The 72,089-nt window shown below is 34.4% G+C and overlaps 2 protein-coding genes across 5 annotated transcripts; one reads left to right on the forward strand and one right to left on the reverse strand.

Annotated features, from left to right (window-relative positions):
• Positions 1-19,119: 19,119 nt before the first annotated feature.
• LOC126817918 (E3 ubiquitin-protein ligase MIB1) lies at positions 19,120-33,750 on the reverse strand. Its single transcript, XM_050545091.2, has 9 exons — positions 33,391-33,750; positions 26,815-26,986; positions 25,737-25,881; positions 24,358-24,447; positions 21,730-21,796; positions 21,088-21,221; positions 20,480-20,556; positions 20,055-20,238; positions 19,120-19,149 (listed from the first exon to the last, which is right to left on the reverse strand). The coding sequence occupies exons 1-9, from the start codon at positions 33,635-33,637 to the stop codon at positions 19,120-19,122; spliced, it is 1,146 nt and encodes a 381-aa protein (XP_050401048.1). The 5' UTR covers positions 33,638-33,750.
• Positions 33,751-33,801: 51 nt separating this feature from the next.
• Positions 33,802-58,693, forward strand: LOC126817532 (CDK5 and ABL1 enzyme substrate 1). 4 transcript variants are annotated; one of them, XM_050544580.2, is made up of 12 exons: positions 33,802-34,145; positions 35,562-35,671; positions 36,213-36,324; positions 36,650-36,764; positions 37,741-37,846; positions 45,560-45,640; positions 46,939-47,033; positions 48,469-48,575; positions 49,183-49,219; positions 49,370-49,432; positions 50,713-50,817; positions 51,062-58,693. In XM_050544580.2, the coding sequence occupies exons 1-12, from the start codon at positions 33,802-33,804 to the stop codon at positions 51,200-51,202; spliced, it is 1,416 nt and encodes a 471-aa protein (XP_050400537.1). In that variant the 3' UTR covers positions 51,203-58,693. The 4 variants fall into 4 exon arrangements, with proteins under 4 accessions (XP_050400537.1, XP_050400538.1, XP_050400539.1 ...); XM_050544581.2 differs by having other exon boundaries at positions 36,216-36,324; XM_050544582.2 differs by having other exon boundaries at positions 33,802-34,139.
• Positions 58,694-72,089: the final 13,396 nt, after the last annotated feature.

A 72,089-nucleotide genomic window follows, 5' to 3' on the forward strand; every position in this document is an offset into this window, starting at 1 on the left:
CCAACAGTCTTTCTCACAATATATCATAGCTACACAAATATAATATTGATAAATATATAAAATTCCCCACTCCATCATAATATTGGATTCATCAGTGTCTTTCTTTATGAGCAAATTTCGCCACATCAGATGAGACTTGCAGTTTATGAGTATTTAACATCAAGCAGTTAGCCTGTTTAATTTCCATTTTCCGCTTTATCGTACTGGTATTCCTCTGTTATCAAATTAGTTACTATCTTCAGTCAACTTAATTTAGCCATTATTTTTTACATAGCTAGAGTAGAAATCAATATTTCTCATTCTGTCAGAAATTTGGAATCACTTGATACATTTAATATTTGGGATAATATTTCTAAAAAGGTATTTTTATCTTTGTTTTAAATAGCTTAAAATATCTTCAGAACATATTAAGATTATTTTAGATGTGAAATGCATCATTTTAGACTGGAGGCTCAGTGCACGGGGGTGGCCATCAAATGGGCACAAAACCATTTTTTGAGATTATTTTTTAAAACATGCTGGGATTGTTTAGCTTGTCATAAAGAGGATCAGTGCTGTGCCCCCCATCACTAGAACATTCCAGAATTGAATTCTCTTAATCCAAAAAACAGTGACAATTGAGTGAGAAGGGGGATTTCGGGCTACAACGCATTCACCCACCGACTGCATAAGAAATAATCTCAACCAGCCATCTGTAACATATTTGTTGGGTTTATTTACATCACGATTCTACTCAAACCACCTCAGTTGTCGGACTGACAGAACTGTGACTGAATTCCACGTCACATTCCAAAATGACAATCAAGCATCCCCCCTTGTAAACCCTTTGCAATTGAGAATTTTCATATATATTTTTCAAAACCTGCCGGGATTGTTCAGATAATTGTAAGGAGGGACAATTATTGCCTCTGAAACTGAAAATGTGTAAATGCTCTACACATCACAGATTTTGACATTATTTTGCTAAACTTGCTGGAATTGTTCTGCTAGACGTAAAAGGGAACGCTATCAAAATTAAGAGTTGTGTACTGACACTGCTGGATGCATAGTGTGTAGAACTCTGAGCTTTTACTTACTGGCTTCTGTGTTAGAATATCCTCAAATAATGTAGAATAAGTTAATTGTGGTTATTATTCATGGAAACTCGAGAGATAAATACATGTGTTGTCAGTAGTCGCTTAAACCCGTCAGTACTTGCACCGTACGTCAGCATTCCTTTAAATGGTCAGTAACAATCATAAGGTGACTATTTAAGCTAATTGGTTAGTATTTTTTACTTAATTGTGTCAGTATGTAACAAGTCACCAAGTCAACAGTGAGGCTGATGTCCCCCGCCGAAATCCCAAAATAAATAGATGACACATATTAATTAATTGCACATTCATCTTTTTGAAAGGTATTGAGCAATCAGCATGATTCATCACTCTCTATCAGATAGAATCAAAGCATCGACCCATAGAATTGTTTAGCTCTGCTTAGCTTTAGCTCGAAATGTTAATCATTGAACTCAGTCAAGACATTCACCTAATGAACATCTACATCAAGTGTAAACATTCTACCTCAATTAAAAAAAGAGTTGTTATATTCCAAAGTCTTGACCAATCAAATTGCTTATCGCTCCTTAGACTAAGCAGAAAATTCTCATCACTGAACTTAGTCAAGATAATGATATAATGAATCTATACTCGGCGCTTCATCACTCTCACTTAATTAAAACTAAAGTTATCGCGCTCCAAAGCATCAACCAATCAGATTGCTTATCTCTGCTTACCGTAAGCAGACAATGTTCATCATCGAACTCCATCAAGGCATTCACCCAATGAATGCCTACACCATGTTTGAACATTTAAGATCAATTAGAAGGAGAGTTATTGTGTTGCAAAGTCTCGGCCAATCAAATTGCTTATAGCAATGCTTACCCTCAGCAGAAAATGTTCATTATCAAACCTAGTCAAGGTATTGATGTAATAAAGCTATACACCAAAGCCCTGTTTACACTTGGCCGCGATAAGTGTGCCATTCTGGGCACGGTACCAGGCCGCGATAAATTTCAAGAAATTGACCTGTTTACATTACTCTAAAATAACCAGTTTCAGAACCGTGCCAAGCACGCTAAATGTGGAGCTCTTCACAGAAAAGTTAATTTCAGTCCCTATACAGATTACCCAGATGAAAATAATTATGATGGTTAATTTAGTTTGAGCAGCCATTTTGACAGAACTGATGACAGAGCTGTCAAAGTTTGCGGGGAAAAAAGATCAAGGTTCATTTGCCGCATGCGCAGTAATCCGTGCTCAGACTGGTTAGCGTTTACACTACGAAAATGTAAAGCGAGCCAGTCCTGGTACCGTTCCGAGACCACCTTACTTCAGTGGGCCAGATTGGCACCGTACCAGGCGCGGCACGCTTACGTTTGAAATTTGTAATGCAAACGGGGTTCAAGTGTCCTCACTCTCACTTAATTAGAACTAAAGTTATTATCTACCAAAGCATCAACCAATCAAATTGCCAGGCAACGAAAAATACGCCCACAACAGCTAAATCGTCCGGGCAGTCAACATGAGTTGACGTCTATTTTTACTTTATTCGGTAATGAAACATTTATAATACACTAAGATAATTAAGTAATTATCAGAAAATCATAAAATTTGTTTTATTTTTATAAAGTTCTGCCCTATGCTAACGTTTAGTTTTCAAAATTCATTGAAAATCATGGATTTATCTGTTCAAGTTATCAAAATTCATTGAAAATCAATATACTTGTTCGTCTCAAGAGCTTAAACTCTGTGTATCAATTTGATGTCAATCGGATGATAACTTTAGCCTCTAAAGCGTCACAAGATTTTTCAAAGTGATCAAGGGCCATAACTTTGGTAGTAATCATTGGAAATCGTTGAAAATCAATAGGATTCCTCGTCTCATGACCTTACACACTTTGTATAGATTTAAACTCAACCAGATATTAAATTTAGCCTCTCGAGCGTCCACAAGCAATTGTGGACGGACGGACAGGGGCGACGACAATATACGACCACAATTCAATGTGGGCTTATAAAAATGAACTCTCAAACGTTCTACGCTCGAATGTGCTACCTGACAGGATAACGAGTTGTTTGGCAGTTAATTTTATTAACTTTTGAAAACAACATTCATTCAATAAAAACAATTCATAAAATTAAATGAAGACCGCCACAGCATACCCATCCACGTTGTGGCTATCCAGAGAGAGAGAGAGTATCCACAATTTATCTTCTTGGTACTATCCACAATTTATCATCTTGGTACGCGTGCAAGAGAGGCGTAGAAAAAAACAAAAGGTTGATATAGTTTTTTAAATTCCTCTTTTCTTTTCTTACATAATAGCAAATCGATTTATCACACAGCCGAGATTACCAACCCACAAAATTTTAGTTTACTGTCGGTTGTAATCAATTTTGCAACTCGTCCACAAAATAAATTATCGTTTTACTTCTACGTAAACTAGTGACGCCGGCTTGTTCGTAAATTCGCACCTGTATGTTGTAGACTTTTCTTGCGTTTCGGAGAGCCACGGTGGCTAAGTGGGTACGATAAAAAAAAAAAAATAAAAAAAAAGGCTCGCTAGCCAGGAGGTCACATGTCCGATGCCTGCATTGTCTGAGAAAGTTCATCGGAATTTTCCGGTGTGGATTCCCCTTGTCAGTGGTGCAGGACAAGAACAGCTGTCTAGTTGTTTGGATGGGAGAAAAAACCAAGGCCCTGTGTATGCATTGGCGTGCACGTAATAGATCAATTGTCAGTTGGAATTTGATATAAGAGAAGGCCATAGTTCCGTCACGCTGTATGGCATATGCCAGTCTTTATCAGCCCAGGACATTAAACCCCATTTTATTTCATTTTATTGTTACAGTTTGCGCAGAAGAGTAGGACATTAAACCCCATTTACTACAAGATTGCACAAAATGTTCAAGGAACGGTGACTCAGGAAGGAATTATAAAACCAGCGGCTGCCAGACAGGATACGCCCACATTTTCGAGAGATGAATAGAGAACCAGCTAAAAAGAAAGTGATTTTTCCTATAATCAAGGGCCATAATTCAGGAAATTACAATTCGATATGCGCAAATATCGAAAGGAACCGAGATCTTTGGGTTATAAACTTACATTTCAAGTTTCAACAAAATCGGATAAAAATTGAGATCTCTATAGGGTCCACAACCTTGATATACCATATTTTTATGCTATTTTAGAACGAGAGGCGTCCATTTTGTCTGTCAGTTTTGGGCCGATTTTCACGAAATTAGAACTCAGCCGTCCTTAGGGTTTAACGGTGATATAATAATACGTTTTTTTAAATCAGATAAAAATTATGACCTCTATAGGGTCCACAAGCTAAAAACACGATTTTTGTACAATCAGGAGCCAAATCGGATAAAAATTGTGACCTCTATAGGGTCCACAACCTTGATATACCATATTTTTACGCTATTTGAGAACGAACGGCGGCCATTTTGTCTGTCAGTTTTGGGCCGATTTTCACGAAATTCGAACTCAGCCGTCCTTAGCGTTTAACGGTGATATAATAATACAGTTTTTTAAATCAGATAAAAATTATGATATGCGCGAATATCGAAATGAACCGAGATCTTTGGGTTATAAGCATACATTTCTAGTTTAAACCAAATTGGATAAAAATTGGGACCTCTACAGTGTTCACAAGCTAAAAACGTGATTTTTCGTACAATCAGGGGCCATAATTCATGAAGTTACAGTCCGATAATACCAATACCAAAAGGAACCGACATCTTAGGGTGATAAACCTATAATTCGAGTTTCGTTGAAATCAGATAAAAATTGTGACCTGTAGACTGTTCACAAACAATTGTGGACGGACGGACGGACAGGGGCGACGACAAGATACGTCCACATGAAAATGTGGGCGTATAAAAAACTCCCACTATCGTACACAATGCAAATAGATTTCAAATATATTGGATGATAGCTGTATGACTTTCATATTATCAAAAGACGTGTGGATGACAGACAGATTATATGGATGGTAATTTACAACCCACATTTCAATATGGACATAAATGGATTGCTTATACAGAATTCATACAGAAAACTTACTACAGTTTTTGTTGATCATGACAAAGTTAAAATTAATGTGTAATATATGTACATATGTTTGTAAATTAGTTTTGTGTGAGTGAGTGAAGCAAGCAAGTTGAATATACTTTGCAATGAACTTGGCCCAATGCCTTTTCTGGTGTTTATGTGTTTGTTTCTGTAAATGACTACAGTTTATGATAAGTGGTTGCCATGCAAGATATGCCCACTTTTTACAAGAGATGGAAAGAAAATAAATAGATGACACTTATTAATTAATCACACATTTATTTTTTTTCAAAAGTATCAAGCAATCAAACTGTTTATCAACTATACACTAAGTTTCATTACTCTCTATCAGATAGAATCAAAGTTATCTTGTCCCAAAGCATCGACCAATGAAATTGTTTAGCTCTGCTTAACTTTAGTTCGAAATGTTAATCATTAACTCAGTCAAGACATTCACCTAATGAACATCTACATCAAGTGTAAACATTCTACCTCAATTAAAAGCAGAGTTGTTATGTTCCAAAGTCTTGACCAATCAAATTGCTAATCGCTCCTTAGTCTAAGCAGAAAATTCTCATCACCGAACTTAGTCAAGGTAATGATATAATGAATCTATACTCGGCGTTTCATCACTTTCACTTAATTAAAACTAAAGTTATCGTGCTCCAAAGCATCAACCAATCAGATTGCGTATCTCTGCTTACTGTAAGCAGACAATGTTCATCATCGAACTCCATCAAGGCATTCACCTAATGAACGCCTACACCAAGTTTGAACATTTTAGCTCAATTAGAAGGAGAGTTATTGTGTTGCAAAGTCTCGGCCAATCAAATTGCTTATAGCTCTGTTTACCCTCAGCATAAAATGTTCATCTTCTAACTCCGAACTCCATCAATGCATTCACCTAATTAACACCTACACCAAGTCGTACGTAACTAACATACGAAAATTAATTGGTGGCTAGCTTTTTTTTCGCACGTATACAGTGAATGGCCATTTTGCTCGGTAATCCCAGCCATAATTTGGCCATTTTCTAAATTTGCGTTAAAGTTTAAAATATTTGTTTTAGAACTGAAACAAATTAACTATTAGTCAATCCCAACGGTAAAAACACCAACAGAATTGATTGTGTATATTTTAAATAGACACGACCGAAGCACAAAATAGTGCCATGATGGCAGTCTCTATGACGCTGTCATTGAAGACGACATCAATTCTATGAGTTGTAGATGTTATTTTTGTGAAAAATCATTGGAAGAAGGGAGAACATGTTGGGACTGGACGAATTATATAGTCTTTATGGGTGCAAAGGAAACAATGCTGAAGATAAACCTATTGTTTACAATGTAACGTGTTGTTGACCTCATGACCCATTGACGTCAATGTCATGACCTGTGATGTGTAGATCACATGATATGGATATCATGGCTATTGACTGTGTCTGAGATACTTCTCCGCAGGTAGCGTGTCTCAGATGTTCAGAATGACACCAAGTTTGAACGTTCTAGCTTAATTAGAAGGCGAGTTATTGTGTTCCAAAGTCTCGGCCAATCAAATTGCTCATCGCTCTGCTTACCCTGAACAGAAAATGCTCATTATCGAACTTAGTCAATGTAATGATGTAATGAAACTATACACCAAGTTTCATCACTCACATTTAATTAGAACTAAAGGTATTGTTTTCCCAAAGCATCAACCAATCAAATTGCTTACCCTAAGCAGAAAATGCTCATCTTTGAACTCCATCAAGGCACTGACCTAATAAACACCTACACCAAGTTTGAACATTCTTGCTCAATTAGAAAGAGAGTTATATATTGTGTCCCAAACAGATAGATGGACGGACGGACAGGCAGACCCATTTTAATAGTCCCCTGCTTTCTTCCAAAGGCTTGGACAAACAATAAAAGCTATTTTTCATACAATCAGGGGACATAATCCAAGAAGTTTGGGTCCAATTTTCACGTAATTCGAACTCAATCATTATTATGGTTTAACGGTGATATAGCTTAACGTCTTTTTAAATCAGATAAAAATTGTGACCCCTCGGGGGACCACAAGCTAAAAATGCAATTTTTCGTACAATCATAATCCAGGAAGTTGCAGTCCGATATGCGTGAATATTGAAATGAACCAAGATCTTTGGGTTATAAACATACATTTCATGTTTCATCTAAATTGGATAATAATTGTGACCTCTAGAGAGTCAACAAGCTAAAAATGTGATTTTTCGTACAATCTGGGGCCATAATCTATAAAGTTTTGATCCGATACATGCCAATATCGAAAGGAACTGAGATCTTTTGGAGATAAACCTACATTTCAAGTTTCGACAAAATCGGATAAGAACTGTGACCTGTAGAGTGTCCACAAACATATTGTGGATGGACGTCCAGATAGGGGCGACGACAATATACATCCATATCACATTATTATAATTCATGTAGGCCTACATTCATAATAATTAAAAACATTCAAAAATAATTATTGCCTGAGATATTGAATGTTATAAGAAAACATGAATTCCAACAATAAAACAAGCCTTTTGTTTGATAATAATAAACCCAGATTAAAGATAGCATATAATTTAGTGATAAACTGGTTGTTTTTAAAGATGCATCATGTAAGAGCTAAAGCTGCCCATTGCCTAGTGTAGTATAAACTAGTATCTAGACATTAATATACAAGTTTATAGAACATCGGATGACCAAAATTTAAATGGATTGAAACATGATCATCATTTCATAATTTAATTTAAAGATAGGTTGCCAGGCAACAAAACATACGCCCACACCAGCTAAATCGTCCAAGTAGTCAACAAGGGTTGTCGCATATTTATTCTTTTATAGGTAATGGGAGCATTTACAAAACACTGATATCAATTTCATACAGATTAAAAGGTTCAATCAAGTGAAATGACAATATTCAACCACATTTCGTTTGTCAAGTACTATTACAACGATAATAAACAATCTATGCTTGAGAGACTTGAAACACTGGGAGCTTTGCTCAGGATAAAGTAATTTAAATTAAATTTTCAATATATTCATTTTTCATTATCTATTTTTAAACTATTATTTAAATCATACATAATGCATCTTTAATGCACAGATTCAAATTCAAATGTCTCTTTAAAAGAATACAGATTAGAAGATTATCATAAATGCAATCCTATCATTTCAGGAATAACATTGTAGCTGTCCGTTACATACACTTTTATCTACATATTATTTGTTTATGTAAGCCAAGATAGACACTATAGAATATACCACCCATTTAGCATAAAATAAACATCAAAGATAAAGAAATATTTCAAGAAAAATGTACTGCATTATCTTTACATTTGTAAAATTAAAATATAGCAGTATCTAAAAAATTTAAGGTATTATTCTTATGAAGGAAATGTGCAAGTCTTTAATTGCAATGTAATCTTTTTCTTAAAATCCTCGAAAAGCATATCCAGTGAGTAACTATAACATAGTAATACCTTTACAATGATCACTATTACTACATAATTTTTATTACATGCTTTTAGTCCAGCTTATTTTAAAACACTTTTACAGTTTTGACATTATTATCACTATATCTAAATACAGTATTACATTTTACATATAAATTAGATTCAAATTTGTTTGTTATTTCAAATTCAGAGGTAATCTTGATTGACTATTAATTCAATATGTTGAGTATTAACTATTCTACATGTACAGTGAAATTTCAAACTGAAGAAAATCTTGATCCAGTTATATAAATCTTACATGTGACTAGTCTAAACTTCTTTTTTTCTTACTCACAAACAAACTGATTCTTGAAAGAGGATGAGGTGTAGCAATTTAATCAGATGTGTAAATATATGTATGTACCTACATATAGTACATATGAAGTCCACTGTGCAATAATAAAAGCCATGTCTATCAGTAGGGTTTTTAATATGCCTGCTATGTATGTTCAAGTCATGTATCGTATAGGTGTGATTATAATTATTGCATCAAATCACGTGTATTTTAAAAATTTATAACACTAACCTTGGGTTTCCACGTAATGCAGCATGATGTAAAGATGTAAAACCATTGTTATTGGCTATGGTAATATCAGCATTATGCTCTAATAGAAGAGAAATCATATCATCTCGCTTTTTACTGATTGCATCATGTAAAGCAGTATCACCTTCAGAATCCTAAAATATATATATATGTTTAAAGTAGTTTGAAAATCTTCTCAAATCTATATTTCCCAATAATACAATGAAATATGCAAAATAATAAACTTTCATCTGTGGTCCAAGGGGAGACAACCCTAATGGAAAGAAAAGGGGGAGGTAACTCATACCACTGAAAACCAAATATTAATTATACAAAGATTTGATGTCACTGGAAACCAAATAGTAATGAAACAAATATTTGATGTCAGAAGAAAAGCATGTTCATAAACAAAAAGATGAATTGTTTTTAGATTTTAGTGAAATTTTTGATTGATCAAGTCTAAATAGACAGAACCAAATTTCTGCCTTTTAAAGGGGAAGCCCCAGATTTCACAGGACACCGTAGATGGCCACAGATCACTAATGATTTCCCCATTGACTTTAATGTTAATTCTCGTCTCTTAGACTGGCTCTAACTTTTTCCCAAATTTTCGTTGGGTAGAACGCTTTCTACCACAGATGGAGTTCTTCATGAAAAACTTGAGATACACAAGCAATTTTCTGCCCTACATTTCAACCTAACCAACCTTTCAACTCTTGTATCCTTCCGCCTCAAAATCATGAATATTCACCAAAACCTGGCAGAAAATGTATTTTCAAACCCTTTTCTTCGATTCTACACCAAAAAGTGAACAAAAATCGCCATGCAAAAGGGCGAAAAAGGAAAAGGGAGAGAAAGACTAAAAAAAGCTTTGGCCCTTGTTTCGTGGGTGACAGTGTAGGAATATTTGGCGAGCTGTGTCCAGATGAATGTGGCTTTGTATACTAAGGATAAAATTGTCTGAAAGTTTCAAAACAAAATGTTGAAAAGCTTGAAAATGATTGATATGTTTAAAGGTTTACATAAATTATTCAGGGTAGAGGAAAATTATGAGATCAATGCCATCGACCCCCTAAGTATTTAAAAAATGTTCATGGTTTTGAAATTTACATTTACAACGAAATTCAAATCAACATCTGACAAAAAATTATTACCTGTAAACTTGGGTGGCAGCCCAAATCTAATAAAGTTCGAACAACACCAATGTGACCTTTATTGACACCAATATGTATAGGAGTTTGTCGTCGTTTATTTCTAGCATTTAAATCACCACTACCTCTATGTAATAGGTCAATGACACCAGGTTCATCACCAAATGCTGCATGATGTACAGCTCTATCACCATCTTTATCCTTTAAATCAAAATATTAAATACAAATACAAATAACAGTAAAGACATTCACACAATGAGCATTTACACCAAGTTTGAACATTTTGACCTCATTTAGAAACAGAGTTACTGTTTTTAAAAAATAGCAAAGGGCATATCTTAACAACTCCCCGCTTTCTATGAAAGGCGAGAGACAAAATTATTAGATGCTAAAATGGTCTAAACATTCAATCTGGGCATACAAAAAATATGTAAAGAACTCTGGCTTGTCGAGTAGTTAGAAGAAATTGTGGATGGATGATAAACAAAAGTGACAACAAAAGATGGCGTGCTAAAATAATCTGGAATTACGCGATTCCAAACAATTTTTATCGGAACCTAAATGTGCTGATTAATGAGGTTCGTCTAATCTCAGGAATATTAATACATATGTCTAGTATCTGTCTTGTTACGGACAATCTTAATTAAATTATGTATAAAAGTTTCACCTCCACTTCCATATCAACTTTGTATTTCATGAGAACTTTAATAACTTCTATATGACCATTTTGAGAAGCAGCCTGTAAAGCAGTATGACCAGCAAAAACTCCATTAGCCTGTAAAAATTACCAAAATATAGTGAAGCAAAAAGAATAATGTTACTATTTTGTTTAATACAATATTTCTGTTTACTATAATGTGCCATCCAAATTTGTCACTAGAGGTGAAAATCATCACCCAATCATTGCCTTGAAGATCATATTACAACAAACCAGCGGCTGCCAGGCAGGATACGCCCACATTTTTGAGAGATGGATAGAGAACAAGCTAACAAGAAAGTGATTTTTCCTACAATCAAGGGCCATAATTCAGGAAATTACAATGCGATATGCGCAAATATCGAAAGGAACTGAGATCTTTGTGTTATAAACTTACATTTCAAGTTTCAACAAAATCGGATAAAAATTGTGACCTCTATAGGGTCCACAACCTTGATATACCATATTTTTACGCTATTTGAGGACGAATGGCAGCCATTTTGTCTGTCAATTTTGGGCCGATTTTCACGAAATTCGAACTCAGTCGTCCTTAGGGTGTAACGGTGATATAATAATAAGGTTTTTTAAATCGGATAAAAATTATGACCCCTATAGGGTCCACAAGCTAAAAACTCGATTTTTCATTTTCATACAATCAGGGGCCATAATTCAGGAAGTTACGGTCCGATATGCGTGAATATCGAAAGGATCCGAGATCTTTGGGTTATAAACTTACATTTCAAGTTTCACCAAAATCGGATAAAAATTGTGACCTCTATAGGGTCCACAACCTTGATATACCATATTCTTACGCTATTTGAGAACGAACGGCGGCCATTTTGTCTGCCAATTTTGGGCCGATTGTCACGAAATTCGAACTCAGTCGTCCTTAGGGTGTAACGGTGATATAATAATACGGTTTTTTTAAATCGGATAAAAATTATGACCTCTTTAGGGTCCACAAGCTAAAAACGCGATTTTTCGTACAATCAGGGGCCATAATTCAGAAAGTTACAATCCGATATGCGCAAATATCGAAAGGAACCGAGATCTTTAGGTTATAAACTTACATTTCAAGTTTCAACAAAATCGGATAAAAATTGTGACCTCTATTGGGTCCACAACCTTGATATACCATATTTTTTACGCTATTTGAGAACGAAAGGCGGCCATTTTGTCTGTCAGTTTTGGGCTGAATTTCACGAAATTCGAAATTAGCCGTCCTTAGGGTGTAACGGTGATATAATAATACGATTTTTTAAATCGGATAAAAATTATGACCTCTATAGGGTCCACAAGCTAAAAACGCGATTTTCCGTACAATCAGGGGCCATAATTCAGGAAGTTACAGTCCGATATGCTCGAATATCGAAAGGAACCAAGATCTTTGGGTTATAAACTTAGATTTCAATTTTCAAAAAATCGGATAAAAATGGTGACCTCTATAGGGTCCACATCCTTGATATACCATATTTTTACGCTATTTGAGAACGAACGGCGGCCATTTTGCTGTCAATTTTGGGCCGATTTCCACGAAATTCGAACTCAACCTTCCTTAGATTGTAACGGTGATATAATAATACTTTTTTTTAAATCAAATAAAAATTGTGACCTCTATAGGGTCCACAACCTTGATATACCATATTCTTGCGCTATTTGAGAACGAACGGCGGCCATTTTGTCTGCCAATTTTGGGCCGATTTTCACAAAATTCGAACTCAGTCGTCCTTAGAGTGTAACAGTGATATAATAATACGTTTTTTTTAAATCGGATAAAAATTATGACCTCTTTAGGGTCCACAAGCTAAAAACACGATTTTTCGTACAATCAGGGGCCACAATTCAGGAAGTTATGGTCCGATATGCGCGAATATCGAAAGTAACTGAGATCTTTGGGTTATAAACTTACATTTCAAGTTTAAAAAAAATCGGATAAAAATTGTGACCTCTATAGGGTCCACAACCTTGATATACCATATTTTTACGCTATTTGAGAACGAACGGCGGCCATTTTCCTGTCAATTTTGGGCCGATTTCCACGAAATTCGAATTCAACCTTCCTTAGATTGTAACGGTGATATAATAATACGTTTTTTTAAATCAGATAAAAATTGTGACCTCTATAGGGTCCACAACCTTGATATACCATATTCTTATGCTATTTGAGAACGAACGGCGGCCATTTTGTCTGCAAATTTTGGGCCAATTTTCACAAAATTCGAACTCGGTCATCTTTAGGGTGTAACGGTGATATAATAATACGTTTTTTTTTAAATCAGATAAAATTATGACCTCTTTAGGGTCCACAAGCTAAAAACGCGATTTTTCGTACAATCAGGGGCCACAATTCAGGAAGTTACGGTCCGATATGCGCGAATATCGAAAGGAACTGAGATCTTTGGGTTATAAACTTACATTTCAAGTTTCCAAAAAATTGGACCTCTATAGGGTCCACAAGCTAAAAACGTGATTTTTCATACAATCAGGGGCCATAATCCATGAAGTTTCGATCCGATACATGCCAATATCGAAAGCAGTCGAGATCTTTTGGGGATAAACCTATATTTCAAGTTTCTTCAAAATCGGATAAGAATTGTGACCTGTAGAGAGTCCACAAACAATTGTGGACAGACGGACGGGGGTGACGGCATAATACGTCCACATGAAAATGTGGGCGTATAAATAAAAACCCAAACAATATCGAGAACGATGTCCCCCGCCGCGGCAATCCCAAAATAAATAGATCACACATATTAATCAATTGCACATTATCTTTTTAAAATGCACTGCTTACCTATATACTTAGCCTAAGCCGAAAAAGCTCATGATAGAACTCCGAATCAAAGTTATTAACCCAAAGCATCAACTACATGTAATCAAACTGATTATCTCTTCTAATCCTGTCCTATACCATATTCCTGAAGCAATGGCCCGAGAAATCCCTCCCTGGCCATTGCTGGATTGGCTTCTGATACTTGAGCTTTTGAGGGAGTTTGTCTATTCTTCCCGTTCAATCAAATCTATCCCAAGTACAGTAATATGACAGCCCTTCGTTTAATCTGGGTCTTCCCTAAAACTTTGGCCAGTGATTTAAGGTATTAAAAACGGTGTAAGTATGTTCGTCTCCAGACAGTATTGTTTACGATTTGATAGCCTCGTTTGTCACGCAATTAGTTTTTCTGCAATATTCTGCTATGCACTGGTTAATTGGGCATAATAAAATCGTGAGTCATGAAGTAACGTTATGTAAACATATTTGGTCCAATTTGGAGCTCTGTTTTAAGCGTAATGCTTTTGTAATACAGTTAGCTATTGGTTGTTAATTGGACCATTGACCAGTCAGAATTTGGAACAGAAATTTGCCTTTGTTAAAGCAGTGTTTAGTGGGATTAGGTATAATCAAACGAAACACTGCGAGGTGTATGGTCCTATACAGTTGTGGGATCAGCAGTGGGATCAACACAATAGTACAGTACAGCACATTATTTTATACCTTTCATACAATGGTCGATAAGATCTGCCCATCAGATATTATACTATACATGTTGATATCTAGAGCTTATACTTTATGTATTTTTTCTGCGGTTTAAAGAAGACAAATATTAAACCAGCTTGAATGTGGCAATCAAGGAAAACTTACATCCGCATCAGGTCTTTGTAATATTTCATCAACTTTAGATGCATCACCATTAGCTGCTGCCTTCACTAACTCCTCATTTACATCACCAGATACATGTGTTTCAAACAATTTCTTTAATAACGCACTCAATCGTTCTTAAAAAAAAGAAATCAAATACAATAGAATAACATCAAATATAATTTTGCATGGTCACATCTGTGTGATCTATGGCATGTAAAAAATGAAACAAGCCAACAGTGAGGCTGATGTCCCCTGCCGAAATCCCAAAATAAATAGAGGACATATTAATTTATCGCACATTTAGTTTTTTTCAAAAGTATCAAGCAATCAAACTGATTATCAACTATACACTAAGTTGCATCTTTCTCTATCAGATAGAATCAAAGTTATCTTGTCCTAAAGCATCAACCAATGAAATTGATTTACTCTGATTAGCTTTAGCTCGAAATGTTAATTATTGAACTCAGTCAAGACATTCACCTAATGTAAACATTCTACCTCAATTAAAAGCAGAGTTGTTATGTTCCACCAATGTCTTAACCAATCAAATTGCTTATAGCTCTTAGCCTAAGCAGAAATTCTCATCATCGTACTTAGAAGGTAATGATAAATGAATCTATAGTTGGAGTTTCATCACTCTCACTTAATTATACCTAAAAGTTATCGTGTCCCAAAGCATCAACCAATCAGATTGCTTATCTCTGCTTACCCTCAGCAGACAATGTTTATTATCCAACTAGATCAAGGCATTCACCTAGTTTGAACATTCTACCTTAATTTGAAGGAGAGTTATTGTCTTCCAAAGTCTCAGCCAGTCAAATTGCCTATTGCTCTGCTTACCCTGAGCAGAAAATGCTCATTATCGAACTCTACACCAAGTTTCATCACTCTCACTTAATTAGAACTAAAGTTATTGTGTCCCGAAGTATCAACCAATCAAATTGCTTATCTCTGCTTACCTAAGCAGAAAATGCTCATCTTCAAACTCCATCAAGGTACTGACCTAATAAACACCTACACCAAGTTTGGACATTCTAGCTCAATTCGAAGGAGAGTTATTGTGTCCCAAAAAGTGTGAAGGACAGACAGACAGACAGACGGATGGACAGACAGGCAGACAGACAGGGGGACAATACAAACAAAATAACGTTGCTTTGCACGATACAAAGAAACCAAAACAAACGAAAAGCAAAGAAAGCATAGGCCCATAGCACCTAAATCTGGGCATATAAAAACATATTGTGGACAAATATACATAAACCATGAGCTATTTGAATGGGGAGTACACTACACCCAGTACTTCAACAAAATGAACAGATTTATCCACAGTTCAGACCAGTGATCTTAATTGGCTGTTTTTTGTCAGCTTTAGCCGCTTTAAGTTCAATCAAGCTGATTGGTAAAACAATGAACCGGCCACTATGGTATCATAAATCAATCTAATTTCGGCTAAATTACAACGGGTTAATTACTTCTTAATAAAGAAGTCGATCAACAGTCATACCTAACAGGCCACGAAATTTCACGCTAACGATACCAATCGGTTACGTGCAGTCACGCCAGCTGAAAAACACAGGACAGATTTCCTGGTTACACAAATTGAAATATCGGTTACGTTAACAAATTTCATTAACAAATTATTCACATTTGATCAATTATTATACAGGATGACTTTGTGACACAGGTCTAAATTAATACTAGTATTATAGCACAAACTCCATTCATTCATTCTTGGCATTTCATTTCTCCATCTTACCAGTACTTTGACAGATCACATATTTTAACATTACGTATTGACCAGTTGCAAGCAGGTTGATTTAAAAATGCCCCCCTACCCCTAACTCTTTAAATGATTGATTATGCCATAAATATTTGAAAGCATACCTTTGGATTTTCAAATACAAAATGAGTTTGACTATTTAACATGTCAGCTATATTTCCAAAGAATTTACTACAGGTGTTCCTTTCACTATAGCCATATGCTGTACGGTAGTACCAATGACCCATATGTATGTCGTCATAAACCTATATTTCAAGTTTCGTCAAAATCGGATAAGAATTGTGACCTGTAGAGTGTCCACAAACAAATTGTGGACGGACGGACAGGGGCGACGACAATATACGTCCACATGAAAATGTGGGCGTATAAAAATACATTTACTGCAAGTGGATAATAATAGCACCATTTAAATCTGGATAAAACTTGAAAATTGCGCAACCATTTTATACAAACAGTTGGTTATGCAATGGTCATCTGGCGTAACCAAAGAAAATGGTTACGCAAAGCATAAACCCGCAACCATGTTTCTGGTTATGCCAAATTTGAAATTTCGTGGCCTGCATACCTTAGTGAGAATCGGTCAATTAATAATCACGTTAAATGGTAATTTTGATAATCCGGTAAAAAAAACGAAACAAGCTTTGTGATTATTCATAACAGGTTCAATAAGCTGCTTTAGTGAAAATAACCCACGTGGTGAAAGAAAACAATATCGGCATGGTTTACGCTCAGTATGAATTCCAGGTACCGGTAGATTAAAAAATAATAACTGAATCATACATTGATGGATTCACTAAGCAGTTGTTAGGTAAATTTAAATCTTCATTGAATATAATCCCCTGATAGAACACAAAATACACCGAGAAACAGTCATTAATAATATATTTTCCTGATAGAATCTCCAATGACGAATTCCAATGACACGTGACATCTCGGTTGGAATTAGCTCAATAAGGCCTAATTTTAAAATTAATGTTGTTTTTATTGAAGGCTATTAGAATTGTTATTCTAAGGCAGGTATAACCGTGCAGGTTATAGTAGTTATATGTTATATTTAAATCTTGAATATTAAAGATAATGCATTATTAATTTTAAAAGTGAAAGCCTTCAAATTGAATTTATTTAAACTCTCGGGACAATAACTATTCTATTCCTTTAAAAATTCAATTGTATGTGTGCTATTAAAAGGTGACTAGCCAAGCGTGAAATTTTACGTAATCCTAATGACATGTTAATTTATTATAATCCCTTGTTGTTTATAAAACTGTTATAGATAGAAAGTAACTGACAATATGGCCTGTCTGGTGAAAATGCCAATCGTATGATTAATCTATTTATTGTTTTATTTACCATTGTTTTATTTCTTATATTGTACATTATTACATCAATGCTTATTTATGTTAACACTTTATCTAGCCAAGTGATTAGAAGTAATTCCATATAAATATGTGATTGTACTTGATACGTGAGTATTTTAGGTCTATCCGACTTTGTAGCATAAGGTACTAGTCGAGTAATCCGCGGTCCCCTAAGTGTATGTAGATAATTGTTATTATAAGTTTCCAGTATTAAAGATTTGAAGAACCATTCCAGACTCTTGTAATATCTGACGGACCTCATGTTCACACCCTAAGAATTTCACATTGATAACAGAAACTTGTCATTTAGTGTATATTAATATATGATGTCCCAAATCAGATTTGATAATTTGGACGTAAAATGTTAAACATACATTATGCAAGAGCTAAATCTGCCAATTGCAGGTCTTTCTTTAGGCCTGAAATGTTATCTAAACAAGCCAACAGTGAAGCTGATGTCCCGAAATGAAATGAAATGAAATGAAATGGGGTTTAACGTCCTACTGTTTTGCTCCGAACTGGGCTAATGAAGACGGGCATACGCCATACAGTGTGCTATGAGGGAAATTTGCCCGGACAGCGGCACTACGGCCTACTCTTATATCGAATTCCAACTGTCAAGGGATCTTTTACGTGCACGCCAATGTGTACACGGGACCTCGGTTTTTCGTCTCATCCGAATGACTAGACAGCTGTCCTTGCCAGGCCCTCCGTCCTGCATCACTGACAAGGGGGAACCACGCCGGAAAATCTGGATGAACTTTCTCGGCCAATGCAGGAGCTGATGTCCCACACTGAAATCCAAAAAGATAGATTGCCAGGCAACAAAACATACGCCCACAGCAGCTAAAAAGTCCGGGCAGTCAACAAGTGTTGTCACACATTTTTACTTTTTTCGGTAATGAAACATTTATAATACACTTGGCTTGTTTAGATAACATTTCAGGCCTAATCGTATATTAACTTTGGCCTCTAGAGCAGCCACAAGATTTTTTGAAGTGATCAAGGGCCATAACTCTGGCAGTAATTATCGGAAATCGCTGAAAATCAATAGGCGTCTTCGTCTCATGGCTTAGGGTGTAGAAGTATGGGTATGTAAAATCTTGTAAGTCAACAAAAATTGAACACAATGTGAAAGATGTTTACAAATATGTCTAAAGAAGAAGGAAAATAACTTACCTCCAGAAGAGCTTCCATTTGTAGCTCCATCAGCAGATGCAACCTTTGTAACAGCAGATGGATTATATGTCCATGATGTACCACATACTTCTACTTTCAGATCATTATCATGATAGATCTGTTGTACTCTTCCTATTTTACCTAATGTCTATATCAACACAAACAATATTATAATTTACTATAATTAGTATAATATTAAATACCACTTACTATTTTACCTAATGTCTAATAAATGTTAACACAAACAACATAAGAATTTGCTAGAATTAGTAAAATACTAAACACCACCATTTTACCTAATGTCTAACAAACATAACACAATTAACACAATAGTAGTAATACAACTGTGTCATAGCTTTTGTAAGTTGAAATTTGTGCATTTGCAAGAAACATTCAACTCTGACAATCTAAATATCTAATATTTTCTCTTTAGTTTGGTCAGAAAAATGACATCATTAAACAATTTCTACATCTTGTCCAAATAGAAAAGGTTCCATAATAATCACATATTAACCAAAAGGACCAACTCTATTTTCTATGGATAAGAGACGTAGAGGCACTTACTGCATTTGAATTAAAACTATGAAAGCCACTTGCCGAAATATAACATAACAAAACACAGTTCTATGGATAAAAATCACTATATTATATAACATAGGACGTTTCGACAAGATTTCACTAGTCGTTATCAAGCATACATATTGATAACTACCAGTGAAATATTGTTGAAACGTTGTATGTTATATAATATAGTGATTTTTATTCAAAAAACTGTGTTGTGTTATATTATGTTCAATTGCTAATGAATGCCATTCAAAGATTATACATTTGCCAATATTTTAAACCTTTTTTTGTGCAAACCATAGTGCAGCATTTAACATGTATGCAAATTCACTGTACTGGGGCCATGCTATGGAGGAATAAAACTCTCAACTCAATAAATACTTAAGACTGGAGTATATTTGGGTTTGTTTTTTTTCCAACTGAGGTTAATCTGAATTATGCACACCAAAAGTAGACAAAGAAGCTTGGATAATAATTTAAGATGACAACAGCCTTACAGAATTTCCAATTTAAAACAATGCTTGTAGCATTAACAATAAAGAAATATGATAATAGCGGAAACCTACTGGTAACATTGCTTCTGCCCATTCTCCATGACCTCTCTGTAAAACTTTTATTCTTTCTACATCACTACAAATCTGTACCAAGTCACCAACTGCAAACAGAACTGCTGCAGTAGTTTCTGGTGCTACTGCTGTAGAACTATTTGGAGTGTTTACTTTTGTTAAAACTGCTGGATTAAATGTCCATCTAGAAAAATAGTAGATTTTATAAAAATACATAACACAATATAGTAATTAGTAATGATTGGCTGATCATCGGAAGAGGATCAAATGTTCTTCTGTCAAGATTAGTAATCTTTTGATATGCATACATAACTGTTCAGACCAGACCGAATGAAAAACATCTGAATGTTCTAGATTTACATAAAAGGGTTATTGTGGATGCGATCCTCAGACGAAAATTGATAATGCCCAGAATAGTACTGTACCTATTGCCACTAGGATAAGATACAACAATATCATGATCTTCATCTATACCAACTACAGTACCAGTTGTACCCAGGCACTGAAATATAACAATATTCAATTAGTTACTTTCTAGCTACGGTTGTGTAACAACTCAAAAATAAGATAAATTTATAAAAATATAGCTAATTAAACATACGATATATAATAGTATGGTTTAAAGAAACATTATGTAAGATTTAGATCAAGAACTGGTTGTTCTTGCTATAATAGCTCAAAAATAGATAATATAAAATTAATATATTGAAAATTCCATATGAATTACTTTATTCTGAGCCAAGTTATCACTGTTTGTAGTTTTAAAAAGATGTGTGCATTGATTGGTCATTATTGTACCCCCGGTACTGGTGAGACAGACTCACTCCTCCATTTTTGAATTAAATCATTAAATGGCCAAACCTTTCTAATCTAGTTAAAATCTCAAGCATCCGATGGCACTGAGAGTTGATTATGAATAAATGCCTTAATTAATAATTTATATAAAATTTAAAGCCGATAGGCAAATTTAGCTCTTGAATAATGAATGTATCTTTAATAAAATAATATTAATACATGTTTCCAGTTTCATTACCTCAAACATTCCATCTGTCCATCCACCATGTCCATGTTGTAATGATTGCACAATTTCTAAATCTAGATCAACATTCACTTGATCTCCTATAGCTAAACCACATGGTCCAGATCTGGAACCAGATCCTTGCTCACCTAGATTTAAAAATATAAACAAATGGAAACATTTAAGACAGATGTAAACAGAGGAAAGGATTAACCATGTTTCAGAAATAGTAATTTCAACTAAAATTAATAATCTAGTAATATTCGACATAGTTCAACACCTACGTATAACACACGTTTTACAAGAGGCTGTCCCCTCTGAACTAGGGGTGCGTGTAATTAAAGAGAATACAAATTTGAAACTTTTCCTATCACTTTCAATGCACAAAAAATCAGTGATATTTTTAATTACAGGTTAAATAGTAGATTCTGGAATTGCATGTCACTGTCAGTTTGACATGAATACAGCTCATATAGTGACGTAAACTATGAGATTAAACTAAATATAGTCACCAACAATTTATCAAAATAAAACTTTACGTAGTCATAAATCAAAATTTGAACAGTGATAAATATCTATTTTGTGTTATACGTGGCTGTTTATGGTGATGATCTCTTTGCTATGTTGCATTTCTCATGTCTTTTGTTTATATCTTACCTAACAAAGGTAAATGTTCTCTGTAAAATGAACCACCCTTTGCATCATTCACAACCTTTAAGTCTGCCTGTAATAATATAAAACATTTACATAAAAGTTTATAAATCTACTACAACAGAGAAGAATACTAGCAATCAAAGAAATTGTAGTTAAAACATCTTTGTTGTATTAAAACAAGCGGTTGCCATGCAAGATACATTCAAATTTTGCAAGAGATGGATGGAGAACTTGGAAACTCATCCTCTCAATGTCCCAATGCTTCTTCACAATGAATGTAAAAAAGAAAAGAAATTATACAAGTGTATTTCCTAAATAATTCAATGTGAATTAACAACTCGGGCTGTATTAAACAAGAAGTTGGGTTTGGATGCACACTAAGGATGTCACGGTTTGAAAAATTTTGAATCCGGTACTTGGTCATTAAAAATCCAACCGCAACTGTTTAACCGATGTATTCATATTTTCTCCATCTTGCGCACCACATCTTCAGATCACTTTCAAGCAGGTTGATTTTTAAAAAAAAATCCCCTTAATCCTTTATAAGATTAGTTATGCCATAAATATTTGATCCTTAACACACATTTCAAATTTCAGCTATATCGGACAAAAATTGTGTCCTTTGGAGGGTCCACAAACTTGGTACATATTTGTGTGAAAGGTAGTGGGCATAACTTCTGAAAGGAAGGTCCGATGCACACCGAAATTGAACTCATCCAAAATCTTTTGATCCTTAAAGCTGAACTCCGTTTACAAAAGTACAGAAATAATTAAATAAAAAAAAATTAACACCCAAAATAATCGCAATACTTGTTTTCAAGATGTAGAACAATCATGACGATTGTACGGCATACAAAAACAGAGGCAGGCCGCGCCCACATCCAGTTTACTACTTGTCATCCACACTGTCCACATCCAGCTAGCAATATTTCAGCTGACTGACGTTTTTATACTATCAGTTTAATGAAAATATTATTGCTACCCAATTATTATGTTTGATCAGGTACATATTATTTTACTAATTAGACGAAATAAGTAAACCATGGTGTACTTTTGCTCTAAAAATATGAGAAAACTGCCTTACCCCAAACAATAACAAATCTACCAACACCAACAATTTTTTTCTTATTTCTTGAAATGTTTTGTACAACAGCGTGGAAACACCAAATAATTTCTAGTATTATAAAGTCTAGTATTATCGTTCCAAAATATACCCAAAGCAGCAATAAAACTGTTGTTATTTCCATCAAAGAAGTATGTTTTCACTTCAAAATATTCACCATCTTGTGAAGTAGTTATGTCCCTTGATGTTATGTCAACAACATAGAATTGGTTGGTGTTCTTAGATTTGTTATTGTTTGGGGTAAGGCAGTTGTTTTGTTTCTCATATATTTAGAGCAAAAGTATACAGTGGTTTACTTATTTCATCTAATTAGTAAAATAATATGTACCTGATCAGATATAATAATTGTGCAGCAATAATACTTTCAGTAAACTGTTAGTGAAAAGATAGGTTGGCAGGCAACGAAACATACGCCCACAGCAACTATATCGTCCGGGCAGTCAACAAGATTTGTTGCATATTTTTACTTTATTCGGTAATGAAACATCTATAATACATTAAAATCTGATTAAGAGTAACAACTCATTAAGTAATTATCAGAAAACCATTAGATTTTGTTTGGTTTTTATAAAGTTCTGCCCCATGCTAACGTTTAGTTTACGAAACTTTTAACATCATGGATTTAGCTGTTCAAGTCATAAAGATTCATTGAAAATCAATATACTTGTTTGTCTCAAGAAATTAAACTCTGTGTATCAATCTGAAGTCAATCGGATGATAACTTTAGCCTCTAGAGCATCACAAGATTTTTCAAAGTGATCAAGGACCATAACTTTGGCAGTATTTATCCGAAATCGTTGAAAATCAATATGATTCTTCATCTCATGGCCTCAAACACTGTGTATAAATTTAAAGTCAATTGGATATTAACTTTAACTCTGGCAGTAATTATCAGAAATCGCTGAAAATCAATAGGCTTCTTCGTCTCATGACCTTAAACACTGTGTATAAATTTAAAGTCAATCGGATATTAACTTTAGCCTTTAGCGTCCACAAGATTTTTCAAGGCGTGAACTGGATGTGGGCGTGGCCTGCCTCTGTTTTTGTATGCCGTACAATCATCATGATTGTTCTACAACTTGAAAACAAGTATGGCGATTATTTAATAGGGTGTTAATTTTTTTTTATTTCAGAGTTCAGCTTTAACACATTCATCTAAATCAAACAAATATTGTGGACTCTATAGGGTGCATAACGTTGGGATATGTATTACATGCTCTGCCACATTTGCATATTGCGGAACAGCTATCTTGTCAGGAAGTTACATGTACGGTCCGATTTTCATGAAATTCGAACTCAACCATGATTGTGGTTTGACAAAACATAAATTTTAATTTAATCTTAAGGCATTCTCATACTTTTCAGCACTTTGCAGACATCTGGGTGCTATATAATTGTTTTTTCTGTGTTTTGAAACACAGTCCTTCTGTACTGTCTATTAAGTGTTATAATATTACATTACAGTAAAAATTGTTGTTCCACATAGAGAAATTTATAATTCAACCTACCATGCCTTCGAAACCAACCCTATACAGATTTTTAGCACCATTATCCCATAAAACATAAGCTGCACTTCTTGGACTAGCTGCACTCCAATCCTAAAACAAAGTCAATTGCAGGATTACTCAAAATTATTGGAGAATCAATTCCTAAGCATAAAAAGATTGGTATTTATCAATCCTTGATAATTATAAATGAGCTTAAACAATATCTAGGGGATGTTATTTTCCAAAACACTTTTTAAATTTAATGGTCTCCGTGCCTTTTTGATTTACTTGCAAATTTCTAAATCAATGTCTTGCTTCTTTGCCCCATATAAGAGTTGATACTTATAACACAATTTGTCCAGAAGACTCCCAAATATTACGCACTGACACAGGATTTGGCTTAATAGATTATAGATAGAAAATTGACCCAATTGTAATTATCATATAATGTTTGTGACTGGAAAGAGAGACTTAGTTACCTGGATTCCGAGTTTTGCTGGTTCGAGTGCCAAGAAATTAAAAGATAGGTTGCCAGGCAACGAAACATACGCCCAAAATCGTCCGAGCGGTTGACAAGGGTTGTCGCACATTTATTCTTTTGTAGATAATTGGAGGCATTTATTTACAAGACAATTTCATACAGATCGGATTATAATTTTCTTCGTTTGAGGGCTCACAAGGTTCTACAAACCGGCTTTTTCATTTTACTAATTCAAATAATGCATATAAATTTCATACAGATTGGATTATAACTTTGGCCATTTGAACATTCACAAGTTCAACAAAGTAAAACAAGGGCCATAAATTTAGAAGTAATCAACAGAAATTGGCGAAATTCAATAGGTTGCTTGATTTCACTAATTTAAATAATGCATATAAATTTCTTACAGATTGGATGATAAACTTTCATCATTTGAGCGTTCACAAGGTTCAACATGGTTCAACAAGGGTCATAACTCAACAAGTAATTATTTGAAAATGCTGAAATTCAATAGGATTCTTCGTGTCACTAATTTAAATGACGCATATAAATTCCATACAGATCGGACAATAATTTTTGTCGTTAGAGCATTCACAAGGTTCAACAAGGGCCATAACTCCAGAAGAAATTAAAGAAAATTATTGAAATTAAATAGGCTTCTTCATGTCACTAATGTAAACAATATTTCAAAACAATCAGATGATAAATGTAGTCTGTAGAGTGTTAACTATAATTTTACGGACAGGGGCGATGGTATTATACAACTACATTTCCATGTGGGTGTATAAAAATGGCTAATTTATAACAGGGCATTATAAAATCAAACTCAAATGGCCCCAAGGCAAATCTACAGACCATGGTCCAACAAGCAGCAAGTTAAATCGACAACTGGTTAGATAATATTGTTCTTTCCATTTACCTGAATTTCAGTAACTTTTCCACGTCTGCCATTGCCACCATCTTGATCTTCCCACTGCCAATCAACTCCTCGAACAACGCGAGCTCCTGGAAATATTCCTCTTGCTGTTGTCTTTTTACTTTTTCTTCTTGGTTCTTGAAGCACTCTAAAATAACAAACAAGAGATAATCAATTTTACAAGAACAATGAAAGCTGCTAGAAATAATTACATAATATTTTTATCTAAAATACCTATTTGCAACCATGTATAAAACTTTGTGTGGCTCGAACGTTTATGCCTGTGAATCATTGCCCAGTTTATTAACCATTTGAAATACTCAAAATAATGTCCAATTAGGTCAAAATAAACATAATTTTTAGTGTAAATATAGCCGGGAATTGAGAAAGAAATTCCAGGTGGAGCAAGTATTGCAGATATTTTAGAATCTCAATATTCAAATGAAGGCATGAATTTGGTAAATTTTTGATAAGTGATGGAATCAATGTGATTTGGATTACAGAATTACAAGAATCTTCGAGTCTTTATCCCAAAGGAATTTCAAGAGTATTTATATGCCTACATAATATATGACGTGGCAGGAGAGAGAGAAATGGGGTTTAACGTCCAATCAACAATAAAACAATGTAAACCTTATTTCAATAATTAGCTTGCGATTAGAGCTCTTTGCAGCGGAAGAAAAGCCATGATATAAGGTTGGGTTTGGCGACACTACTCCTGCTCTTGTACAGATTTGGGATCAAAACCACGCCAGTATGATCTAAAGCACACTCGTTAAACCACTCCACCCCCACCACGGTGACAAGTATGAAAAAAAGCTACCTGTGATGTGGTTGATCTCAGATAATTAAGTGTGAAAGGACAGCAACATTTCGAGGCCTGTAGTAAACATCTGTTAAACTTAGCATTCAGAACTCATATTTTACAATATTTCAAATCATTAACCCATTGTTTATCAATAGCATTAAGCAATAATGTTATTTTTGCACCACCCACTATTGTTCTACCATGTTTATATTTATTGATTTGTATATTATTAATGGATTTTCGTCAGAAGGAAAACAATGCCCTTATATTTACCTCTCATTACCAGGCACAGTTATTCTATAAAACCGGTGCCTCAAATTATGCTTGTCTCCGTGGTAACACACAGAACATAAATCATAGTTTGGACATTCAGCACATTTCCATCTTATTCCAAAAATAGGTTGTTGTCTACATGTATCACACATAGTTCCATCATGTTTGATTCCTACAGCACATATAACATCATTTTAAAAATAAGAATCAAATCAAAACCTTGCAAACAATTCAATATTTGTGCAAACAGATTTGCAGTTAGTGTGGAAGCTGCCATTACTGGTTGTGACTTCATACTCTAAATAACATTTGACAGAACTCTTTTACATATTTGGAGTATTACATTTCAGATTCTGAATACAGCATAGAACACATATTTTCAATAATATTTAAAGCTACAATTTTCTTAAACCATGTGTGATATTACACTAGATTGAATTGCAGTTCAAGCCAATGATGTGACCATAAAAGACATGTAATACTGTCAAATCCTTTTGTTTCAGCAAGGGATATTAAATTTTCACCAAACCCATTTAAATGCTTAAATGGTTTTTTCAACAAAATGTTATTAATAATATTATCTTATCCACTAAAAGCAATACTACTATTGTGCATCTTGGCAAAAATTCAGGTTGTTTCACATCATTTTGTTACATAATATGGTTTAATGCCAAGATTATGCATTAAGTTGTTTGCACACACTACTTGAGGCAACACATCAAAAGCCGTAGCAGTAGGGCTGCAACGACACGCCAGGCCACGATACGATGGGCATCACGATTCATAGGCTACGATACAATTAATATCGCGATATGGGAAATAAATTTAAAAAATGCTGTTAAATTTTGACAGTCTTTCACTGTGAAAATTCGAAGGCCTACTGTTATGATTTACTTTAAATGTGGTGTTTTATCGGTCAACTGAACGGATTTCATTGCTGTCATGCTTTCACTGTGAAAATTCGAAGGCCTACTTTTAGTTTTATGATTTACTTTAAATGTGGTGTTTCCTCGGTCAACTAAACGGATTTCATTGCTGTCATGCTTAACGGGAAATCCTAAAAACTCCTATACTTTACTTGTGACTTATATACTTGGTATATGGGATTTTGATCTCAATATTGTTTTTGTCGATCATGCGGCTTGAATTTGGTGAATTCATTATGAAACAAATTTCAACTGTCAGGTCAGTCATAGATTATGGAATAGCAAAGGAAATAACGTTACGAAGATTTTAATATCAAATATTAATATACATTGGAAATGTGCTGATCAATGTATGCAGTATGTTCAAATCGCCATTCTTATACAGTAATATTATGACAAATCGCATATTACTGACGTATATATATTAATATGTTGTATGTTTTTTCCACATATTATTCAAGTGTGTAATTTGAACGCAACTTAATTTCCAGCTCGACTTGCATCACCAGCAGACCGATATTTTAATCTTGACGAAATAGTTATAATAAGCCACTTCATGTGTCGAAAACGCCTTAACACTTGCTCATGGTCTTATTTATGCATTTAAAGGAATATTAGTCTATTTTTGTGAAATTATTATATGGATAACGAATCGCGATATGGACATTGATTGTATCGTGCATCGTGGATTTTTAAAACATCGCGGTTCATCAATGCATCCCTACGTAGCAGCTATGTCAGTATAGACAGTATAAAATCATTGCTTTTTCGTTCCACTAATTTCAATAAAAATTTCATAGTCAGGTGAAAACTACTACAAAGTGAAACAAGAGTTACAACTCTAGCAACAATTAATGGAGTGTTGAAATTCAATATGCCTCTTTGTTTCAATAATCCACACATCCATTTCAAGCTGATAGTAACATTTGTTGTTAATGTTAGACCATTCACAAGATTCTATTGAAATACTGAAAGTCGAATGAGGGCAATAACTTTAGCAGTAAATTACAGAAATTTGTGAAATACCAAAGGCATTTTCATACCACTATAATTAACATATCAATTTTTTGAATTTGTATTCTGTAGAGTGTTCACAAGAAGTTATGAATGACAGATTGACGCTACAATATACAAATGACCACACTACCATGTGGGTGTACAGTAGAATCTGTATTAAGCAGCAACTCAAGGGAATTATTTTGACTGGCCGTTTAACGGGAGTGACCTCTTAATAAAATCCCAATGTTTCTTAGTGTTGACATAAAGTAAATTTTACTTGATGCATTGGGAGCAAACATCAATACTTGCATCAGTAAATTTGGCTGCTGAAACCTTAGAACGATATATCTTCTGTAAACTTATCATTTTGTACCAACATTGATACTATTGTCTATCATTGTGATAATCAGGCCTTCATGTACATTTGTAAAAGGAGCGTCATCCCTCTCGCTCTCCTGGATACGCCTGGATGTCAGTCGAGGTGCACTTATTATAGCTCTTCTCAATGTCTAAATTGACTCCCCTCAAAGAAATTAAATGAAATGGTGTTTAACGTCCTACTGTTCTGCTCCTAACTGGGCTAATAAAGACGGGCATACGCCATACAGTGTGATATGAGGGAAATTTCCCCCTGGCAGTGGCGCTACAGCCTATTCTTACATTGAATTCCAACTGCCAAGGGATCTTTTACGTGCACGCCAATATGTACACGGGACCTCAGTTTTCGTCCCATCACGCCGGAAAATCTGGATGAACTTTCTACGGCCAATGCAGTGATCGAACACCTGACCTCCAGACTAGCGAGCCAGTGTCTTACCCACTTAGCCACGTGATCCCCCTCCCCTCAAAGAAAATAATCAGGAAAAATATACCGGTAATGAAAAATACTGTCAATATCGACAATCAACTTGCCTTGTCGGCTACAACAAAAGTCATACCTTAGTGAGAATCAGCCATCCGGTTCATAATCCGAGTAATTAGCACATTTAACGGTAATTTTGATAATTCGGTAAAAAAAACAATACCAGCTCGCTGGTTATTCATAACAGGTCCAGTCAGTTTCCTTCGTAATAATAACCCACATGGCGAATGAAGACATCTCGCTCGACATGGATTGTGAATCTTGGGATTCGCGCCATCTTCGATGCTTGATCCAAACGAATTCGTACAAATTATTATTTTAAAAAATAATAATTGGATAATACATTTTTGGGTTTTACTGACCCGTTGTTAGTTAAATCTAAATAGTCATTGAATAATCCCTGATAGAACACCAGATATCCCAAGAAACAGTCATTAATAATATATTTTTCCCCCGATAACACGTGACATGCATCCGTTGGAATTGGGTCATTAAACCAGTATTACTATATTTAGTTTTAAATAGCGTTTTAGTTTTATTCTTTTTTATTAAGTTATTTTTTAAAATATTGTCCTTATATGGCATAGTCACATGATCATTGTGTAGCTTGTCTATCATTCACAAATGAATAAAAACTTTGTAAGTTACGTGATAGACAAAAACAATAATTTGTGTTTCAAATGTGAAGAAATGCCAAGGTGTCGTATCAGCTCATTTTGGCTACTGCATTTTCTGATACTGGCCGTAGTAGAAACATCCTAATTTCGATCGACTGATGATATACATGTACGTTTATCTGTCGAATAAACAAGACAGTATTTATTCAGGAATATTACTGACTTCAACGAACTTCAAGTCATACATTAGCCTATTCAGAATACAACATTCTCCATAAACCAAAAATTATTTTTGTTGAAGTCTGGTTATATTCAAGTTAACAGGAGCTTCTAATTACCCTATTTTCTACTGGGACCTCATTTGACCCAATTCTGGCAGGTTGGTTTCAAAATGGATTAAAATCCATGTTCTTATCACAAATGCTAAGAAAGCTCTCCTCAAGAGATTCAGGAGAGCGATTTACCCTTTTTCCAATTTCAGAAGAGCTTTTTTTGACTGTCCAGGAATTTATTCATGTGAAGGCCTGGATGTATTAGATAACATTTATTCATATCTGTGAAGAAAATCCATGAATTAATTTTATTTGATCAAAAAAGCACATGTTTTAAAAACCATCAATGAATTTGGCATCGATTATCAGGAGGGGGTGTAACTCTGTTTGTAATATAGGAACACTAAATCTTCTGATTAGCAACAAAGTGGCAATGGAAAATTGATACTAAATGATCGTGACAAAACTTGGCTTTGACAGTCCCTTTAGTTTATTCAATCAGTATCAAGTAATGTTTCGTTACGTGTGAAAACAATGATCAGGTTTTGTCATTTAACAAAACAAAAGATTAATTAACAGATAATCCTGGGTTTATTGTTATTTTCACAGTTCGTTTTACTTGATTGGTGGGGGGCTAGACACGGGATTAGCGGAGGTGCTAGGAAGTACGACAAGATGGTATCATTCAACAATGGCTGTTGAATAATTGAATAAGCGCTATTTTGCTAAATTTATTAGTAAACTAGTGACCGCTGGCTGCGTTAGAGGAGAAACCGATGACTAAAGAGATGAAACAATAAAATTTCAATGGGCGGAATTTATCATGACCGCTTACATTACAAGGAGAAGTCGCTGAATAGGAGTGGCTGCTCGTACAGATTCTACTGTATACAGTAATAAAATTGTCTTGGTATTAACATGTAGACAGAGAGTATAGTTGTGTCTTGAATCGTCAATGATTAATGGGCTATGATAGAGGAGATCAAATTTTTCGGCTAAATATTTGGGAGATATCATATCTCTAGTCATATTGATTGAGTGGCGTGTAGTACATGATGTATTGTATGGATTTATATCTGGAGGTATGGTTTATGACATATGGAACTATTTGATATACTACATGTACATTGTGGTGCCTAAATTATGATCTACATGTAGATCATTAGGTCTAGAAATTTGTCATTTTTTGCAAGAATCTAAGAGGATTCTCATATATGCAATCTGCGCGAATCCTCCGAATATTAATTAAAAAACTGTCTAAAAAACAAAATTGTATTTACTGCTTATTGCCAGTATCAGAATGTCGTAGCCAAAATAAGCTGATACGGCACCACAGCATTTCTTCATAACACAATTTGTAGTCTTTTGTCCATCACGTAACTTGCAAAAGTTTCATCAATGATAGACAAACGCAACAATGAGCATGTGACAACCATAACTGAAATTGCTATAAAATAAAATTCTGCACGACTATGATATAGCCTTCAAAAATATTTTTAAAATTAAGCCTCTGTCAACATGTGTATAAAATAAAAATATATTCATAAGGGTAAACGCTATTTACATCTGGTTTATTGACCTAATTCCAACCGATATGTCACATGTCATTGGAATTCAGCATTGGAGATTCTGTTGGAAAAATACCCACTTTTTCTCTCTCTGTGTATTCGGTGTTCTATCAGGGGATTATATTCAATGAAGATTTAAATTTACCTAATATCTGGTCAGTGAATCCATCAATGTACGATCCAGTTATTATTTTAATATCTTTCGGTACATGAAATTCGCACAGACGAAGCGTGGAAGACGTGTGATTTGCAAACCATGCCGAGATCGTCTTCATTCGCTACATACATGGCTTATTTTACTGAACCTATTAAGTATAATCAGCAAGCTTGTTTTGTTTTTTTACCAGATTATCAAAATCACCGTTAAATGTGCTAATTACTCGGACTATATAGTATGAACTACATATGGACGATTCTCACTATAAAGGTATGACTGTTGTAGCCGACAAGAGTGTTGATTGACTTCTTATTAACAAGTAATAATTAACCTGTTGTAATTTAGCCGAAAGTAGATTGATTATTTATGATACCATAGTGGCCGATTCATTGTTTTACCAATCGGCTAAAGCCGACAAAATACAGCCGATTATGAACACTGATCGACCCTGACTGACATTCAATGGTCAGACTCGATAATTCTCCGAAATTTATTATTTTTATAGAAAAATTTTAAGCAAATCCTTGTAGATTCGCAGTGTAAGCTCTTGCGAGAATCCTTGCGCGAATTAGATTCGGAGGTTCGCATGAATTTCTAGGGCTGATCAGTTTTCAATTTTAATACGGACCGCCTTAGTAATAACAGAGTCAAATTTCTACATGAATAACTGATAAAACTTCCCCACAAATCATTTTGAGAAATTTTGATATGTTCACTCATAAATTTATAAACAAAATAACCTGGATTTAAAAGTCTTAGTTCAGTCAGGATAGGGTTAGGCTGTACCGCAAAAAGCACAATTTTGAACAACAGCGCTGTATTTATTTTTTAATATTTCCCTCATGGTATATGCCCATCTTCATTAGTCTGGTTGGAGCAGAAAAGTATTAAAGTAAGATGCTAAACTCCAGTTTCATTCATTGATTGATAATCAAAAAGAAAGTTAGAGAAGTTACGAATACCATCACTACATTTTTCCGTGACAACAACTGGGTCTAGTACTGTATCATTATACAGAGTTGTAATGCGACACTTTTGTACAATTGTGCCTTGTATCATCCCAACCCTAGCTAGTCCAGGTGTAAAAATTCTGGGCTAGGGCCCACCTCAATTGTCAAATCCTCAATTATTTTGTTTTGATTTATATAAAATTAAATGTATCTAAAATAATTAACCTGTTGGTGCGCTGTCAAGTGCTCTTAGATCATAAGCACCAGCACATCTATAATTAGCAGCCGTTCCATTATCCCATACAACGACTACTTCTTCTGGTGACTCAAAATTCCTGACAGTACCAACATGCCCCTCCCCACCATCCTGTTTACCCCACTTCCAATCTGGACCTCGAACAACTCGGGCCCCTACTCCGTCTGTAATGTTCAGTCGGAGCCCTCGGTTCGTGGCCCCAGCCCCCGAGTCCATGTTAATATTGACATCCAGTTTGGCGGTTAACAGACTACTATTTCATACATTTTTTGTTGAATTAAATTTGACACTTATTCACAGAATTTACTAAAATGGCAGAAGTTCCTCTTCTCGTATTTTCTCGGAAATACTTTAAAATCTCGCGAGATGTCATTCGAGGAATGGCGAGTGTGGCAAAGAAGCAAAGCAGATACAGGTCACGAAGAAGGTTAGCTGCTCTCAGTTTCTTATCAAATATTTCCTTAGATGGCAGCCACAGGGACACCAAGTTTGCACCATTTCAAAATAAAAACGAAAAATTAGATGACACAAAGGCCAGCACAGATGAAAATTCGGATAAGAATTTAGGAACTGGTTTCTCAAGGGGCGCAACTCATGCAGGAAGAAGTGGCACTGGAAAGAATAAACATTCAGAGAAGGGTAAATCAGGAAAATGGTTGGACACTGGCAGTTCATCGGAAAAATCTTCGGATACTATGTCATCGAGTCCACAGATAAGGTGGAGGTATATTCTAACATTATAAATGTCTTGTAATTGTGCTGTTATTGTAGCCGTAGCATAGTTATAGTAGGCGTACGTACTCATCTTGATCTTCAATATTAGAAGGCTTGATCTCGCTTTAACTCTGTACATCTTATCAAGGCCTTCACGTAATACCCTGCATATTTCGGCACTAATTTTGATTGGCTACAAGCCCAGCTTGTGAGCCTATCAGATTCCCCGATCGTCGCGAATACCAAGTCTCGCGCTTTCAAGGTAAAATGTCTACCTGTGATAATTGAGTTGCAAAGTTCAAGGTTCATTCAATGTCAAGGTTTCCGTGGAGGTCGCGATGTCACAACCTCTGATTGGACGCTACTGCCCACGTGTCTGTAGATAACATAGCTATAAGCAACGTCCAGATGTTGTAAAACTCGCAGTCATTGTTTCAGGAATATAAGGCGTACTACTACTAGTACTAGCCTACAGGGCACTATTCAGCTCTGAACGTAAGTTCTCGTTACACTCGCCCTCTTTGTCGAAAAATCGGTCGCGTGTCTGTCAGTCTCTGTGAACGCCTGTACAATGTAAAAGAACATTTTAGTGAGAAAATAAGACCTTGCTTACCTTGCTATAGTCAGCAGGGGTCAAAATTAGTGAAATTGGAACGAAGGCATTTTTATTTCTTCGAAATCAGGCGTCCTAAAAATTCTTGCAAGACCGTGAATCTGCTTTGGCTCAGCGACACGAAGATTCGTGCAATTCTATAATCCGTATCCACAATTCCACCAAATATAAGTATCATGATACATGTAAATTGGACACTCATTATCAAAATTAATCAGTCAGCTTTAAACTGGACACAAGTACAAATTAGATGATTTTTGGTGATTTTAAACAATTTTACAAATTTTTAAACAAAAATATGATATTAAACAAATGTGAAAGAAATTAGTGCTACACAAGATTAAATGATACCTGGGTTACAGTGTTTGTTTAGAATATTGCAATGAATAACAATAACAATTTCTTATAGTTACTGTATAGTTATAGAGGTATTGTGTTGAAATGTTTTGTCATCGCCAATGATGTTATACAATATAAAAATTTACCTTTTTATTTACCTAATGATTCCCAATGTGATAACCTTTACAATGGCCTGCTAGTGCTCCAGCAACTTAGCTGCTGTGGGCACATGTTTTTTGCCTGGCATTATCTTTTATTTGTGAGTCCAGTTTTTAGTCTGGTATTGATTCATGTGACATCCATTGAGGACAACATATAAACTTATGCATTTGATTATATTTGTACATGTACATTTGAATTTAATCTATTATTGTTCACTAGGCTAAGATAGTATGTGTGTAGCCGTAGGCATTTTAAGTCAAAACTATGACATTGTTGAAAACATTTGATTTACATGGACATATCTATTTTTAGGTCATCAACATTTTCATCAGAGAGAGAAAAATCAGTAAAACAGAAATTAATACAGCTATTACCTGATTCTCTTCAACCTGTCAAGGAAAATGTTGGAGAAAGAGCAGAAAGTGAGTCAATGGTTTTACTAAAATATTTTCGTATTCATAATGATTTTTATCATGGAATCACACATGATATACACATGTATGTAAAACTACATGTATACACATAATGCAGTTATTACATTAACTTTTGGACTGATGTACAGGCTAGCATACAAATACATTCATCAATAGCATGATAAGAAAGAATGGTGATGGTTGAATTCGCTTAAAAAGTAGTATAGACCTCACCGCAGAAAATTTTTAACAAAATTTGACAAAACAGTCAACATGTTTGGATTTCCAAATAAGGTCTTCTGTTAGGTGTTGCTTGCAAATATATTTTCATTTGGATTTTCAACCCATTATAGACACGGAAATTTCATTATCTTTTTTTTTTAAAGAATCCTGATAGTTAGATTAAAGCTGACATGAAAATATATATGACATTATAGTTCAAGTACATGTATTTGTAATGAATGTATATTGTTGGTATTTAAATAAATAAATACAACAAACATGTATAAATTTTAATTTCATTGAAATATTTCCTTTAATTTTCCTTAAGAAGAAAATCGTTACAGACGTTCAAGTTCTATGTCTGCTGATTCCAATGATTCTCTGACCAAGGAAACTCATTTTCTTTCACCCGATAAAAAGAAGTTAACCAAGAATGGAAGGTTGGTTATCAGTTATGTAAATAAATTAACATTGTTACAAGTATGAGTAAATTGATGCAAAATCCTCTTGAAGTTTGTATCTCATTTAAAATTTCAATTTTTCATTTGTGGTGTCCAGGGTTAGTATTTGAAACCTTGGAACCCACTAAAACAGGCTCTTACCAAAGTTAATTGAAAGGCTTCCTTAATAAAACTATGTACCTGTAGTTGAATCATTTATGGTTGAATCAGAAAACAGATTACTGTATGGTTGAATCATAAAACAGATTACTGGGTGTGAAAGTAAAAGCATATCATATTTATTAAAATATTAAATGTGTTTCAGAAAATATCTCAATGATGAAGGTAGACCAAGACATCATTCTGGATCCAGATCAGTTTCTTCACAAGAAGGGTTACAAACATTGGGTTTAGTTCCAACAAAGTTAGAAGATGGACAGGTAATTTGATTTATATAATATTAAGATAAGTTTGAATTGGTTTTTTTAAATAGCTAGGGCAGTCGAGTGGTTTAACTGTGTGCACTTTAGGACATAAGGTCTGTCATTGAGTCAAATGGCATGGTTTTGATCGCAAGCTTGTAGAAACAGGCTGTCCTTCCTAACCTTGTTGATTTCTTCCGGGTTCTCCAGCTTCCTCCAACTGCTAAACACCCACTAAGTGCAATTGAATTATTCAAATGAAATTATATCATATGTTAGTCCTGAAATGACCTAGTTTGTGTTGAGTTGATGTTAGATATTCACCCGGCTTGAAATTAATTGGATGAAAAAGATGCCTGTCTAAAGATTCGACCTAATACTCTCTAAAAGAGGTTTAGTGATCAAGCGGTCTTACATGTGCGCTTTAGGGCATAAGGTATGTCATTAGTTAAGTGGCATGGTTTTAATCCCAAACTTGTACGTAAAGAGTAAGGTCGCCTGCCCAACCTTGTGGGTTTTCTCTGGGTCCTCTAGTTTCCTCCCACTGCTAAAGACTCCTACCTGCAAGCGAATTATTGAAATACAAATATATGTTAGTTCTGAAATGACCTAGTTTGTGTTAAGTTGATGTTAGGTATATACCTGGCATGGATTTAATTGGATTATCTGATTAATACTAACAGATGGCTCTGGCTATTTATAACTTATGCCGAGGATGATGACAGTTGGATCATTTTCTCTGCATCATGTCTTTGTAAATGCTGAACGGAATGGGGCCATTTTTGGTCTGATATTCCTTAAAGAGATTCATCTTTCACAAGATAGTAGTTTGCAAGGGATTTAAAATCCTGCAAATGGCAATCAACGGCTTTAATACATGTACATTAATTACACAAAGATTGTTTAGAGTTGCTGTTTGTGTTAGCCTTCTTGTGGTTGATTTAAAGTTTTTATAATGCATTGTATTTACACTAATGTATTTGTTTATTTGAAGGATATATCTTACTGTGAGTTTTTAGAACCATCTAGAAGAAAGATCATTATAAAACGTGTTTTATCAGAAAGTGGTGTGTTATCTGATAATCATCCATTGAGTCATGGTAATACCTTGTTTACATTAACTAACCGTTGTTTCTGATCATGCTATGGGATATATTTTCATGTGGATGTATATTGTTGTCACCCCTGTCCGTCCATCCATCCATCCACAGTTGTTATCCGATTTTGATGAAGCTTGAAATATAGGTTTATCTCCCAAAGATCTAGGTTTCTTTCGATATTGTAATGTATCTGACCGTAACTTCGTGGGTTATGGCCCCTGATTGTACAAAAAATCTCATTTTTAGTTTATGGACACTTTAGAGCTCACAATTTTTATCTGATTTAAAAAAAATGTATATATATCACCGCTACACCATAATGACAGTTGAGTTCAAAATTCCTGAAAATGGGACAGAAACTGCCTGACAAAATGGCCGCTCACTGTACGTAAATAGTATAAAAGTATGTAATACCAGAGGTCACAATTTTTATCTGATTTTGATGAAACTTAAAATACATGTATATGTCCCAAAGATCTGGGTTCCTTTCGCTACTTGCATATATCTGACAATAACTTCCTGGATTTTGGCCCCTGATTGTAGGAAAAAGGATTTTTTATCTCCCGCCTTTCAAAGAAGGCAGGGAACTATTAAAATGGGTCTGTCTGTCACACTTTTTGGGACACAATAACCCTCCTAATTGAGGTAGAATGTTCAAACTTGGTGTTGGTGTTTATTAGGTAAATGCCTTGATGGAATTCGTAGAGACTTCAATCTGATTGATCAAGACTTTGGAATACAGTTACTCTCCTTCTAATTGAAGTAGAATGTTCAAACTTGTAAGTATTAGGCGTATGCCTGATAGTGTTTGATCATGCATATTTTCCACTAAGCAGAGATAAGCAATTTGATTTGTTAAGACTGGAACTTTGGTTCTGATTGGGTGAGAGTGATGAAACTCAAGTAGAGATTCATTATAATAATACCTTGACTAAGTTTGATGATGAGAATTTTCTGCTTAGGCTAAGTAGCGATAAGAAATTTGATTGGTGAAGACTTTGGAACATAACAACTCTGCTTTTAATTGAGGTAGAATGTTTAAACTTGGTGTAGATGTTCATTAGGTGAATGTCTTGACCAGTGATGGGATTTCGCCTGTATATTCCGGACATGTCCGATGCTCTTTTCCAAACATCCTAAATTGTCCGACCAGGAATATGCCCAATTGGACATCAAGGTATGGTGAATAATATTCAAAATTCCAAAATTAATATAGTGTACTGAGTGTATATCTACCACTCAACCTGATTATCGTTAATAATAGGATGGATTGATTAGGTAATTAAGTGATCAACGTACTTTTCTATACACCTACCTTGATTAACTAGTTAATCTGCCTTGATTGACTGACTTATTCCTTTATCGGACAATTCATCAAACCAATCCTGAACAGAAGTCATTGCTTCTCCTTTATCAGACTATGTATCAATCCAATAAGAGTGATTATAAACTTAATCCACCATTGTCGGACGTTTTAATCTCCTTGATGTCGGCCAACAACACGTAGAAATGAGTCATATGTCACATATCCTAATAGTATATAACACCCCAAATCAATATACATTGTATCCGATAACTTGTCTGCGATATCACTTCGGTGGAATCAAGCTTTAAATAAAGCTATTTCACACACACATATCCGAAAAATACTAGACAATAATGTCAGTAGTTAATTGTTTTAGACGATAGTGCATGCTAGAGTCAAATGCTATTATTTAGTCAATGGCGTCACTTGCTCATTGTGGTAGAGCGATGTTTACTGCCAAATAAATTTCGGGATGTCATTTTTATACGCCCACATTGAAATGTGAACGTATATTGCCGTCGCCCCCGTCCGTCTGTTGGTCCGTCCTTCCGTCCATCGTCCACAATTTCTTGTGAATGCTCTAACCTAACGCCAAAAGTTATTATCCAATTTTTTTTAAAATTGATATAATATGTTGTTTACATTAGTGAGATGAAGAAGCCTATTTAATTCCAATAATTTCCATTTATTACGTCTAGAGTTATGACCCTTGTTTCACTTTGTTGAGCCTTGTGAACGCTCTAATGCCAAAATTTAAAACCCGATCTTTGTGAAATTTATATGCAATATTTAAGTTAGTAAAACGAAGAAGCCTATTGAATTTCAGCAATTTCCGTTTATTACGTCTCAAGTTATGGCCCTTGTTTCACTTTATTGAACCTTGTGATGCTCTAACGCCAAACGTTATCACCCAATCTTAGTGAAATTTATATGCATGATTTAAATTAGTGAAACAAAGAAGCCTATTGAATTTCAGCAATTTCCGTTTATTACGTCTAGAGTTATGGCCCTTGTGAACCCTCTAAGGCCAAAAGTTATCGCCCGATCTTTATGAAATGTATATGCATGATTTAAATTAGTGAAACAAACGTTATCACCCAATCTTTGTGAAATTTATATGCATGATTTAAATTAGTGAAACGTAGAAGCCTATTGAATTTCAGCAATTTCCGTTTATTACGTCTAGAGTTATGGCCCTTGTGAACCCTCTAAGGCCAAAAGTTATCGCCCGATCTTTATGAAATGTATATGCATGATTTAAATTAGTGAAACAAAGAAGCCTATTGAATTTAAGCAATTTCCGTTAATTACGTCTAGAGTTATGGCCCTTGTTTCACTTTATTGAACCTTGTGAATGCTCTAACGCCAAAAGTTATCACCCGATCTTTGTGAAATTTATATGCATGATTTGAATTAGTGAACGAAGAAGAAGATTGAATTTCAGCAATTTCTACAGTTATGACCCTTGTTTCACTTTGTTGCACCATGGGAACGCTCTAATGCTCTGCCGATCTGTATGAAATTTACATGTGTCATTAAAATTAGTCAAGAGAAGAATCCTATTGAATTTCAGCAATTTCCGTTTATTACTTCTAGAGTTATCATCGGATATGTATGAAATTTATATGCATCATTTAAATTTGTAAAACAGAGGTCTATTGAATTTCAGCAATTTGAGTCAATAATTTCTAGAGTTATGACGATTGTGAACCTTGTGAACGTTTGAATGACAAAAGTGATCATGTGATCTGTATGAAATTTATATGCATTATTTAAATTAGTAAAACGAAAAAGCCTGTCAAATTTCAATAATTTCTGTAGATTACTTCCAGAGTTGAGACCCTTGTTTCAGTTTGTAGAACCTTGTGAACCCTCAAACGACAAAATTTATAATCTGATCTGTATGGAACTGTTTTGTAAAGGCCCCCAATTACCTACAAAGGAATAAATATGTGACAACTCTTGTCGACCGCTCAGACGATTTAGCTGCTGTGGGTGTATGTTTTGTTGCCTGGCAACTTATCTTTTTACCTTCCGTATATACATGTAAGTTGAAACGGAGTATAAGAAGATGAATATTTGATGTCTGCTGAAAAATGTATCGAATGACCCGAAAAATACGGTAATTTTGGAGGAATTTGAAACATGTACAGGTTGGCAGTAGTCGGCACGCTTTCATTCTATCGTATTACGACATCACATAATTTTGAAGGAATATTACTGACATAAATTTGAATACCATACAGGCATTAAATATGAAAAATAACGAGGGGCACCTATGTTTTTATTACGTACGAATTTTAATATTTTGTTGAAACATAATTTTTGTGTGTGGTCTAAAACTGCCTGCTTAAATAACAATAAGAGTTATGTCCCTTTATTTTCGGTAAAAATGTCCTGACAGGAAAAAATTTGAAATTCCATCACTGGTCTTGATTGAGTTCAATGTCTTGATTGGTCGATGCTTTGGAACAAGACAACTTTGATTCTAACTTATGGAGAGTAATGAAACTTAGTGTAGAGTTTCACTACCAGGTACTTCAAAACATTGACTGAGTTCGTTTGCGAACATTTTCTGCTTAAATAATCAGTTAGATTGCTCGATACATTTCAAAAAGATAAATGTGCAATTAATATGTGTCATCTATTTATTTGGGGATTTCGGCGTGAGACATAAGCCTCAATGTTGGCTTGTTTTTAGCTTGTCCACTGTCTATCTCTTGCAAAATGTAGGTGTATCTTCCATGGTAACCGCTTGTTCTTGTTCCAAGGGCCTTCCTCAGTTGATTAGCAATGCACATTTTGTAGGATTGATGATTGCAGAAAAATGCAAAATTCAAGGAATTGGTCTCTTAAAAACGTAACACACCAAATTTGGTGGAAATATTTTTAAAGAACCATTGTCATCCCATTGTTAGTATTAATAGTATTGTTGCGTCAGTTAGGACCAAAATAGATTTCTTTTGTTTGAAAACACAAATGTTTGTCTAAAATTTGAAGGATAAATGCTCATGTATGCTTTCATGGTTTTGTTTGCTTGGATCCGTGATGGCAAACCTTTTTACCCGTGCATGTTTAAATTTCTTTTTTACAAAATCCTGTTAGTGGTGTGTCATTGCTGCCACGATATTTTATCATGTCTTTCAAAATCTAAACCGCAGTTAATGCTCTGATAGGTTACTATTTTGTGAGGTGTTATCAGTCATATGATATTAAGACAATACTACTAATGGCTAAGCTTCACAATTGTATGTAAGAGTTGAAATATTCTTTAAAAACCTCCAGTTGTCACAGGGATGTGCCCACGCCGGGTGGCACCGGGCGCTTGCGATCGGCACTATTTTTTGCCGCCCAGCACAAAGTAAAAATCAAAGAAAGCTGCCCAGTCGTATTTAAACCCCTTTGTCCTTCTCTGTACATAAGCTCAGCGCTTGAAATATACCACGGCAAACGGCAAAGCCATAGTAAAAGCCGACGCAAACCATGTCTGCCACGGCATAATTTATTTTTGTGTGCCGTAGTAGACCCTATCATCCCAAATTAGTTTAAAGAAAGAAGTATTGGTATTTTGTTTATATATATTTAGAAGTTGTGTAGGTCTATTCATTTAACAATTTTACGGTCTTTAAATTTATATATTTGCCGTAAATAGGTCACCCAGACCAATTTACGTCACTCCAATGTTAAAGGTTTGGATGTTGTAAATGATGTCGTACTTTCGGTTTTACGATCAATTTTTAATGTACTCATTCTACCGTTAATTCTACCGAATCTGAACTAAATCCTAGAGACAGCTGGGCTACAGTCCATTTTATGTACACTTGCCACAAAAAAATAAATTAGGCGGCAAGACGGATGTACTGTTTTACTTGTTCACTAAAGACCACACCCCCCTCCCAAAGAAATTTTTTCCTCACTCCGCTCGGTAGCTATTTTTTCCACCACTCAGCAAATCCTGGGCACATCCCTGTTGTCACCAAACAACCAATGCTGTGTCATAGAATGGCCATCACTGGTCTAAATCAATATCTTAGTACTTACATTTAAGTTAAACTCAACTTTTAGTGATGTTGTGATATTTACTTTATGTTTGCTTTTCTCCCCACCCATCCTCATTTATTGTTGTTTGGTTGTAATGCTTGTTTGTTTCAACATCACATTGAGAAATTTTGCTAATAATATAATAATACTTTTTGTGTTTAAGAGATCTATTGTTGTTTTTAAGCAAAGCAGGAAAATGTCATTTATTTTAAACAAAAAGTGTACAATGTACATATGTCTAGGTGACCTTTTATATGAAATCAGGATATTATTCATTTAAAATATTATCGATAAGAAAGGGAATTTGTAATTAATGCCATTCACATGCACTATTATGAATATTAGCATGTCAAATAAATTCGATTGTTTAGTTTTCTTAGAAAAATTAACATTTTTGTTTGTATTGGTACTGTACTAAATTTAATAATTATAAACTAATCTGACTAATCATTTAAAAATAATTACTTTAAAAATTTTACTAAAAAAAACTAGACCCAAATTTTCTAATTGCTTTATGTCAACCTAATCAAAGTGCTGTTCAGATTCTGGCTTGCTTAGATTACACTTATGACGTTTTTTTGGGTTTTTTTTCAAAACTTGCTGTGATTGTTCAGCTTGTAGTAAAACTCTCTGGAAATTCAGGGTCATGCTTTGATTTTATGCTGAGTTATTGTAACTAAATCCTTGCGTGTAAAATGGTCACCATACATAATATACAATACAGTATAGTACTCAATAGATCCAAGTAGATATAATAATAATAAAAAGTAAAAAAATTAAACTGTAAATAAATAAGAACTACATTAAAAAATCAAAGACAGTGAAAATAAAGTGAAGCAACATGATAACAATTCTCAGCTTTACGAACACAGGAAACTAAATGTAACTGAAGTTTTTTCACTATGAATCAATCCAAACTGATTGCTAAGCTAAACTGTGACAATGGTACACTAATTCTGCATGTATAAATGTGAATTTTTATACACCCACATTGAAATGTATATTTTCATTAACCCGTCTGTTGGTCCGTCGTCCACAATTGTTTGTTGAGGCTCTCGGTCTTGGGGCTATCATGCAGTTGGCTTAAAGATCACGAGAAGATATATCCTATAGATTTTTATACACCCGCATTTTTATGTGGGCGGAGAATGTCGTTGCCGCTGTCCATCCGTCTGTCCGTCCACAATTTGCTTGTGGACAGTATATATACAGCACAGGTCACAATTTTTATCCGATTTTTACGAAACTTGAAATATAGGTCTATCTCTCAAAGATCTTGGTTACTTTCGATATTGGCATGTATAGGACCATAACTTTATGGATTATGGCCCCTGATTGTACGAAAAATCACGTTTTTAGCTTGTGGACACTCTAGAGGTCACAATTTTGATCTGACTTTTATGAAACTTGAAATGCATGTTCATAACCCAAAGATCTTGGTTTCTTTCGATATTCAAGCATGTTGGATCGTAACTTCCTGAATTATGGCCCCTGATTGTACGAAAAATCATGTTTTTAGCTTGTGGTCCCTCTAGAGGTCACAATTATTATCCAATTTAAAAAAACGTTTGAATATATCACCGTAATGTTGTTCGAGTTCAAATTTCGTGAAAATTGGACCAAAACTATGAGACAAAATTGCCGCTCCTTGTATGCAAATAGTGTAAAAGTATGTAACAACAAAGTTGTGGACACTCTAGAAGTCACAATTTTTATCCGAAATTGATTAAACACGAAATGTATGTTAATAATCCAAAGATTGTGGTTCCTTTTGATATTCGCGCATATCAGACTGTAACTTCCTGGATTATGGCCCCTGATTGTACGAAAAATCACATTTTTAGCTTGTGGCCCCTCTAGAGGTCACAATTTCTATCCAATTTTAAAAAAATGTTAAAATTGTCTGTGGATTTGTCCTTGATCAATTTGAAAATCTTATGGTTGCTCTAGAGGTTTTACGTAAAAATTTATACACAGTGTTTATGTTCATGAGACAAAGAAAGTTTATTTTATTTTCAGTGATTTCCAGTAACTTGGTCAGTTGAAAGTATCTGATTATTGGTACATGTTCATTATGAAGAACTAAAAGTCAATCAAATTTCAATTATTTCTGATAATTACTTCATGGGTTGTTATTCTTGATCAGTTTTTAGTGCTCCCTTGACCTACAAACAATATATATACAACAACCTTTCTGTAACCTCTCTAATGACTTTGCTGTTGTGTTCGTATTTTTAGTTCCTGGATTTAAACAGATACTGTTAATATCATTCTATTTACATCTTGTATATTATAATTTATGTCATGTCATATATTTGAATGTGAAAACATCAATTCTGTAGACTTATGTGTTAGTTTATTTTCAGGACACGAATATGTGAGGAGTCACTCTCATGACCCAAGCATGCAGTCCACAAACACATTTTCTATACCTGTCCTTGAAAGAGGTATCTCTTTACAAAGACTTTTCTCTCTCTTATGTGATATAATTAATAAATATTACTCAACTATATTCTCACTCAGAGGACGTTTTACACTGTTACTTTTCATTTCTGTATCATTTAATTTTATCTCACTATTCAAAATCAACATATCTTACAAATTGTTAAACAGTATGCCAATGAAACAAATTAATTTATAATAAGATTATGAATAAGAATAATCATTTTGTTTTACAATATCCACTAATAGAGAGAAATGTCTCAATGTTTTCCTAGAATTAGACATTTATATATGTATGGGTTATGTCTGTAGGAGATTGATCGATATTCATTTCCTCTCCCCTTCCTCCTTTTATTTTTGCACTGTACCATACTGTCTCAACAAATGAGCACATTTTTAATGTTTAATGTGTGAATTTTAAATCATTCACAAATACTATGACAATTAAAAACCCTGTTGTGTGAATTTTAAATCATTCACAAAAACTATAACAGAATTAAAAACTTTGTTTAGGGATAAAATTGTTGTTTTTAGCTCCAACCCGTATTGTATCCCCTTTGAATACTATAAATATTATTACTCTTGACAAAATAGCGCCAAATTTATCGAAATATTATGAGAGGAAAAATATGTGGTTGGATATTCAAGTGGTCTAACGCAAGTGCTTTAGATCATATTCATAAGGTCCTTCACTGAGCCAAGTGGTGTGGTTTTGATCCCAAACTTGAATGTAGTTGCCTGTCCAACCTCTTTGTTTTCTCTGGGTCCTCCGGTTGCCTACTACTGCTAAAGAACCCTACTACTGCCTTCAACCAAATTTTTTTGAGATAGAATAAAACCATATTATAGTCTCGAAATGACCACGTTGTGTCAGGTGGACGTTATACCATATTTCTCTATATATATATTTGTCGTAGTTGGAGAGGTGACAATTTGAACTGGTGTGAATGAGAATGGGTTGGAGTGTTGTGTGTCTTTGATGTTGCTTTAGTCTGGTGTGTCGTAGTTCTATGTATTACTATATTAGATATGTAGATTTTGTGTACACTTTTGTTCTACTGTCAGCTTTATCATAGCATGTAACCAAGCTATTTTTGTCTTAATTTGCTATGGCTTTGGTTTGTGACAGATCTGCAGAAAAGTAGAAACCCAATTAAATTCATTCATTGTGACAGATACATGGTGACTTAGTTCAGCATCATGAATCCAGTTGATCAAGTCCAATTTTGCATCTTTTTAAGTATAAAAATCTATTGGTATTAAAGATTGACTGTGTCTCATTGTTTTGTGTATGATCTTCCAGTACCAGAGGAAGGGGAAGATTCGTATGATCCCAATATCCTGGATGATCCTGACTTACAGTTTGATTCTACTAAAAAGACCATCCAATCTCAAATGGTAAAAATATTAGATTTTGTATTGGAAAATTGTGATTTGAATTGATTTAAAATATTATTTTATTGTAAAATGAAAAAGTTTATCTTGTGAACCTTAAAGATACATTATGTAAGATTTTGATAAAGAGCTGACCATTCTTGATGTAAGAGCTCAAAAATAAACAATGTAAAATGAAAATATTGAAAATTTCATTCAAATTACTTCATTCTGAGCCAAGTTATCACTGTTTGTAGTTTTGACTAGATGTGTGCATTATGGTAATCAGGGCACTGGTATATTTGAGACTTAGCCTTGCTCTGGCATTTTTGAATTAAATTTTTAAATGGCGAACCGTTTTAATCTAGTTAAAATCTTGAGTATCTGATGCCATCGAGAGTTGATTATGGTCTTGTTTTGTTAGTAAATGTCTAATTAATGATTTATATAACATTTCAGGCCTAAAGAAAGACCTGCAATAGGCAGATTTAGCTCTTGCATAATGTATGTTTAAAGATAGATCAAGGGCTGGCCGTTCTTGCTATAATATAGTTCAAAAAAAGATAATGAAAAATGAATTGAAAATTTCAGTCAAATTACTTTAATGAAATTCTGATCAAAGTTATGAGTGTTTAAGGTTTTGTCATGAAATAGCTGATTGTCAAGTTCCATTGCAGGGATAAACAACAAAGTCTTAAATGTCAGTCCTTTTATTGAGTCGCATCCATTTTAATGTTAAACGTTTATATAGCTTTGATGGTCTAATCCATTTAATATCTCAGACATCCAATTGTCAAGAGAGCTGATTGTTGGCTGATCATGTGATTAAATGTCCTGCAATAGGACGATTTAGCTCTTGCATAATGCATAGATTTAAAATTAAACATTGTAAAAATATGAAGCTTTGAAGTTCTATTGCAGGGATAAACAACAAAGTCTTAAATGTCTGTCCTTTTATTGAGTGGCATCCATTTTAATGTTAAACGATTATATAGCTTTGATGGTCTAATCCATTCAATATCTCAGACATCCAATTGTCAAGAGAGCTGATTGTTGGCTGATCATGTGATTAAATGTCCTGCAATAGGACGATTTAGCTCTTGCATAATGCATAGATTTAAAATTAAACATTGTAAAAATATGAAGCTTTGAAGTTCCATTGCAGGGATAAACAACAAAGTCTTAAATGTCTGTCCTTTTATTGAGTGGCATCCATTTTAATGTTAAACGATTATATAGCTTTGATGGTCTAATCCATTCAATATCTCAGACATCCAATTGTCAAGAGAGCTGATTGTTGGCTGATCATGTGATTAAATGTCCTGCAATAGGACGATTTAGCTCTTGCATAATGCATAGATTTAAAATTAAACATTGTAAAAATATGAAGCTTTGAAAATACATAAATTTTGGAAAATTCCTAATGTCAAATAAGCTTCTTTTATTTGTTTTGTTATAGTCATCAGTTATATCATCTTTAAAGCCATCTTATGTAAAGAAAGAACTCAATGAGAAATTTAGAGATAGATTTCCCAACATACAGCTTACGTTGACCAAACTTAGAAGGTAACATGGATTCTTTTGTTAAATTTATATTTTCTGTTTTAATTCTGTATGTGTTGTGCACCTGTATTGTTTGTTCTGTTTGCATTTTGTTGTACAATCAACAACTTGGATTAATTTTGCAGAGTTTCCTAGTATTTAACCATCGTCTAATTATGAATTGCCCAATACATTTTGGATCTAATATGGAAGATATTTGGATTTCAAAAACTCGAAACTGTCCTTTACAAAATATACAAGTTTACTTTGCATTTCACCATCCTTTAAATTGAATTGCATAATAGGTTTTGATAAAGTTTCACAAATGTCTAATATGGATTTCCGAAGCTTGAAGCTGCCATTCTACTAAATATATAAACCTCCATCTATTTTTATAACTGGTATATTTTTTTGACAGGTTACTTTTGTCAGTAATCCAGTGGGAGCACATGTTATATAAGAAGTCTTGCCCATTGATATATTTTTTTGTTGTCTAGGTTATGTCATCTCCGTAGAATAGAACTTGAATGTATTACAATCATACCTTAGTTGGAAGTTTAACTAGGCTACTGGATGTTAGTAGGATATATAGCATAGTGACATAATATAAAATTTAATATTTTTGTTTCAGTTTGAAGAAAGAGCTTCTGAATATTGCCTACACAAAGGTAAATTTTAAAAAATCAAAATAAAATGATAAAAGCTTATTAATGGAAACAATTTACTTTTATTTTTGAAAGATATAATTTTCTTACAATTTCTTTCGATTAAATTGTAAGAAATTTGAAAGTGATATTTATTTGTTTTTATTATTACAGTGTGGTGTTGATCTCTGGACCATTGCTCAAGCTTATGTTTTCTTTGAAAAAATCATTTTAAAGGTAATATATTATAGTTATTAATAATAGTTATTAATAACATTGAATTGGGATGGATTCTTGGGAAAAGTTGCTGTTAATGGATGTTGACTTGATCCTTATTCATCAATCCAATCCTGAAAAGAATTTGGTGCTTCTCCTTTTTCGTACTGTTTATCAATCCAATAAAAGTGATTAAAAACTTAATCTACGTGATTAGTTTCTCCATTGTCGGACATTTTATTCTCCTATCTGTTTGTCAGAGTTTTTTGGGCACAAAAACTCTTCTTCTAATTGTACTAGAATGTTTAAACTCGGTGTAGGTGTTTATTAGGTCAATGCCTTGATGGAGTTCGCGGATGAGCATTTTCTGCTTAGGGTAAGCAGAGATAAGCAATTTGCTTGGTTGATGCTTTGGGACACGATAACTTTAGTTTTAATTAAGTGAGAGAGATGAAACTTGGTGTATAGTTTCATTACATTCATACCTTGACTAAGTTCGATAACAAGCATTTTCTGCTCATTGTAAGCAATTTGATTGGTCGAGACTTTGGAGCACAATAACTCTCCTTCGAATTGAGGTAGAATGTTCAAATTTGGTGTAGGTGTTGATTAGGTGACAGCCTTGATGGAGTTCAAAGATGAACATTTTCTGCTTAAAGGGTATGCAGGATTTTCATTGGTTGATGCTTTGGGACCTGATAACGTTGGTTCTAATTAAGTGTGAGTGATGAAACTTGGTGTAGGCTATAGTTTTATCACATCAACACCTTGACTAAGTTTGATTATCAGGGCAGGCTTCGAAATTAGCGGACGCAAAAAGCATGCTAAAATATGACAATAGCGTGTTAGATTTGAACTATAACGCAAAGTTTTACATCTACGGTAATTTAGTTTAAAAAGCAAATTTTAAAACTTGAGTTTTTCAATAGCTTAATTCTCTGAAAATTTTAATGAATATAGACTCACTTTCCTTTAACAAACTCTGAGTCTCAACAAAGAGACCGGATATAATCAGCCACGCGTAGCTGAAGGAACGAAATAACAATCTGTCACCTTCCCGACAAATAATACATGCAAAACTGAAACCATATATTATTGACCAAGACGGCAAACGGGCCATTTCACTCGGTTTATTACATAACATAAAAGATATTTGTAGTTGAAGCTAATAAACTACTTCTGGTGATCTAATTCTGGCTTCCATTAATAAAAATGTCCAAGCAAAATATTGAAATAGCATCCCAGGTTTATACACACTATATTAGTACTGTAGATTAATATTTGTAATTTATGTATTTTAGCATTTGGTGAATAAAACAAATCGCAAGCTTAGTGCTGCAGCTTGTATGTTTTTATCAGCTAAGATGAATGATGTTAAAGGCCCGGAAATAGAAAAACTTCTTGAGGTAGGGTTAATTCAGATTCATATTCAATAACCTTCTACTTTATAAAAACAGTTATTTTATTCTCCATAATTGTAGTAAGAATTGATTGATTTGAATACATTTTCACCCAAAATCCTTTTGATAAAAGTAGTCTACTATTGATTGTTTGTGGTCTTAAACTCTACATGTATATTGAAACTTTTTTACAGCATGTTGGGCCTTTAAAGATTTCATGAATATTTACAAAATATTTCTTATTATTTAGACACTGGAAGATGACTTCAGATTACACAGAAAAGAAATGATGTCATTTGAATTTGCTGTCTTAGTAGCTCTTGAGTTTTCTTTGTTAACCCCAGACAACGAAATTTACCCCCACTATCAAAGATTATTGGAGAAATTATAGCAAAAAGTGTAACAGAATTCAGTATATGGCAATTCTTACTTCACTTCTTACAAAACAAACTGCTGGTTACCAACAATTTGTATCCTGATATTTTAGTGTTTAATTAGCACAGAAAATCAAAGATTTTGTTTAGTTAATATTTATTCTTTCCTTCTTAATTTATATTTTTGAGATAGATATTATTTTATGAGCCCACATTTATGTGTGGGCATATTATGTCGTCGCCTCTGTCCATTGGTCCGTCAACTCAATTCGGGAGGTACCCCCACTTTTCTGAACACCCTGATAACGTGATCAGTTTTAACAGAATTTTTTTTTTAATTTGGTGTGATGCATTGGGGGTTACATGATGGAAGCTGTATTTTTTTTTAATGAATTTGTTGAGAAGCATTAGGATTGAGCGGATGAATCGTATTGATTTTCCAAGGATGAACTATGTTCCCTGTTGATTTTCATCATTCTAGGGTTTTCTATTCCAGAGATGTTTATGTATCCAGAAAAGCATGTGAACTCGATAGAAATAAGATTTTTTGAAGGTATAGAAGGATCTTTACCAATGCATCCAAATTTTCCTTTTGGATAAGCTGTTGTCTATGGCTATCGTTTTTTTCGAGACATAAATGCTGTGTCGGTGTATTTCTACGTGGCTATCTTTTTTTAAAATTTTAAACAAAAAAAACAACATTATTTCAGGAACATTTTGAAATTGCTTTGAAAAATTGAGTCATTATTGACTGACCAAAAATATGCTATCTATTTGATTGTTTAATTTTAATCAGTCTCATGCTTATTCTACTGGATGAAAATTAGTTTTTATTTGTAAAGTTCATGGATGCAAAAACAGTTGTTTGAATTTGATATTTTTTATTTTTTTTATTTGTGATTCATTTAATTAAATTTAATAAGACTACCGCCATCTTCAATTTTAATTAATGCTGCTTAAATTTTTAGTTTGACATCTAAATCATTGTAGTAATTAACAACTGCCATGTTCAATATTGAGAGAATACACTTGTGATTATTATTTTTTTATATATTTATTTTGAGCATTTATCTACCGGTAATTTGATTATTAATGTATACTATAAGTTATATGAGTTTAGAGTCATATTTAAACCTTTACATTGATATTAGTATATACTGGTACATGTATGTATAAATCCTATTACTATTAGACAATGTGTAAGTCTATTTGAATTTTTTTTTTTCATTTTGATTTTAATTATCATTTGCTTACATGAACATCTATTTACTTGTCTGCTACGTTTGTTGATTAATAGTGTTCTTATATAAGAGAAGTTGTTGACTAGATAATAGGTCCTTTGAGATCAACTGAACAGAACTTCTTAAATATGTTGTATACTGTACTGTTAATATAACAAGCATGAACATACTATGGACCAGGAATCAGGTATGATAATGTATCAGCCATCTTGGAATAGTGACGTCCTATCAAAAATCTAAGGAAGAAGCATGCCATGTTTCATGTTGATAAGACTTGAATTGGCTTGTTTCGAAGAACATTGTCCCCAAGAAAAACATTGAGTTCCTGGTACAAAAACTGAAAAGGAAAATACAGTCAAGTTTTAATTTAGACTAATGTTGCAATTGATGTCTATATAAACCAAATACTACTCATGAAACATTGTGCATTACCAAATTGAATCCATGTTGATTGAATGGGCCAAATAAATACAAATATATGGTGTTACTGTATTAATTATTTGATTTGAAATCGTTGATGATCTCATATATTATACATGTATTTTATTTTTGCTTTAAAAAAATTAATCTTCACAATATATTATCTGTGAACCCTGTTGAATACAGTGGCTTACCTCCCTTGTTGATTTACTCTGTCTCTGCAAATCAGCTGTAGTCTTGATTGTTCCATCTTAAATTGTGTCTGCTTCAACTGCAATGAATATTGATCGGAACAAATTAGTGTTTGTATTCTACGGAATCAAAGGTCATACAGAAATTCTTGTATATGTTTTCTGTTGAGACAAAATGCAATATTTCCTCCCAAGTAATTATGTGAATTGTAGACGTGAGCAGCCAGTTACCAATATACACAACAGACAATGTTTTGTCTAGACCAATATTACGGGGAACGATTAAGATGAATAAGTCTGGTTACTTTTATATCAAATACTCTACGCTTTCTGGGAGTAGTCACAACAACCAGACCACTGATCTTGTCTGGTTTTCAAAAAATTATAGTCATATCAGTAGAACAAGTTAATTGATGAGCCAAGGTATATATATATATATATATATATATACATGTAGATATTTATTCATAGTTGACAGCCAAAGTCGGTAAATCTGTCCAAAACATATTTTTATGCTGTAAAACAAGAAATAATGCTAATAGAGCGAAGCCTCTTTGATTTAGTTCAAGATATAGTGTTGAATTAAGTTGATCAGATTATTTTGAGACTCTATTATTTTAGTTGCAAAATACAATGCAAAAGTCACTAATTTAATCTCATTTTTTACATTAATTGTTGACAGTGAACACAAAATTACTTTTATTTTAACAATGTTTTTTTTTCTGTGAGACCTGAACTGTTAAATGTACACAGATATCCACTTTGCAAAGCAAAGCAACCCACTACACCAACTGATTTAAATCAACACATTTTATTTTGAACCAAATCCGGTTTAGTCATTGTAAATTTTAGTAGTGTCATTGGGTTACATGATGTGAAAAATTCTTTGAAAAATAACAAAAGGAGCTGAAGGACATTCCTAGTTTTACAGTACAATATGTTAAATAATAGTCATTTCTTTGTGCCATTATATTTATTATTTTATCTGCACTCATACTCATCCAATTTAAGAAATGGGTTTACCAAAAATGAAACTTTATGATTTCTTCCAAATGCTCTTATGTTATTTTTTTGTTTGTAAAGTATTTGTCTACGCCAATATTTTATTTGGGAGTTGCTTATATTGATTGATCTCCTGTGTTTAAGATGAGATTTATTTGCCGAGTTACATATAAGGGCTGACAGAAATATGTTACATTTATATTATGAGTTTATGATTATTTACATATGTATGTCATGTATATTATTCAAGGTATTATATACTCTTCAAAAAAAGTAAGGGATATTCAGAAACAATACAAAACTGCGGAAATGCACTGCTGTTTTTATTAGAGGTAACGAGTGTATGTTAATAACAGGCCAATTGTCTACACATGAACAAAAACGTTCAGTAGGGCGGCTTATCTGACGGCCCCATTTCACTCGCAAAGAGATACACTGTCAAAAGTGAAATGGACGTTTTTGATTTTTGTCTTAATAATGAGTAATTGCTCCACCAATCCTCAGACATTCAGCAATGCGTCGTGGCAGGCACCTAATAAACCGTCTAATCACGATTTAGGGCAATCTGACCCACTCCTCTTGCAGTGCCACGGCCAATTCTTGCAGTGTTGTCGGTTGACGTTGACGTCGACGAACACGTCTCCCGATCATGTCCCAGACATGCTCTATATATAGGGGAAAGGTCAGGACTCATGGCTGGCCAAGGCCTATGGACAATATGGTGATGCTGGAGGTCGTCATTCCTGACACGAGCACAGGCATTTTCATCTTGAAAGATGAAAAGTCAACCTGCACGTTGAGCAAATGTTCTCATCTAAGAACATTACACACGCAATAGACGATTACCCCAATTTCTACGCTGCCTACACCATTGATGCTCGTTTGCCATATGCTGGCGAGTTAATGGAGGCACATCACACGGTCGTCGCGCATGCAAAAGGGCTGCATGTAGCCGATTTCTAATCGTTTGGGGTGTAACTCGAATTCCTGTTACTTGCTACAAGTTTACAGAAAGCTGATTGGCCGTTTGTCCTCGATTTCGCAGGACCTGTGTACGAATGTATCGAACCTGGGCTTGTGTAATGGCTCTAGGACAACCTGAATGAGGTCTATTATCAACATTGTGTGTTTGTTGGTACCGGTTCCACAGTCTGCTGATCACAGACTGTGACACATTAAGCATGTTGGCTACTGCTCGCTGCGTAGAACCCATTTGAGGTATGCCAATAGCACGTATATGTTCATCATGTTGAAGACGTCTCATTGCAAATTAAACGTAACACACTAAAGCAAAGATATGCTAAACAGTAAATCTTATGCAAGAACCGATAGGAAAGCAAACATGGATAGGATAAACCAGCATGTGGCAGTTTTCATCAACTCTTCCTTGAAGTGTCAAATTTGACAATGAACCCCTCCCACGTGTATGGCGCTATTACGTGTCGTAAGTGCAGCTCAGTGGTTCTGTTGGGGCGATAAGTTCTTCATCTGTGAACATACCCTCAAAGCATGTCAAGTGTCCATGACTATTTATCATATCACAACCTGCATAGGTATTTGCATTTCAATATCCCCTACTTTTTTTGAAGAGTATATTAAACCAATACGAAATCAGTTTATTATCCTATAGGTAAAACTGCTTATAATATTGCATTTTGTAAACTGCTAATATTATGTAGAATAAAATATTTGACAATGGTTTGTCTATAGCTTACTGCTTTTGTACATATTGATTCGACCAATTGTTTTGTTGTAAATAGCACCTCTGTATCAAAATTGTCTTTGGAATCACAGATTTATCAAACCTTAAATTACAAATATTGATACATTTAAGATCTTTTTTTATGTACATAAATACAAGAATGATAAGCTAAAGGTGCTAAACCTCTTCGATTTAGGTCAAAATAAAAATATTGAATGGGCTAAAGTGATGTATGTAATGTTCCGATTAGTGATGTGTCTAGCACAATGAAAAAATTATTGCTTCAAAAGCTCACTGTTTTGACATAGGAGAAACAATTGATTGTATTTCAACATTAGCTTTATCATTTCACATAAAAGATTTTGATAGAAAACAGATCGTCATCCCACAAAACCAATCAACAATGAAATTGACAATTTTATTTTATTTTTGACCTGAATCTAAGAGGAAGTGCCATTGTAAAGCAGTTCACAAATAAAAACAATGAATATATTTTATTTTTGCATCCAATGTAAAGTATAAAATCTGTTGCATGTATGTATTGTATCTCAGATATTTAACGTCTCTGTCTTAAGTCTACTGCAAATAAATAGAGATAGAGGGACTGGGTCAAGTGTATATCCATTTTTATATGCTCACATGGAAATGTGGACGTATATTGCCGTCACCCCCGTCCGTCCATCCGTTGTCTACAATTTCTTGTGAACGCTCTAATGCCAAAAGTTATGATCCGATTGTTTTAAAATTGATATATGTTGTTGACATTAGTGAGTTGAAGAACCCTATTTAATTTCAATAATTTCCATTTATTACATCTAGAGTTATGGCCCTTGTTTCATATTGTTGGACCTTGTGAACGCCAAAAGTTATCATCCGATCTTTGTGAAATTTATATGCATTATTTAAATTAGTGAAATGAAGAAGTCTATTGAATTTCAGCAATTTTCATTTATTACGTCTAGAGTTATTGCCCTTGTTTCACTTTATTGGACCGTGTGAATGCTCGAACGCCAAAAGTTATCATCCGATCTTTGTGAAATTTATATGCATTATTTGAATTAGTGAAACGAAGAAGCCTATTGAATTTCAGCAATTTCCCATAATTACTTCTAGAGCTATGGCCCTTGTTTCACTTTGTTGCACCTTGTGAACACTTTAATATCTAAAGTTATCTGCCAATCTGTATGAAATTTATATTTGTCATTTAAATTACTAAAAAGAAGAATCTTATTGGATTTCAGCAATTTCTGTTTATTACGTCTAGAGTTATGGCCCTTGTTTCACTTTGATGAACCTTGTGAACGCTCTAACATCAAAAGAAGTTATCTGCCGATCTGTATGAAATTTATATGCGCCATTTAAATTAGTAAAAAGAAGAATCCTATTGAATTTCAGCAATTTGTGTTTATTATGTCTAGAGTTATGGCCCTTGTTTCACTTTGTTGAACCTTGCTAATGCTTGATTGATGAAAGCTAATGCCAAAAGTTATCATCTGATCTGTATAAAATTTATATGCATCATTTAGCAATTTATGATAATTACTTCTAGAGTTATGGCCCTTTTTTCACTTTGTTCAACCTTGCTAATGATCGATTGATGAAAGTTATCATCCGATATGTATGAAATTTATTTGCATCATTTAAATTTGTGAAACGGAGGTCTATTGAATTTCAGTAATTTCCGTCATTTATTTCTAGAGTTATGGCCCTTGTTTTACGTTGTGAACCATGTGAACGTTCGAATGACAAAAGTTATCATTCGTTCTGTATGAAATTTGTATGCATTATTTAAATTAGTAAAACAAAAAATCCTGTCATTCAAAATTTTCTGTAAATTACTTCCAGAGTTAAGGCTCTTGTTTCAGTTTGTAGAACCTTGTGAACCCTCAAACGACAAAAATTATATTCTGATCTGTATGAAATTGTCTTGTAAATTAGTAAAACGAAAAATCCTGTCATTCAAAATTTTCTGTAAATTACTTCCAGAGTTAAGGCTCTTGTTTCAGTTTGTAGAACCTTGTGAACCCTCAAACGACAAAAATTATATTCTGATCTGTATGAAATTGTCTTGTAAATGCCCCCAATTACCTACAAAAGAATAAATATGCGACAACCTTTGTCGACCGCTCGAACGATTTAGCTGCTGTAGGTGGGCGTATGTTTTGTTGCCTGGCAACCTATTTTACACAATAACTATTGTTCTCAACTTGAGAATAAAATTGTACTTATCCATTGATCATTCACATTAAGCTCTGTTCAATTTGACTCCTTCCATCTGGTTGTATCCATTTAAGGCATGGACCAGTACAATTAAGTAATTGGACGTGTAACAAGCCCACCCTTTTCTTCGTAAACATTTACTTGTATCAAGAATGATGAAAGCTTGTTAATAAGCTTTTATGGCTAAAACTTCTGTGATATTTTGTGAATGAGAGTTGCTAGTCAAATGGTACCCAAATATGATTTGCTTACAGATATGTATGGTTGTTTATGATTGTTTGCAGAACTGTTTGATTTCAAAACTAAATCAAAAGTGTTCAAAGAAAAAGTTGTCATTGCTTTTGGAAAAGAATTGTCAATTAGAGTAATATGACCTTACAGCACTTTGAAGATGGATGAATAAGTAGTGTATTTTTATGTGCAGTTTAAATGTTATTTGATACATGTATTATTAAACCTATCATAATTCAGTTAGTTTAATATATTAGGATTTTGGGGGAGTTAGTGTGATGCTATGAAAGAATGGATTAGTGTTGTATAATTACAATTTATGATATTGTGTTTGATGTATAGGTTGTGATAGAAGGTGATACAAGTGTAAATAAAACAGTACATATTAATACATATTATACAAGACAATTACCTACTTTAGTAGATAATATACCATAGACATATACTATGTAATATGTTAAATAAAATTCTGGTATAAAATAAAGAGTATTCGCAAATAAACTGTACTTCCTTTTGTTACTAGAACATGACATATTTGAGGTTCAAATTAACACTCTGTGTTCCCAGAAATTGTTTAATCCCTGGGTAGGTTCATATAGAACAAAATATGATTTTAGCAAGTAAATTTGATGTATAAATAGAAATGGGCTTGTAGACTTAAAGGAGCTAAATCGCTATATTTGGGATCTAGAAATTGACACAAATGGGTCGCAACGCATATATAATGTAATATGAATGTATATAAACTGATTTACATTCAATCGTTTCTGTTTTACAGAAATTTCTAATCAGTTATGTTCGGCGAAATACGCCAGAAGTCTCAATCGAATGGCAATCTCTTATAGCATCTGGTTATTCCAATCTATACCGATGGTATTCATTTTGCATGCTCTCCAGATAAGAATATGACGTCACTGTTTGACATAACTTGTGGAATATATCTAGCCTCATTATTCGAGTCCATTGTTACAAATGGCGCTGAAACGCATTATGGTACACGATTCGTGTACCAATAGTAAAAGGTTTATTTTGTCTTAAATACTGGATATAAGAAGCCCATCTTTTCCTAAGATCACAACATCAATGTTGATTTAAATTGACAAATAAATCGTGTTTTCAATCTCAAAGACTCTGCATGATATTGGGTTTAGAGACTTTGCTACTTTAAGAAGCGTATTACCAAAAAAGCCAAGACTCTGCATTTGATAGAAAAATTTAACATACGCCCGTATGGTCGCTCCGTCATTCATAATTTCATGTCAACATTGTACAGATTACATTTATTGTTCAATAGTTTAATAAACCTTTGTTTACATTAGTGACTTGAAAAAGCTTATTAAATTTCAGCAAATTCCACCAATAATTTCTTGACTTTGCAATAAAATTTCTCACTAGATCTGATAGAAATTTATATGCGTTGTCAGATCAGAGAACCGAAAAATTATGTTATATAATACAGTACAAAAATTGAGCTTGGCAACATTGAAAACTGGTTTCCCATCCAATGGTCATCCACACTTTCTTGTGAACACTGTATAGAATACATTTATCATCTGATATAAATTTATATATGTTTACATTAGTGAGATGAAGAATCCTATTAAAATTCATTAATTCTGAAAATAGCCTCCCAAGTTATTACCCTTGATCACTTTGAAGAATCTTGAGAACCCTCCGGTGACAACAGTTATCATTCAATCTGATTGAAATTTCTATGTCTTGTAAAACTAGTGAGATGCAGAAGTGTGTTGGATTTCAGCAATTTATGTGACTTGTGCGCTTTGTGGCCCTTCGTCACTTTGTAGAATCTTTTGAAGGCTGTAGACAAAAGTTATCATCTGATCTGCTTGAAACATCTGGTAACTGGTAATTGTAGTCTAATCATATATCATTTTCTTTCAGAAGTATTTCCCCCATTTATGAGAACTGGCCATGTTAAATATTATTTCACTGAACCAGTTCTACTATGAAGGCCTGATGCATTTTGCAATAAGGTTAATATCCTCTCAGAGTAATAGAAGGAAATGTGGTCCGGTGATACCATTAGGTTAACTAGGCTGCTGGCTAGGATTCCAGAACTGGAGGGGCACAGTAATGACTTTTGAGAATCACAGTTTTGTAAATATTTAATTGAATAATCAAAGACTGATGTGCTCAGGCCCTTAGCTTGGGGTGAGACGATTTACCCAATACTACCCAATACCACCCCAATACCACTACAATATAACCACATACTACCTAATACTCCAACATAATGATGTAAACTGTGCATATCAATTGAATTTTTTTTAAAATAATTAGTTATAGCGCGGGAATTGTACTTTAAATGCGATTACCGATCTCTGGCTGTTCCATTTGCCTCCCTATATCAACCAAAACAAGTAAAAACTAACCCAATACTACCACATACTACCCAATTTTATCAATTAACAACCTAATATTTTCAAATAGCAGCACATTAGTATAATTACTGCAGCGAATATTCTATAATTTGCAGAAAAATGGAATGTTTGCGCAGTTATCTCCCTTTACAGCCGATAAATTGCTATCCAGATTAATCATCTTCTTTTGCTTTGCAGTGGGTTTCCAAGAGGACGAAGTTAAAATAAGAAAAACGAGTATTTTGTTGTGTATATTTTAATCATTATATATAGTTAACTACTGTATTATTATATAAGATGGCCGTCAGTCTATAAATAACTATTTCAACCCCTCCATGGGTATCGTCAGGCGGTTCCCATGTTTGCGTGGTTCGGAACCATCTCCAAACAAGTGCGATATCTCAACTCTACTGAAAGAGATTCGCACCCTATCAGCAGCGTTGAGACTGCATTGAAGAGACAATCCCTATCGCCCGTAGATTTTACTGCATTGACATTGGTTTCTTTGGTATACTGCCTCAATAATTTGTCAGCTACTTCGTCAACAGGAATTCTGTTGGTACTATTGTAGGGGATAAATCGACACGCCTCCCTTTGTGAATTAGCATCTCTCATCTGCGACACTTCTCAGTTTGTCAACACTGTGATTTGCGGCCTGAAAATAAAATACAAAGCCTTACTTTCACTAATCTGCTTAAACACTTACAGCTCTGTCGGTTTCTTTGATGATCAAGCACAACAAAACTTGATTAGCCAATCAACAATCTTATTTCCATAATCCTTATAAGACATATATAGGTAGATTTCACAAATAAAAATTTGCTTGATAACGATATCTGTATGTGTATCGAAACGTAGCATTTTAATAAATTCAGAAGTAGTATATCCATATAAGTGTTTTTAATTTTAATCTTATTTCCGTTGATTAAGTGATAAGTCAGGTGGAATGTATTTACGAGTAGAGCATTACACATTTGTAATAAACATGTGCAATTTCGTTAATGTTTAATTTATAAATAACCATCATCCATTACGTAAATATGCAATAACGTAATAGTTGACATGAAAAAATAAATATAAACATATGCGAATCAAAATAATAACAAGCGCTTACCCTTCACACGACACAAACTAGGTCATTTCGGGACTGACCTGGTGGTTCAATTTTATTTCAATAATTCGCTGGCGCGTAGGGGTCTTTAGCAGTGGGAGGAACCGGAGCACTCGGAGAAAATCCACGATTTTGGACAAAATAAATATAAATATTTTATGCAATTTTTTAAATTGAATAAGATACATGAAAAAAACCAAACAAACCTTTCCTAGTCGTGTTATTCCCAGGAGATAATCAAACTTGTCACCAGAACTTCTGCATATTTCACAAATATATGTTTCTGGGCTGGCAGAAAGGGCTTTTACTTCTACATCAGTAATGCCTTCACAATCTATGTGGTACCATTTCAAACACGTGTCACAAAATATAATTCCATTTTTACACTTCACAGCGCATTTACCACAATGCCGTTGGACATGTTTTTGTTGTTGACCACGGGCCATAGTGATATCGACTAATATTCGATAAAATTATGACTACGCTTACACAGAGTGTGAGGTTAGACAAGAGTGAAGAAATGTGCTTTTGGAACTTCTATTGGATGCCAGAGATGTGTGAATATACACTGACTTTGAGTTAAATCGTATATCCGGAAACATGCCGATTATAGTGTTGACACTAGATGATTAATACAATCAAAGCTGTATTTAGTAATTAAGCCAACTTTTACAAAATGACAATTAACTGGTGGACGTTATCTATATGTTTAACATTGATAACACTGCATATAGACGGATTGGTAATCATAGCCGGCGTATTTGTAATAAACAACAACAACAATATACATGAAGGGTCTATATACAACAGAAAGAGGCTAAAACCAATATTGACAAAAGAACATCTTCAAGTGTATTATTTGGTAGCAGTTTCATCGAGAGATAATATAAATAAACCAGAACGTGATTACCCAATCAACAATCTTAACCCGTTGATTAATTGTTAAGTCAGGTGGAATGTATATACGAGTAGAGCATTACACATTTACAATAAACATGTGCAATTTCGTTCATTTTAAAATGAAAGTAATTATGCAATGACTTAATAGTTGACATGAAAAAATATAAACATATGCATTTTTTTTTATTAAAGGACGTGATACCTGACGATACCCATGGAGGGGTTGAAATTGTTATTTATAGACCGCTGGCCATCTTATATAATAATACAGTATATAATTATATATAATAGATTAAAATATACACAATATAATACTTGGTTTTCTTATTTTAGTTTCGTCGACTTGGAAACCAACTGCAACGCAAAAGAAGATGATTAATCTGAATAATCTAAAATCTCTTTATCAGTTGTAAAGGGAGATAACTGCGCAAACATTTAATTTTTTTTGCAAATTATAGAATATTCGTTGCAGTAATTATACTAATATGCTGCTATTTGACAATATTAGGTTGTTAATTGATAATATTGGGTAGTATTTGGTAGTATTGGGTTGGTTTTTGCTTGTTTTGGTTGATATAGGGAGGCAAATGGAACAGCCAGAGGTCGGTAATCGCATTTAAAGTACAATTCCCGAGCTATAACTAATTATTTTTGAAAAAATTCAATTGATATGCACAGTTTACATCATTATGTTGTAATATTGGGTAGTATGTGGTGATATTGAGGTTGTATTAGGGTGGTATTGGGTAAATCGTCCCGCCGCTTAGCTTGGGTGGGGACTTACCACCCTCTAAACCCATGATGCAAAGTGTGTTCTCTTCAATTAACTGTAGGGGTAACTGTAGTGTTGTATTATTATCTTGGTGGAGGGGCATTATCTGACGATGGCTGGTGGTTTTAATCTCCACACATGGATACACAGCTTTATTATAATGAATGCCATAAATGTCACCAGCAATCGAACATTATAGACAAAAAGAAAAAATATACAGGGTGCTAGTTTTATACAAAATAATCACCATATTTTCAACAAAGCATGTTTTTCGTTATACTAACTTAAGTTTCTCTCTATTGTCTTTACCATTGTAATAATCTGAATCAACACTATCTTTAGTTGAGAGTTCCACATATACTTTCCCTTTGTTGGTTGTAACCCTGTGAATTCTTTGTTTCACACCCTTTGACTTGATCTCTGGGGGTTTTGACAAATCAAACGGGTTTATTGACTAAAAAGAAACAGAACAGAAAACTATTAGATTATTTGAAAAGTCTACCAAACAGCAGAAATTGGCAGTGTAAAAAAAACCCAAATAAGTCGACAGTACAAAATATTTACCTCATACAATCCCTCTCCATTTGCGATGCAAATCTTATATCGATGCCACGGACAAGTTATGCACTTTTTACCGCCATATTCCTGAAATCAAAAGTATTCTTTTATGACAGAAAATGAAACGTTGAGTTATATGGCAATGGATAAAGAATTGTATCGATGTCACAGACATCTTGTGCACTCATTAATACACATTAACACTCCTTGATTATGAAATTTAAAATGCTGAGTTATAATCAGCGCCTCATATCATTCAAAACGCAGGTAAGTACTCCATTCCCTATTCAAAAAGTAAGGAAAATGGGGGAGTAGTGTAATGTAAAATTTTATACCTCAATTTCTCCTATGTGTAGAGGACCCCCAGCATCTGAAAAAATGAAATGTTTAATAATTTTATGATTTTAATCAATGTATACGTGAATCTGAGTATAAACAAAACCCAACAATATAGCACCCTTTGTGGGGAATAAGTGCATAATAATCCATCATAGATACAAAAAATAATAATTAAAGGGAAGTTGCCAAATCCCGGCGTTTATGTATGGTTTTAGGGCCAATCCTGGAAGTTTTGTGGGAAATCAATGAAAATTGACCACAATCCAATTAGAATGTAAATACATTAATTGTAATATTCGTATAAAACAAATTCTTCACCATTCAATGCCGATACCATAAAGTTAGAAAACTTACGGTAACAATAACTGTCCAAAGCAAAGAATTCACCGCTGTCGTATATAATGAAGATATTTCTGTCATTAACTGTTACTTGTTTTCTGCCAGTGGCTATTACCTCTGATATCTCACAAACCAAAACCTTTTCCTGGAATATAATATGCAGGGCATATAGAATTCAAAGTTCTGCGCAACACCGACTTAATTCTTCATTGGATTTAGCCATAATTTTTAAAAACATTTCGAATTAAATTACCGATTAATGTAAATATTACCAGCGGTTGCCAGGCAAGATACGCCCACATTTTGCAAGAGATGGATAGAGAACAAGCTAAAAAAAGGCGACTTTTCGTACAATCAGGGGCCATAATCCAGGAAGTTTTGGTCTGAAATGCGCAAATATCGAAATGGACTAAGATATTTGGGATATAAAGATATATTTTAAGTTTCATCAAAATCGGATAAAAATTGTGACTTCTCATACTTTTATACTATGGAACGGCCATTTGGTCCCATAGAGTGTAACGGTGATATTAGAATTATGCACACCTACATGATATACATATTATTCTAATCCCTATGGAATATTTTTATTATTTACTGTTATAATATAATTTATCACTTATTCGCTGTTAAATAAAAATCGGCGACCGGGTGCAGCTGTACACCTTTAAGGACCCTGGCCTCAAGTGCCTGGGACCACCTCTACACTTTCTGAAATGTCAATAAAAAAACAGTAAATAAATCTATTTTTATTTATATGCTATTTGTTACCAGAAAATGTATATTTTTATTAGTCCATTTCAAATTTAAAAATAAACAATATTTCTTCTGAAAATCAATCTCGAAATTTAGTGTATCATGATACAATGGGTCTGAGCAATAGTTTATTGATATATAGAATTTAATGCAGTGTTCTTATTGTGTTAAAAGAGTGCCAGAAATGTCTTGAAAAAATTCAGCCATTTGTGTATTTTGTATAATATCAATTATATATGTGTATTACAGAGCCCTGATTCGTGTACACCCCACCCCCTCCCCTCGCATCACTACCATGCCAACCCGCCCACGCGAACATGACTAAATTATGAAGAAACATTGTGTAGTTGTTTGTATGTAACGACAAACCGAGGTCAGTTTGGCTCATTTGTGTAGTCTTTTCAGATGGGACGAGAAACCCAGGTCCCCTCGTCCGTGGCATGGAACATTGTCTAGTCAGTGTCTAGTCGCTTGGATGGAACGTAAAACCGAGCTCCCCGTTGTCTCCCCTCGTCCGTGATTCTGGACCGAAGGCCTGGCAATCAACATTGTGCAGTCGTCTGGGTGGGACGAAAAACAGAAATGACGCGGACATTGGCTTGCACGTAAAATAACCCTTGACATTTGGAATTCGAAAAAGAGAAATGTCATTAGCTTTGGATCTGTTTTATGCACGCCCCCCCCCCCCCAATCACGCTAAAGTATAACAATATGTTTTCACTACCTACATTATAAAATTTGTTTTATTTCACATGACTAAGCCCCGGTTTTTTCACAGTGAAAGATTTGAACAATTAAATGCAGACAACAGTGATGTTAGTGACCAATCGGATGAATCCGAAGATGAAGAATTCCATATACACGACTTCCAAGCTCAATTGAATGAGGTTGATGACACTTCAGATAGCGAACAAGATAGAACTAGTAGCATTTACAATAAATGAGCGATATCAATGGAGAAAAGTTGATTTAGAGCCTCCGGAAACTATATTTATTCCTGATGAGAGCCTAAAACCCAATCCACAAATGAGAGAGAGAAATGGGGTTTAACGTCCACTCGACACAAACTAGGTCATTTCGGGACTAACACATGGTCCAATTTTTTATTTCAATAATTCGCTTGCGCGTAAGGGTCTTTTGCAGTGGGAGGAAACAGGACCCGAAGAAAACCCACGAGGTTGGACAGGCGACCCTACTCCTTGTCACGTACAACCGGTGAATCGAAACCACGCCAGTTGACTCAATGAAAGACCTTATTCTACAGCGCGCACGTGCTAAACATTCGGCCATCCACCCCCCCCCCATCCACAAATGAACAAGCCTACGTCACTGAAAGCATGTTAGACTTTTTGACCTTTGAAACTAACTTAAATAGTACACAAACAAACACGTCTAAATCAGAAATAGAGCAATTTCTCGGGGTTTACCTACACATGGCCGGCTTAGTTCAGATGGGCATCATTCGTTGCCATTGTCACTGATAATGTCACTGTTGTCTGCAGGAAAGTGAATTCGTGGTCGCCCATCAGTTGATCCGCTACTAGAATTAAAACGTCGTAGACAACACAATCCACTTCCTTGCAGAGACACAAGAAGGGATAGTTTAGATCAGTGATTCTCAACCTTTTTTGGCAACGGCACACTTGGAACACGTGAAAAAATAGCGCCACACCTGGTGTAACATAGAATGACTCGAACTAAAGAAAGAAAAACACAGCTATGAACGTACCAGTAGACACGAGTGAATATTCAATTGGGATCAAGTGGCTTTTCGCATTTTCTTAGTGTGCCGCGGCACACTGGTTGAGAATCACTGGTTTAGTCCATTGGCAAGTATGGGAGTTATTACGTCTCAGATGTGTTTTATGCAAGGGTTCATGTTCTTCTATATAAGATGCTCTAAATGTAAAGTTACCCTTTATCTAAACATGTTTCAGACGGTTTCATTGTTAAACTTGCTTTAGACCACAACAAATGAAATTAATTTTTGTCAAAATTTGACTTTTTGGGTGTTTTTTTTTTGTTATTGTGATTTTTCTTTTTATGTTATGCATTTCTTTTAAAATGATCAAATATTGAAATGATATGAAATAGAATTTGATAAATTTACTGTTAATTGAAATAAACATTGTTTTAATACGATTTCGTACATTGGTTTAGATTTTTTTTTTTGTTGCGATTTGCCCACTGTATCATATGCGATACACATTGAAAATCAAGGTCAAGGTCGTCGGATCTTGGGATATTTTTTACTGCATGCAACCCTTCAACAATCCAAACTATCATATTTTTCATTACTCGTGTGGGCATTATACAGGGTTAAACGCTTTTTAAAACGCCTTTTCGTACAATGAGAGGCCATAATCCAGGAAATTACGGTCCGATATGCGCAAATTTCGCAAGATCTTTGGATTATAATTATACATTTCAAGTTTCATCAAAATCGGATAAAAATTGTGACTTCTAGAGTGTCTACTACCTTGGTATTACTTAATTTTACACTATTTACGTACAAGAAGCGGCCATTTTGTGCGGCAGTTTGGGTCAGATTTTTACGAAATTTGAACCCAACCTTCATTGATATGTAACGGTGATATATTTAAACGTTTTTAAAATTGAATACAAATTGTGACTTCGAGCGGGTCCACGAGCGATTTTTCGAACAATCAGTGGCCATAATCCAGGAAGTTACGTTCGGATGTGCGCGATTATCGAAAAGAACCAAAATCTTTGTGATGTAAACATAAATTTAAAGTTTCATCAAAATCGGATCAAAATTTGTGTGCTCTACAGTGTCCACAGCCTTAATATACCATAATTACACTATTTGCGTATGAGGAGCGGTCATTTGTCCGGCAGTTTTGGTTCGTATTTTCACGAAATTTGAACTCAACCATCATTAGGCTGTAACGGCAATATATTCAAACGTTTTTGTTTTGTTTTTTTTTAAATCGGATAAAAATTCAGGAAGTTACGATCCGATATGCGCAAATACAAAAGGAACCAAGATCTTTGGGTTATAAACATGCATTTCAAGTTTCATGAAAATCAGATGAAAATTGTGGCCTCTAGAAGGTCCACATGAAAATGTGGACGTATAAAATTAATGACAATCCACTGAATTCCAGTCAGTTTTGTCCAGTTGTGTAATAACCCGTTTGCAATCCATAACCAATCCGCAAAAATGCTGTTCGTCACATATAAAAGTGAGTTACTCGCGTTAATCGTTGTTCGGCTTATGATAAAAAAAATCGAACAGATATCCATACTTACCATTACTTATCATTTCATTTTAACTACTTTCGTCTGATTACAATGTATTTACAGCGCCAGTATTTCTGACATTTTTCATTTTAAGACGAGCACAAAGGATGCATTTAAAAAGGATTCTCACTATGGAAATATTAACCTTTTTGATGGATTGGCGAATAACTAGAAAGCGAACAAGCCCTCCCTTCCCCTTCCTTTCAAATTACTTGTGTGAATTTTATAGTTTATGTAAAGCAAACTATGTTATCAGTGAAACAGATTGAAAGCACTATTTCGTTGTTCCAAACACTGCATACTAGCCCATGTCTAACGCTATCCAGCTTTTGATATTTTCGGTGAATTCGAAATGAAGTTAGCAAACAATCCATAATACATGTATATATGTTCTTCAAAAAAAGAAGGGGATATTCAGAAACAATACAAAACTGCTGAAATGCACTGCTGTTTTTATTAGAGGTAACCAGTGTTTGTTACTAACACGCCAACTGCCTACAGATGAACACAAACATTTCATATGGGCGGCTTATCTGACGGCCCCATTTCACTCCCAAAGAGATACACCGTCAAAAGTGAAAATGGACGTTTTTGATTTTTGTCTTAATAATGAGTAATTGCTCCACCAATCATGGGCGTCACACATGGGGGGGGGGGGATCGGGGGGTCCGCCCCCCTATTGTTTTTTCGGGGGGGGGGGGGTCTGAATATACTTGGATCCCCCCCCCCCCCAAAAAAAAAATATATATATATAATTTTACATAGTAGGCCTTAACTCCTATTTATTTACAACAATTATTAGGATTAGTTAAGGTTCTATCTGTATAAAACAATGTACAAATCACTTATGTTTACTTTTTGAAATCCATTTATAATACACAAAATGTACAATATACATTAATTAATACTTTCTTGTAAATGTCAATGTGTATAAGTATATAGTATTGTAGTTAACAAGGTGATTGTCAAATATGCATCCTCATAAACTAAAGTTATGTTTCATTTGGATCCTCCTCATAAAAATACCCCTACTAAACTCTCTTTGTCGTGTTGTTCATAACTCAAGCGTAACATTTAATATGTAAAAGTCATGAAAAAAATATGAATACGGCACCCCCTGATTTAAACATGATAAACATTGTATTGGTGTGATGTTTTACTTTAGCCCCGTAAAATATGCCAAAACAGTGTTTACAGAAGACTGAAACTTTTATGGGGGTGCCCCCCCCCCATCTCAGTGGGAGGGTGGCTCTCCCACACTCGCCCTATCGCGCTGCGTCGGCGTCAAAGATTGTCAACATTTTATATAATTCATTTTCGGACACCCCCCCCCCCCCCAATATATATTTCACGGCTACGCCTCTGCCACCAATCCCCAAACATTCAGCAATTCGTCGTGGCATGCTCCTAATCAACCGTTCAATCACGATTTGGGGCAATCTGACCCACTCCTTTTGCAGTGCCACGGCCAATTCTTGCAGTGTTGTCGGTTGACAATATAATTGTCGGTTGACAAAAGTATATAATTGACCCCCCCCCCCCCACACACACACACACACACACACACAAAATTGTTTGTTTTTTTTTTTATTTCACAGAATGAAGGGATGAATAAACTACTAGACTTCAAAATTTCAGAAGTCTCCTATGTAACCGCGTGTCGATCAATGATTGCTATGAATCACCACACCCCTATTAGACGTTATTACAATATTATGGGACGTATGTTTATTTTCTAAGTTTGCTGGCATTTCATTAGAAATGGTTCCACTACTGATGTCTTCCGCCTTACTTCAGCCACAGTAGTGGCTCGTCTTATAGAGTTCCTTTGCGCAAGTTTTTTAGTCAAATGACTACAAAAATGTTACTGGCCTATAGCTCCCTTAATTTACACATAAACTGACCCAAAACAGTACTGCACATAGCTTAACATATAATAAATCAATTCCCATTGAAATAAAGGTGAGGCCTTACCGCATAATTATATTAGGCGGAGGACTGGGAAGTTCTAACTAGCTTAGTTTTCAAAAGTCGTTGCAACTCACCGCTGTGGAAAGTTTTAATATTTATTTCTCGAGAAATAACCCTAATGTATTGTAAACAAAACTGCCACACTCCAATTTATGTGCCAGAAACGTTTTAGGTGATAAGGTTAAAAAGAATTCCATTTTTAAAAAAGAATTATTAAATACTGGCGCATGCCGAATGTGTGGAGATCATGGTTTTTAAATTAGTACAAAGAGACGTGTAATTTAAAAAATTAAAATCTCCCACAGAGGTTGTTGCAACGAACTTGAACGATAAATGTCTTCGGTCTTTCGCCTATTTGATGAAACCCAACTGCTACGCGAAATTTCAACTAGCCGGTGTCATGGCGGCTTGCGTAATACGTCATTACAAGAAACATCGCGATGCAAATGTAGAACGCATAACCACAAAGAAAAACTGTTCGGTAACTATTTTAGTGGTCCAGTCTTCACTATTTGTCATAGAATTACTTATTCCAATACAAACTGTAATGATATGTGTTGACAATTGTGCGTTTGAACCGATTTGAACTTGCGTAAGGAGTCTTAGACTGTATCAATTGTAACGTTAAACACACAATTTAACGTTACAAGTATAGTAAATAGCATTTCATATGATAGGCATTTCCCGTTTTGATGAAATGAGCATTAGAAAAGCCCCGAGCAAATCTAAACCCGTAGCTTCTCTAGCATATTCACAAATAAGCAAAAAATGTTATTTTGGAACAAGACAATTTGTTTAATTCCGATAACTAATTTCTGCACCGACTTTGCTGACGAAGACGGGCATACGTCATACAGTCTGCTATAAGGGAAATTTTGCAGGAACAGCAGCACAACGGCCTGCTCTTATTCCGATGTTCAACTGTCAAGGGTTATTATACATGCGCGTCAATTTGTACAAGAGGCCTCGGTGTATCGTCCCATTCGAGGGACTAGACATTGTTCCTTGCCAGGCCCCCGTCCTGCACCACTGACAATGAGAAACCACGCTGTGAACCCCGGGGGACTTTCTTGACCAACATCGGGAGCAAACCCAAACTACTGTGGCAAACATTTAATACACTTTAAACACCTACAAGCTATTAATATTATGCTCTATCAAGTCTAAGTTATTTTTAATAAAAAATATTGATAATTGCTAAGTACTAATGAAGACATCGTTATTATACAATAGTCTTTGTTAATTACAATCAGAGAATATTTGGTATAATTACATATAAAATTACATAATATATTCGAGTTTATGAAACAACACAAATAACAATAGGTATATTAATGTGATAAATACAATGGCAATAAACATATACTTATTGATAGAAATAATTATAAGTTACTGGTAATTCCCAGATATGAGAATATATGTATTTTGTATGCATATTGGATAAAAATGTGTTTAGAATGTGTTGGGGGTGGGAGAGCACAATAAAGTCAGTGTCACAAACAGCTA

Source organism: Patella vulgata, chromosome 4 (genome assembly GCF_932274485.2).
Source record: "Patella vulgata chromosome 4, xgPatVulg1.2, whole genome shotgun sequence".
NCBI lineage: Eukaryota > Metazoa > Mollusca > Gastropoda > Patellidae > Patella > Patella vulgata.

What these genes read in the sequence shown, in the direction of transcription:
- LOC126817918 (XM_050545091.2), bottom strand. Translation starts at nt 33,637, where the DNA reads ATGGACTCGGGGGCTGGGGCCACGAACCGAGGGCTCCGACTGAACATT. An exon ending in GGGTTGGTTTCGAAGGCATG is followed by an intron (nt 21,797 to 24,357) that starts GTAGGTTGAATT and finishes ATATTATTACAG; the next exon opens with GCAGACTTAAAGGTTGTGAA. An exon ending in GGGCAGAAGCAATGTTACCA is followed by an intron (nt 19,150 to 20,054) that starts GTAGGTTTCCGC and finishes AACATTTATTAG; the next exon opens with ACATTAGGTAAAATAGTAAG.
- LOC126817532 (XM_050544580.2), top strand. Translation starts at nt 33,802, where the DNA reads ATGGCGAGTGTGGCAAAGAAGCAAAGCAGATACAGGTCACGAAGAAGG. An exon ending in AGACCATCCAATCTCAAATG is followed by an intron (nt 47,034 to 48,468) that starts GTAAAAATATTA and finishes GTTTTGTTATAG; the next exon opens with TCATCAGTTATATCATCTTT. An exon ending in AAATAGAAAAACTTCTTGAG is followed by an intron (nt 50,818 to 51,061) that starts GTAGGGTTAATT and finishes CTTATTATTTAG; the next exon opens with ACACTGGAAGATGACTTCAG.